A 72,089-nucleotide genomic window follows, 5' to 3' on the forward strand; every position below is an offset into this window, starting at 1 on the left:
AGGTTAATTTGTCAAATGTCAAGAATTAATATGGATATTATTTTTTGTCGGAAAATAAATTGGACCGCAAGAATATTGTGAATGATCAAATTTGAGTTTTACTCTAAAGAGAAATGGTAAATTTTAATTTAAAAAATTAAGAAAGTAAAATTATATTTTTTTAATAAAAATAATTAAATAATAAAATAGAGTAATTTGAAAAAAAATTAAAAAAAGTATTGCTCATTACCTTTAAAAAATAATTGTAGGAGAGCAGGAGATCGAATTTCTTGTTTGAAATTAAAGTGAAGTCTCATTTTTTTTCTCACAAAAATCACACACGTAACACGATTTAGTCCTTTAAAACCATACAATTTTATCTTTCAAAAAGAAAAGAAAAAAAACACACCATTTTATTTCTTTTGAATAAACTGAAGTGGTGAACTTTTGTTGGCTCCAATTTCCATCCATAATTTATTATTATTTTTTTATCAAGAGGTTCCAATTTCCATCGATAATTTTTCTTTACTTCTCATTATTTCTTCTTCATAAATCACCAATGGAGGTATCAATTCTTGACCTTGAAAAAAAAATTGTTTTCCATCTAAGCCCTTTTGAGTCTTGCCATTTCAAAATTATCCATGAACACTGATGTTAAATTATCTAAGTGGAAATAACTCGAATTTTTAAAATAAGGGTTTGAGTTTGAGCTTTGCTAATGGAAAAAATATAGTTGAAAAGAAATATCACAATCTCGAATTTCTAAAGTAAGGTTTCGAGTCGAGCTTTGTTGATAAAAAAATATGGTTGAAAAGAAAGATCACGCTAAAGATGACCAATCAGATTTTTCAACAAAAATTAAACATGTGTGACATTCATGAATATTTTACACCAATAACACGATCATCCAAAAAATTGTACATAAAATAATAAATTTAAAACATCAGTCATTGTCGTATTTTAAACTCCTCAACAACATTTGGGACATAACATATTTAAAATCTTTGTCCATTGAGTACTTATCGATAAAAGAGAGTTAAGAAGATGTTAGAAAAGTTACTGCTAACATTTGCATAGAATAAAAATAAATTCTTACAGTACATCTCAATTTTACAAAGACAGTGTGAAAATAATACAATAAAAAAATTACAATTACGTCAAAAAAAATTACAACTTCACAAGGTAAGCATGATGATAGTGTTTGATCAAGAAGCTAACTTATGTATATATGCTATTGGTCAATTCATTATTTGCTTTAGGAAAGTGCTCACACACCCCTTGTGATTGCCCTCATTCATTGTCAACTAAGAAAAATTAAATAACAACCCAATTAAAAATACCGAGAGGATGAAAAGCTAGAGTTTAACAATTTAAGTGTGTTCCTTCAAAAAAAAAAATTGTGTGTGTAAGATAAGATTCATTTATTTAACAAAATATCACAAAAATTAAACTATGAATTGAAGTTGATAAGATCGACCTATAAGCTTTTTTTTTAGGCATATTTCACTTTTTTTTCCACAGTAAATGACATCAATTTATTATTGTAAAAAAATATCTTGTGCTTATAATATAAAATTTTATTACATATTCTCAAAGAAGGTAACGCCTGTAAGAATATTTTTTATCAAGTTATGAGTTAACTATATGGAATCTCTTGTTATGATGCATGAGTTGTTATCTTATTTCTAAGACGTATTTAACATATGTCGTAGAAGGTTCATTTTTTTCATGTAACTAAAATAAATCTGTCACATATTATTCAGTCGTAGGAGATTGAATTCGGATACGAACCAAACTTCTTTCTTTAGATGAAACACATTAAAACTTCTTTCTTTAGATAAAACACATTAATCGCTTAAGCTCAAAATTAAGATATGTGTATAATATTCAAACTCGATTAACCAAGAAAACATAAGATGCTTCAAATTTCCAGCTATGCACCTCACAAAAATGATTGACCGTAAATTCATTCAAGAGTAACATTGATTGAGAGACTAGTAGTAATATAATATGTGTTGTGGTGGTCGAGCCCGTTTGTTTGTTTGGGCATTGATTAATTTATTGTATTTTCGCTTTATTTGCGACTTGATCACATGTATACTTTTAAAGTCCTTATTGACTCACCTTGTGCTATTAAGAATACTCCGTTGTTCGTAATATATTTTATTTTGGTTTGTTAAAAAAATACTCCATATAATCTGCCTTTGTTCATATTAATGTGCACTATGTCTTCCATACACCTGCGACAAAGTTAAAAGGAACAAAAAATTTACAGTATTTTCTCGAAATGGATAAGGCCAAAAAAATCTCTATCACTAGACAGAAGTATCAGCTGAGATTCGTCAAAGCCTTGGTTGATTAAACCATGTTTTAAATACAATATTACTAGTACAAAGCATGCTTTATGAAAAAATATATGATATTATATATATCCACTAGGAATAATATGAGATTCTTATGGAATCAAATAAAGAGGAAAATTTAAGGGTCTTACTCTTAGTCTACTCACCTGTAATGGGTGTCACATGATTTTATTAAAGCTTAGACAAAAATAATAGTGCTTGCCACGTCTGATGATACAAAGAAAGAAAATACAAATAAAATTTCATGCTTGTTGTGGCAATACACGGTTTCTGATCTCATGTATCAATGCTTAACTGGACTTCAGATTACACCTGTGTTTTGTTGTGCACTACTTAATTTTTATGAAGGATTCTAACTATAATTAGTGCATAGATATTGGTAGTATGTCATAACATTATAACAACTCGTGACTTACATGAAATAATAATTTATATAGTTAGATTTGAAAAGAAATTGAATGATTGTTTTAAAGTCAAAAATAAAATCAGAACATAGTGGGGAGTTGTAGATTTTTGCTAGCTGGAATGGGAAGAGAATTGAAGGATAAGTACCACTTTGTTTTATTGCACGGACTATAATAACATTATTATTATTCATGTATAAGAATGTTAACCAAAGCTAAACAACAGAGGAACTAATTAATTACTTGTTGGCAAAGCAAACTCCAAACTTGATAAGTTAAGGAAAGAGAGTTTACAAGTTGCAATCATCAGTAAGCACGGCAATCCAGTTGTGTTTGTAACTTTCTATTAAATGTGAAATAAGAAAAGCAAGAAAGTGTGTAAAATGATGGGTCACTTTGATTAATTATCTATAATGTATCAATATTTGGAATCACTTGAAATACCAACGACGATCAATGTCGACCGAATATGTGAACGTTTATAAGAGGAATACATAGGAACGGACCACTTCCTTGCAGAAGGTTGTGTGTTCGATTTCTTCTGCCGATGTGAGGGCAGTGTTGGTGGGTGATCTGTAAGTACCTCTATAAGTGCCCTTTGGGCCTGGAGGCGTGCCCTGACCCTGGTGGTGACCGGAGCCGAACCCACCTAAACTTTCTGTAACCAAAAAAAAAGAGGAATACATAGGAAATACAAAAAGAATTCTCGTTTCAACTGAATTTTTTTCATACTTATACGATAAGAATGGAACTCCTAACCACATCCATTAGTACTTCAACCAATCCATTATTGGTAATTTAATTTTTATTATCATATTAAAATATGTCAACTTAGTAATGTTATTATTGTTTCAACAAATATACCACCTTAAAACAATATCATGGATTGTAAACAACTACTACTAAATTATTATCATTTATTGAATTCTTTGTTTAAATTTTTATCATCCATTAACGAGAATCTCGTGCATCAAATATCTAGGGACTTCCTACTAATTGAGGGAAAAGTATATTATGAATACTCCATCCGTTTCAAAATGAATGTCGTTTTAGGTGTTTACACACATATTAAGAAATGCAATGATTAAAAGAAAGAGAATGGTTATTTTACCAAATTATCCTTATTAACTATTGGTTAGTTTTAAAAGTAATACTTTGGAAGTAGTGTACAGAGTATTAATTGGAGGGTACAATTGAAAAGAAAAAGTTATTATTGCATTGGAAACTGAAAGCGACATTCATTTTGAAACAATTTTTTTTTGCTAAAGCGACACTCATTTTGAAACGGAGAGAGTATAATACTAAAAATTTATTAAGTCTTGCTAACAAGTGTTCTAAGGACATTCTTTAATGATTCTATTAAAGAAATTTGTGTCATGGTAATACAAGTTGTATCTTTTGTCAATATATAATTATACTACTTTTTAAAACAAACTTACTACTCTTGGTATTTCAACCAATGTCTTAAGGGTAATCTCTAGCGTTTCCCAAATTTATAAAGGAGACTAATTGGAATTTAATTTTGTAATTATAAAATTTAAAAGAAAAAACTAGGGATGGGTAAATAAACAATTAGAATTTAGAGGATATGATAAAGACATATTTTACTATATTCCTCTGCACATCAGTAAGTATGTCAATTTTATCAAAAATAAGTATCAAATTCACAACGATCGCACAAAAGTTTGATTGTTCAAGTTTGCGGTATTCTAAATCAAGGTTTGAAGGTACGTAGTTTGCTTTAAGAAACAATCTGTAAAATAGATTGTAAATATGAATAAAGAAATTGTGTCGGGATTAGATGTCATTAACTATTCATTCAACATATTGTCTTGATCGATTATATACTTTCTAAATGCAAATATGTCTCCACATGTATGTTTCCATGTTTGGCAAACGACGTGAAATTCACTATATGAATTGACATTCAATGCTAAGCAAAATAACCAATCGATTCAATGACGTATGACCGAAAAGTGTGTGCGAATGCAAACTTAACTTTGTCTAGGCATTAGTATCTACACATGATTTGACTGAGATCCCTTGAATAAAAAATCGATGTCTCACACATTCTAAAAAAATATCATTTTTGGAGTGTACGTAAAAAAAACATAAGAATGGAATTAAATCATAGAACATGATGAATAATAATAAATTATATATAACCAGCCATATCAAGAGTATTACATAAAAATCCTAGCAAAATAATCCTAATCCTAACTCTAAGAAAATTAGTTACCCATGGAATGGGTGGAAGTTCCATTATTAGTTATTCAATGAATAAAAAAATAGTTTTGAAACTGTGGGGATGGCTCAGTTCAGGCTCAGATACACCTATTGATCTGTCCAGCTGGTTGTCTTTGTTGGCTAGCAGTCAAGGGAGCTCCGATTATGCAGTTGTTTGGTCTGTCTCCTAGGCCTCCTGTTGTAGCAGTCAGTAGGGAGCTCTTTATCAGTTGGATTATTCCTGCACAGGGTATCATCAAGATCAATGTTGATGGTTCATCTTTTGGCAACCCGACTTTTGGTGCGATTGGGGGAGTTTTTAGAGACTCAGAGACTAAATTCCCTGGGGGGTTTCACTCAAAATATTGGTCATGCCTCATGTTTAGTGGCTGAATTTTGTGCAACTATGTATGCATTAGGAAAGTTTTTGGAGTTGCAATGGAGCAACATTTGGATTGAGTGTGATTCTGAAATTGTGGTCAAGACATTCTCATCTAGTAATCAAATTTCCTGGAAACTAAAAACTCGTTGTCTTAATTGTATGCATTTGGCTAAGCAGATTAGATTTAATTGCGCCCATATTCACATAGAAGGGAGTCATGTGGCAGACACATTAGCTAAGAATGGTCAAAGCCTCCCTCTTTATTCTTCACAATGGTGATCTTCCCCTCCCCCTTTCATTCTCCCCTTGTTGTTTAGGGATAGTTCTGGCAGTTCTTTTGATAGACAGATGATGTAATAACTTTGGCTTAAATGCTCTTTTGGTCCCTTAAGTATTTATTTGGTATCGCTTTGGTCCCTTAACTAAAAAAAAGATTGTTTTGGTATTTTATCTTTATCTCTGTTACCTGTTTTGGTCCCTTCCGTTAAATAAATTCAAAAAAACGTTAGGGTTTGTACTATTCATCTTCTTCCTTCTCCTTCCATCCTTTTCTTCATGATCTTCATCATCAACAACACACCAACCCAAATTCTGGGACCAAAACGATACCAAATAAATACTTACGAGACCAAAAGAACATTTAAGTTTTTTTTTTATCATCTTCTTCATCTTCATCAAAACTCATATTCATCAATTAAATCCAGAAAAAAAAACACAGAAAATAATCCAAAAAAAACTAAAAAAAATAGCATATCCTTCAATCTTTTCCTCTTATGTGTCCTGTGTTGAATCTCAAACTTAAATCTCCTTCTTCAAATAGATCAACTCCCTCCATCGTCAAATCAACACCATTCACCACCACCATAATCATCATCATCTACAGATCCATCATTCTGAATAACATCACCTTCAAAGTCAAACCCAAAATTCACACTCATTCAACCATTGCAGCAAAGATAACAAACCCAATTTTTTTTTAATAAATTGTTGTTCAATAAAACACAAGAAAAAAAAAATTAAACCCAGATAAATTTATCACCATCTCCATGAGAATATCATCACAAGTTGGTATTCACGTTGGTTTGAATACGGTGGAAACTCAGATTTGATCTGAACATACACACACTCAGTGATGCACGTTTTTGCTTTCTGGGAAAGAATGTTGTTGGCGACATTGATACCAAATAAGTACTTAAGGGACCAAAAGAGCATTTAAGCCAATAACTTTTGTTAAGGGTCCATCCCCCTCTTGGCTTTATTGCTTTTCTTTTACTTATAACAAAAACTAGTTTTTTTTCTTATAATAATGACAAGAGGGTGTACTATTTTACAATTTAGGATTATTAATTTTGGTAGAAACTTTTAGGAATTGTTTTAAATATTATCAATATAGGAGACTAAATCAATAAAATATTTCAAATAAACAAATATAAATTTATTTTCATCCATTATTATTTTTTAGGGTTGTGCTAATTCGTACTTATGGGACACTAGTTAAAGAAAAAAAAATACTTTATATTGAAAAGAGTATAGTTTATAGTTTAAAATTTGAGAAATGATATTTGAACAATCATTTGTTGACAATTTTTGTGACAAATCTCTCTCTCTCATACTTACATTATGTTTTTACTGTTTCTCTATTGCTTCGATTTTTGTGTCAATACCTAAATTTCTTCGTATATTTTGGTTGTCCAACAAATTTCACAACAAATGGTTGTTCAAATACCATTTTCTCTTAAAATTTTGACAATACAAATTCAAAGATGTTTTTACAAGATTTGTTTTCTTAACTACTCCCTCCGTCTCACAATATGTGTCATATTTGAGTTTTACAGAGTTATTAAGGAAATGATTAATAATGTTGTTTTTAATGGCAAAATGTGTATCATTTACTAAAACACTCATATTAATTATAGTTACTGAAATAATTATAGATGATTGAAATGCAATAAATAATGGTATGTTAATGAAAAAAAGTAATAAATGTCGTATTTGTATTATAAAAAGGACAAATAATTTAAGACAATTTTTTTTAGAAAAGAGGACACCTATTGTGAGACGGAGGAATATTGTCTTAGAGACACTTGTTAGCCTTTTTCTTTTTGCTATTCACATTTCCAAACCGTTGAAATGACCCAAAAACACTATGATGAATGATAAGATATCCTTTAGTTTAATCTAACATAAAAAAAATACAGCAATGTTAAATCCTTTGAAAGAAAATTTTGTCATACATCAAAGTTTTATTTAAATCAAAGATTAATGTGTACGGTTACGCATTAAAGATATTAATTGGAAAAAAAAAAATTGAAGTTGATGTAATCTAGTAGAAAAAAGTCCATAATAGAGTAAGGACAAAGGAGACCATACAAGCCGTTGGATTTGATGAAATATGTGATGAACACTTTCATTACACAAAACGTAAAAGTTCATCATAATCAAATGCAAAAAATGTTTTCTTAACAAAGTTAGACATGGCAACGGGGCGGGGCGGGGACGGGTTTTAGCATACCCGCACCCGCCCCCAAACCCGTCGGGGATAGAAAATTCACACCCAAACCCGCCCCCAACCGCGCCCCCACCCCCATCCGCAACTGTAGTAAAAAATAAATAACATGTTTTTTCTTTTTTTTTTCAGAGCAACAAAAAAATCTAATAACAAAAGCTTCTAAAATCATTGCAGCACAATGCATCTTTTAAAGATCATAATGTCATAGTAAAAAAAAATGCTTAGTTGCAAGATTATTAAAACAAAAGAAAGGTATAAGAGGAGTAATATGATTATCAAATATAAGGGTAAAAAATAATTTAAAACAAACGGGGCGGGTGCGGGGGTGGGTGAGGGGCGGGGTTGACCTTCCCCCGACCCCGCCCCCGCCCCCGTACTAAAGCAACGGGTTTTCCCCGCACTCGCACCCAATCAAATCGGCTTTTCCCCCGTTAAATACGGGGAGGGGGCGACCGGGTCTGAGCGGGGGTGGGTTCAAATGCCATGTCTAAACAAAATCGCTTCTCACTCAATCTAACTCCAACACCCTTCACCGTTTCATTCATCATCAACACCAACAATCTCTCCAGATTCTCTTGGTAAGCATTTAATTACTTTGAAATTGGTGATTTTTGTTGCAATATGATGTGAACCATGATTGATTTTTTTGGGATATCCAAATTAAAAGTTTGTGAAAAAATCTATTAAAATTAATATTAACAAAAATATTCATGACTCATTGCTTGAAAATATAATCTAAAATATTATTAATTAAAAATAATGTAACTTTTTTAAATACATTTTTTTACATAGTTCGAATTTTAGAAATGCCTATTTCATAGTTCATTCATTCATCCCTACTCATACTCATACTCTGGTTCAACAAGCTTCGTTCACACGCCAAACACAAACACACACCCAAACCCTAAAACAAGATCAAGATCAGGTACGGTGTGATTTCTTTTCAACTAATGTAGATTGTTAATGAAATTGCATATAAAATGTGGATTTTCTCAATTGTCTGTAGGGTATAAAATTGGATTTAATCAAATTACATATAAAATGGGGTTTTCTGCTCGTAGTTTTAAATGTGTTTAGAAATGGGATTTTATTGCTGGGTTGATTTCTATATTGGGTTTGTACATTAAATGGATTTGATTGCTACAATAAGCACTTTTGCTACATTAATTGACTAATTTAAGCTTATTTATTGACATGGGAGAACTTATGAAAATAGCTTATGACAATTTTCACAACCTTTTTTCAACTTATTTTCATAAGGTTTTCATGATAAGTATAATTTGATTTTTTTCACCTATGCATAAGCGCTTATCATGATAAGCGCTTGTGCTATAAGATACAAATAAGCTTTTTATCCAAACATACCCTAAATAGGCTTACTACACTACACACACTCAAATATACAAATTCTTCTATTATTACATAACACTTATGCATAAGCGCTTCTCATGATAAGCAATTGTGCTATAAGATACAAATAACCTTTTTATCCAAACAGCCCTTAAGTAAGCTCTAATTATACATATGTTACACAACATAAAATGAGCTGATTCTCTCTTGATTTATCCAGACAACAATGGCATCCAAAAAGCTTTTCCAATTTATCCAAACAGCTCTCAAAGATGCAAATGCAAAGATCAAACAGGTATAAATTAAGCGCGCGCACACCCTAGATTAATTTTCATATCTATACCTATTATGCATGTATAAATAGGGAACTTCTACGGTACACCTCATAAATTGAGGTGTACCTGTACTCTTACTTCGTAGATTTATGAATTAACGATCATTTTTATGAAATAAAGAGTTATTTGTTAATATTTATAGTTTAGGAATTTTTTTAAAAAAAAATATCATTTCATTGTTGATAAGAATCATATTAATTTTTTGGCTTAATTGTGGTTTTGGTCCCCCTATTTTCGTTTTTTTTGTAAAATTGGTCCCCCTGTTTTAAAACTCGACAGTTCTGGTTCCTTTATCTAAAATGTTGTCTAAAATATAATGATATAACATATTTTAAATGGTCTTTTCAAGAGAATTTTTTTACGATTTCATCGATGTTGATATTTTCTCGTCTTCAGATCATATACCACGACATTTAAAATCGATCACATCACGTTTTTTTAGTTAAAAAATATGATAGAGGGGCCAAAACTGCCAAATTTTAAAATTGGGGAACCAATTCCACTTAAAGATGAAAATAGGGGACTAAAACTGCAATTAAACCTATTTAATAATAAGGAAAAATCAATTCTCCAACTTCGGGATAAAGTATGATAGATGGGTTTTTGTGTCAATACATCTATTTCTTTGTAAAATTATGGTTATCCTAAAAGTTGTTAATCAAATGGTTGTTCAAATAACACAACTCATAAAGTAAAGTTGCTTTCTTTTCGGTGGTTGAAGGCAAAGTATGTTAATTTTGCTTTAAGTTATCAAAGTTGGTGGCAAAACCCTTTTGTTTGTATGACATCGATTGATTTGTTCTTGTTTATCGTCTTTTAGATTTTCTTTGTTGATAACTTTGGTGTTTTTCTCTGGCACATCTTGTGTCAGGGAGATACTTTTTCCTTGTTAGTATATTTCATTTTAACTTGTTAAAAAAAAACTTGTTACAGCTAATAAAAAATTTAATTTTGACCTTAATCTAAAATTGATAATTTTACTTTTTAGAAATTCAAGTGTTATAATTTTTAATTGTATAATTTTTTTTTTGAATATATGATAAATCATACACAATTTATTTTTTTTTCTCATTCTCATGTATTAAATATGACTCTTGGAGTCATGCACATCAATCACCAAAAATATTTTTTAAAAGAATTCATTCTCCTTGATTTTTCATGTATTAAATATGATTCTTTGGATTCATTTTACTTTTTAGAAATTCAAGTGTTATAATTTTTAATTGTATAATTTTTTTTTTGAATATATGATAAATCATACACAAATTTTTTTTTTCTCATTCTCATGTATTAAATATGACTCTTGGAGTCATGCACATCAATCACCAAAAATATTTTTTAAAAGAATTCATTCTCCTTGATTTTTCATGTATTAAATATGATTCTTTGGATTCATGTCTCATGCATGTTATGTGATAATGAATATTATATATGTGAAATACACAATATTTATAAATTCTAACTCCTATTGCTCTTATGTATTATATGTGTATTATCTATCAAATAACTAGTTTATTTTTTTTTTTTAAATAATTACATAATTTTGTAATGTTCTATTATTTTTCCTGCCAAATTACAAATTCCAACAACTACCACTTTGAACTTCGATGAAGCTACATCAACTCACAATTTTTTTTTTCTCCATATAAACCTTGCTTAAATACACCTAAAAATATTTTTTTTACAAAAATTGATTAAAAAAATTGTGATTGCTAAAATAGAGAGGGAATGAGACAAATGAATGAATAAATGCTGATCAATTGACAAATTCTTGCATAATAAAACAAATTTGGATTGATGGTCCAACACATCAAATACAAAATGATTATGAGATATTAAAGAGCCAACAGAGTATAAGATTGAAATTGGCTTAATCTTAGTTTTGGTACTTTATTTTTATTTTTTTGTAAAATTGGTCCCATTGTTTTAAAATTCGACTTTTTTGGTTCCTTTATCTAAAATTTTGTCTAAAATATGATGATATAACATGTTTTAAATGGTGTTTTCAAGGGAATTTTCTTACGATTTCATCGATGTTGATATTTTCTCGTCTTCATATCATATATCACGACATTTAAAATCTATCACATCACGTTCTTTTAGTTAAAAAACATGATAGAGGGACCAAAACTGTCAAATTTTAAAATAGAGGGACCAATTCCACAAAAAGATGAAAATAGAGGGACCAAAATTGCAATTAAGCCTAAGATTTAATTATTATAATTGTCAGTAATAAAAAATAATTCTTTTTCTTAAAAAAAACTCATTTAATTATTAATTTAACTACCGATACACTCAATTTTTTTGGTGTACCATAAAATTTGGCCTATAAATATTATTATCACTGGCGAAAAGACAGACACTCACATGTCTGTTTTTCCATTCTTTTTATTGTGCTAACGTTTGAAAATTATTAACGGTGTTTTTCTTTTATGAAATTTTAATTTAGATTAAAACTAAAAATATAAATGTTTGTTTCTTTCAGTTATAACAAACCAAACTAATCATGATTATTTATTTCAATGACACAAACAATATAAAAAAATATAATCTAAATTCTTTTTTTTAATGATACCAACAACGATCTTTATTATAGAAAAAATTGTTTAAGGGTATAATTGAGATAATGAAAAAGTAATTATAAATATACTCATCTAGTTTGTTACACTTTTTAAATGATAAAAAAAACCAGACATATATATTCATATCGTATTTGTTATATATTTTTTTAATTTTGGAAAGAAAAAGCTAGCCCAAAAGAGTTGAAAGATGTTTTCTTTATATACAGTATAAATATACATAAACGTGTGTCTGAAACGCAGATCTGTGCAACCAAGAGAAATGTATGGAAAGAATTAACAAACGGAAAGTTTGAAAGAGTTGTGATGCAGAAATCGGAGCACAAGGTGGCAGAACTCAAAGCATTTGCATCTTATAGCTATAGGAACCCTACGATAACTATCAATATTGAAATCAACACTGCAGCAGTGTGAAGTGATTGATATTATCACTTTGAAAATTTAATAATATTGATTTTAATGGCAAAATGTGTATTATTTATTAAAACACTCTTATTAATTATAGTTACTGAAATAATTATAGATGATTGAAATACAATAAATAATGGTATGTTAATGAAAAAAGTAATAAATGTTGTATCCGTATTATAAAAATGACAAATAATTTAAGACAACTTTTTTTTAGAAAAAAGGACACCTATTTTGAGACGGAGGAATATTTGTCTTAGAGACACCAGTTAGCCTTTTTTTTTTTTGCTATTCACATTTCCAAACTGTTGAAATGACCCAAACCAAAAAACACTATGATGAATGATAAGATATCCTTTAGTTTAATCTAACATAAAAAATACAGCAATATTAAATCCTTTGAACAAAAATTTTGTCATACATGAAAGTTTTATTTAAATGAAAGATTAATGTGTACGATTACACATCGAATATATTAAGTAAAAAAAATTGTCCTCGTGAGCTTAGCTCAGCTGGTAAGGACAATGCATAATATATGTAAGGTCCGAGGTTCTAACTCCGGTCACCAACAAAAAAAACTAAAAAAAAAAAAACATTAAATTTGAAGTAATCCAGTAGAAAGAAGTCCATAATAGAGTAAGGACAAAAGAGACTGTATAAGCCGTTGGATTTTATGGAAGATGTGATGAACACTTTCATTACACAAAACGTGAAAATTCATCATAATCAAACCAAAAAAACATTTATTTTTTAACAAAAAATCTCTTCACACTCACTATAACTCCAACACCCTTCACCGTTTCATTCATCGCCAACACCAACAATCTCTCCGGATTCTCTTGGTAAGCATTTAATTACTTTATCATTTGTGAATTTTGAATCTTAAAGTTCTCATTTTTATTTTTGTTTTCGTTTGTGTTTGAATAGTGAAGGAGTGCATATTTGAAGTTGGATTAGAATTTTTTGCAGGGTGGGATGGAGGATGATAAGAAAAGGAGAAAAAACAAGAAGAAAAAGAACAAGCAAAACAAGAATAATGTCGATATTAGGGTTGGAGAAACAGTTATTAGGGATCATAATCTTCTAGTGAATGATGCTAAGGACGAGCATGCTAATATTTCAGAGGATGTGGTGAATTCAAACGGGGATGGAGAAAGTTCAATCAGAGATCAAAATCAGGTGAATAACGGTAAAGAGGATTCTGCTGAGTTTTTGAGGACAACTCATGGGCAAAGTGTGAGTGAGGATTGGGATTGTGATTGGAATTGGGATGCAGAGGTCCCAAACAAAGATCTGAATGTGAATTTCAATGGACATCTGCCAAATGGTAAAAAATGTGTATGTTTTCCTCCAACCAATATAGACTTTCGCAGTTTTTTTAGTGTAATAGTGTTTTATGCTCATGAGTCACGACTTCAAATGTTGATTCATGGAGGGAACTACTTTTCCCTAGCTATGTGTATGTCTCCGGTTTCACTTTTAGAGGGGCCGAATTTGATTCTAGAGGTGTAGAATTGACTCTTACATGTTTGGTTGCTCTCGAGTATAATTGATTTTACCTCAAGTATTGATTATACTTGAAGTTAGAAATTGGAGCTTTTGATTCTAGAATTGACTTTAACGCTCAAGTTTATTATTCAACTCACATTTACGTAAATGTATCCAACCATAAATCACTTTACCTTCAACCCACTTTTAGCCATAATCAATTCACTCAAAATCAATTTTTGTCAACTCAGAACCTAACGTGCACATAATCACTTTTCTTTGAAATTGAGAAATTTTGTTTGAACTTATTATTTCCTAATTCATTTTGTATATAGTTTTTTTCTAGGTTTGTCTGACTTATTGTGCAAGCTATGTATGGCCAAAAAATTGGACCTCCCTTGTTATGCAAACAAGTTCATACAAGCTTGGATCTCCCTTATTCTCTCTGTCTCTTGTTTGAGTTGAGTGTTTGTGGATGAGTGCATTGCCAAACTAATGAAATTACCTTTTGACAGGCTATGTGATAGGATTATAGAATAAAGGGAAACTAGAGTAGTCAAAGTAGTTATCAGTTGTTAGAGTAATTAAATAGTTATCTATTTAGTTAGCAAGGTAGTTAGCTAAAGTTAAGGTTGTTCGTTAGATTTCTATTTCAGTTCTGTTTTTTGTTGTATTTTCTGTTATTGGTTAGTTGCTATGGATCCTTACCCATTATCAATGTCTCTTTGTAACAGAAGGTCTATAAATATAACCTTCTACCCTTAGGAAAGGATCTTTGGCGTATATCTTAGTTGTAATTGGTTTTATAACCAGTGTAGGAGAGCTCGCTCTCTTGTTTTTTCTTATTTCTTAATCAAAAGTATTATTTCTTTTAAATCCAATTATTGGGTTCCAACACCGTGTCAAAAGGTTTTTTTAACAAATTGAGAAATGAAAGTGATATTCACAAACAGAATTTGTTAAAGATGTCTTAAAACTTTATTTTTTTAACAATATTATATGTTGGCATGTCTAATACTTTCAAAATTATCAATGCGTGTATATGCTTTCTTTTGACAGGACATATCAGACGAAACAATTAGAAAATTAAAAGAAGAAAATGCTAGGCTCATTCAGAAAGAGGTAACATTCTACTGAAGAAATTCAAGTCCTTTGTCTTAGAACCTATGCTTAAATTATTTTGCAACTTATACTGCATATTGCTCTGCAGAACATATCAGAAAAGACCATCCAGATATTGACAGAAGAAATTGATACACACATCCGTAAAGAGGTAATATTTTATCTAACAAATATCTGTCATTTGTTTTATCATGTCTTAATGTTTTTATAATATATACTCTGTGTCGTTACAACTTACAAAGGTCACGTCGCTAAAGATAATCAGGAAGCTGAACGAAGAAAATCATGTGCACATTCAGAAAGAGGTAATATTTTATCTTTGAAATACCTATGACTTGCGTTTTGGCAGTAATGTTCCATCATTCGACAGGCTAAATCTGAAGAGACAATCAGAAAATTGAATGAACAGACGAACATGCATGTGCAAAAGGAGGTGATATATTTTAAATTTATCAGTGACATTCTTCTTTTTCTTCCTTATAGTTTATAGCTTGCAACTCTCTTTCAACACATATATCTTTCCTCAGGTTGCATTAGAAGAGAATATCAGAAAATTGAAGAAAGAACTTGATATGCATATTAAGAATGAGGTAGTATTTTATATAAAATATATGTCCTTTGTTTTAGCCCTTATGTCTCATTTTTTTTATAACATGTACAGCCCTTCGTTTCACAGGTCATATTAGAAGATACAATTAGAAAATTGAATAAGGAAAATGATATTCAGTATTCACATGCAAATAAACTATGATATTTCAAAATGTGTAAATATATTCTACTAATAAAATATTATTTTAAGTGACCGTCTATCTCAATAATCAATATGCTTGTTTCTCTCATGAAAAAACAGACCAGAGGCAATATGAAATGCCGCTTGATTATCACATATTAGTGTCATTTGCGTTGTCTTTTTAAAACTTAAACTCTTAAGTAATTGCTCTAAGTAATTGTTTAAATGAGCTCACAGGTCACTAATGCAACGACCCTGTATTCAACTTCAGTACTGAATCTTGCAACCACACTATGTACTCTTCCATGACATTAAGTTACCTCCAACAAGTACACAATACCCAGAAGTTGATCGCCCATCGTTGGGTGAGCCTGCTCAGTCGGCATATGGATAAACAACTATCTGAGCATGTCCTCTATTAGTGACCCCAAGGGTCCCGATAGCGATCGTTTGATAATCGGTGGCCCAAAGAATCTTGGATATGCTTTGATACCGTGTTGAATGAGAGAAATAGAGAGCAGCGTATGGTGAAACGTTGTGTTTAAACTACACGACGAGGTTTTATTACATAGGCTTAAAAGCAATAAAAATGATAACTACAAAGTATTCTATCCCTATTTACAAGATATGATATGATATTTACATGGATTTAATCTTATTTTAAACATCCACCGTGTGTTTTGCATTTCTTTCACAGGTTGCCCTGGAAGAGATTATCAATAATTTACAAACTGAAAATGAATTGCAGAAACAAAAGCAGGTAATTAAATTTAAATTGAACAGTTCTGATGAATGTGTCAATGGCTCTTACATCATGTATTAGGGAAGATCGGTTTTGGTGAAATAAAGCTCGCTTTAAAAGAAGAAGAAAACACTGTATAAGGAAGCTCCAATAAACCCCAATTATTATTTCCTAAAAATAAGCTAATCCTCCAAAACACTATTTGAATTGTATTTCCCAAAGGCATTAATTTATTGGGCTCTCAATTCCTCTCTTTCTTTACTTGTAATTGCCCTCACTGCATGTCTCCTTTTGCAGACGGTGTTGCAATTATCCTCTGAAACTCCCAAGGATATTCCAGAAATCATCTTTCCCACTAGTGATCGAGTTGAGCCTTCTCCAAAACAAACGTCAATTCAACAAGGTACTGTGTCTTTGCCTTCTCAATCCTCTATCTTGATAGAGGGTAATCAATTGAAGGATGATGAAGTTGACATTTCCCAAACTGCCACAGAAATTGAAACTGGAAACATGCAATTGTCTGTGGAAAATGATATTCTTCCCCAAACATCTCGCCCTATGGCTTTGGTTGTCGAAGACAATTTGATAGTAGAGGCAGAAATTGTCTCAACCACGGAGCCTGATGACAAAGAAGTTACTGCTTCTGATGCGAAAGAAACTAAAGAGGCTGACACAGATACTGTCAGTAGGAGCATTTATTCAAATGACCAACTAGAAGAACTTTCGTCAAGACTCGCTGCCTCTGTTCACTTGAGCTCACCAATTTCTGCTCTATCCTCTAGTGCTCTTTCTCAAAACCCGAATGTCCAAAAGATTTCAGAAGTTATGCAAGAATTGAAAGTCTTGGTGGGCAAGGATCTTGACTCAATCATGTCCACCACCGGTGTTGTTGGGGAAATATCTTCATTGTTGAAATATTTAGATGAAATCAAAGACCATCTCAGCCCTGTTGATTTTGGAACCTTTTCTGCAGTTCAGATGGTTGTTGGTCGTTTTGAAAGTGACTTCCCAAACATCAAACTTGCCCTATCCACCTATCATGATGTGCATCAAGAACAACAAGTAGTTCTTGGGTGTATTCAAGAGTTGATACAACGTCGAACAGATGTGAATGACAAGCACGAGGAACTCAACCAGAGAAAACAGCAAATCACTAATCGCATTAATGGTCTTCAACATGATCTTCAAGAAGCAGAAAAGGAACTAGCTACAGTATTGACTGAAATGGATATCAATGCAGCATCTGGCAAAGACATTGAGTCCAAAATCAATGAGGAATTTCCGAAAGGTGCGAGTCTCATGACCAAGATGTCATCCATTGAACCTGTCTATCACTTTGCTCTTGCCAAGAAAGCCTCTTTAGCTGAAGACTGGGCCAACATTCAAGCTTGTTTCCTTTCAAAATCTATATAATTTAACCCTTTAAATTAACTTAGATTTTATCAGAACAATTTGTACTTTCATTACACTGCAGGTTTCATTGCTTTTGTTAAACAACTATTCCCTCTTTCTTTATTTGCAATGAATTAATTTAACTTGGCTGGTGTATTAATGTGCCTGACCATGGTAATCTCTGCTCCATTATGAATATGATCCAGAAATACTATGCTTCACATTTTTATTATGAATATGAATACGATCTTACTCTCTTTGTTTTGTTTTTATCATGTTTCCCTTTGCACTCTTTTCTCTCCCGTGGGAAATTTGGATTTTGTTTTACAAATTCCTTGATAAGGTGTTTGTCTCAACAACTCAACTTGTTTAAGGTCTATTACTCCTTCGAGTAATGATATTTGTACAACTCTTTGGAACAACTTTATTGACGACAACTTTGTTTTTCTTTCATTTGATTGGTCAAAAACAATAGAGAGAAAAAGTAAGAGAGAGAATAAAAACATGATGTGAGTATGAGAGAGAAAGTTGTCAAAAAGTTGTTAGAAAATAGTTTGTACAAATATCATTTCTCTACTCCTTATAATCATTAAACTTTGTTTTAAAAAAAAGGTGGAAAGTAAGTTTCAATTTCTTCCTACCATGCTCTAACACAGGGTGGGAGAATGAGTATTGGCCCTTGAAATGTATTGAAAGCAAAGTCTAGAATCAATTTCTTCTGTTAATGTTTTGCACACAACAAGTTCAGAAAGTTTCAAATATCTACCATTGATAACATTTAATATTACACCATTGTGAAAACCTGCCAGCATGCAAACATTTAATCTGGAAAGAAACAACCTCAGTAATTTTTTTTGAAGAAAAAACAACCTCAGTAATTACAATCATTTCTTCCAAATTCTCCACAAGACTCATCTATGAGTAATATGATACGTAACCCTTCATAATACATGCTTAGCTTAAAATTTTATTTCAAAATATATATATAAAAAGTGTTTAAACTACAATATAATTTTTTTTTGGGTACAATAGAGGGCCAGTGGCCCAAAAGAAAATTAAGAAGTTAAAAGCACAGGTTTCTAAACATGTAAGCCTTGAAAATGTCGTAAAAAATAGTAAGACTCTGAAGATCTTTAGGAGCGGACTCCAAAACAAGAAGATTCCAATAATATATACAAAGACTAAAGTTTGTCATCCAGTCAGCACTTTTGTTGTCTTCACGCCAAATATAAATAACTTGTGTATGTTGTCCCTCCGAAGAAAATTTTGATTACGCTGAATTAACGAGGGGATGTTCTCATTGGATTTGCACTTGTTAGCGACCATATCGGCTAGAACCTTTGAGTCACTCTCTATAATTAGATGAGATACACATTCTCTCAAAGTCATGTCTACCCCAAATACATGCCCCACATCTCCGCATGCAGGGCATTACATGCTCCAATCTTGAGACTAAACCCCTCAAGCCATCTTCCCTTAGAATCATGAAAGGACCTCCGCAATTGAATTTCACCCAACCTTGATTTAGTCTCTTTCAACCAATGAAAACAATTTCCTTTTTATGATGATCCTTCTACAAATGCAGTTGCAACTTTCATCGACATCCTTGTTGAAATGGAGGTTGGAACTGCAATATAATTTAATATAGCTTTCCTTGTCAAAAATAATTAAAAATAGCTTCTTTTTTTTTGCCGATTGACTATTAATTAAATTGAATAACATTTGATTTGATATTTAAAAATTACATCCAATAATAATGATGGATTCAGGTCTAAGTTATATAAAAAAATACCTTTTAAAAAGAAAGTATTTGATTCCTTTAAAATGAATAATTATTTACTTTAGAGTACATAACATACCCTTTTTTTAGAGGAATATACCTATTCTTTTTTTTGGTGGTGGCCGGGATTCGAACCCCGAACCTTGCATATATTATGCATTGTCCATGCCAACTGAGCTAAGCTCACGAGGACGAATATACCTATTCTTAATTAGCACACAAAAATATCAACTATAATCTAGTAAATACTCAATTTAGTTTATAATGTTATAGAATCACATCAATAAATTTTATTTTTTATGCAAGAATCGCATAAATAATTGTTTTGTGAGAATATATCCCAATATAATCATGTCAATATAGTTTAACATATAATCAATATTTCAAAATGATCCATAAAAATGTTAACTTTTTAATCAAATACATCACTAGAAAAAATCAAAATAATATTAATATAGTTCCTACAAATATCAATAAAAAGATTACTTGGACTAACATTTACAATTTAGGAATTGTTTTAAACATTCCTTAAAAAAAATAAAGGAATTATTTTAAACATGTGTATAAATTTATTTCCATTCATCATTTTTGCTATTCATATTTCCCTTCAAGTAACCATTTTGGATGAAATAATAAGTTATCTTTTTAAAGTTAATCCAAAGTTATAAATTCAAATCCACCTTTAAAATACAATAATATTAAATTTGTTGATAGGAATACTTTTACTACTCCCTCCGTTTCAAAATATAAGCAAAATTCGTTTTTTAGGTTCATTCATTTAATGATGTATGTGGTCCATATTATGAACACCATACATCATTAAATGAATGAACCTAAAAAGTGAATTTTGTTTATATTTTGAAACGGAGGGAGTATATTATTGTCATATCTTTGAAAGATTAGTCTATACACTTACGCTCAAGATATTCAATTAAAAAAAAAAAAAGTAATCTAGTAGAGAGAAGTACATAGACAAATGGAGTAGGAACCGTAAAAGCCGGTCGATTTGATGAAAGGTGTCATGAACACATTACATTACATAAACAAAACGTAAAAGTTCCATCAAAATCGCTTTTCTAACAAAATCGCTTCTCACTCACTCTAACTCCCATTTTCACACAAAATAACTTCCATTTTCCACATTACGCTAACTTATCAACACTTTCCAGATTCTCTCTCTCTGTAAGCATTTTCTCATCAAATCGTCATTTGCATTTTCCACTTTCTTCTTTATTATTTTCTTCAAATTTCCACAAATTTGTTAACTTTTTTATCCTAAATTTAAGATTTCGTAATGCCCATTATTTAGTTACTTCGAAATTGGTGTTTTTGTGTTGAAATATAATGAATCATGATTGATTTTGTATCTGGGTCTTTGGTTTTTTTAGTTGCCATTATTGGGTTTTATCATTTGTGAATTTTGAACCTTAAAGTTCTCATTTTTATACTTGTTTTTGTTTGTGTTTGTGTGTTTGAGTAGTGCTTATTAGAAGTTTGAATAGAAATTGTTGCTGGGTAGATGGAGGATGATAAGAAACGGAGAAAAAATAAGAAGAAAAAGAACAAGCAAAATAAGAATAATGTGGATATCGGGGTTGGAGAAACAGCTATTACTAATGGTAAGGATGAGCATGCCAGTCTTTCCGAGACTGCGAAAAATTCGATTCGGGGTGGTGAAACAGGTAACGGGGATCATAATCTGGTGAATGGTGCTAAGGATGAGCAAGTTAGTATTTCTGAGGCTGTGCCAAATTCTACCGAGGATGGAGAATCACGTACCAGGGGTCAAAAACTGGTGAGTAATGGTAAGGATGAGGATGCTAATCCTTCCGAGGTTTCAGAAAATTCGATTGTACATGGAGAGACAGGCGCCCGGGATCAAAATCTAATGAATAATGTTAAGTATGAGCATGCTATTCTTTCCGATACTGCGGAAAATTTGATTGTGGATGGAGAACCTGGTACCGTGGATCATAATTCCCTGACTAATGCTAAGGGTGAACAAGTTAATCTTTTTGAGGCTAATCTTTCTCAGGCTGCAGTAAGTTCGATCATAGATGGAGAAATAGGTAACAGAGGTCATAATCTGGTGAATGATACTAAGGATGAACAAATTAATCTTTCTGAGGTTGCGGTAAATTCAAATGGGTACGGAGAAACTTCAACCAGGGATCTAAATCTTGTGAATAATGCTAACGACGGTTATGCTAGTATTTCCGAGACTGCGACAAATTCGATTGGGAATGGAGAAATAGGTACTAGGGATCAGAATCTGATGAATGATGCTAAGGATGAGCCCACTCAGCTTTTGGGGACAACTGATAAGCAAAGTGTGACTGTGGATTGGAATGGAGACGTGGAAGTTCCAATCAGAGATTTGAATTTGGTGAAAAGTGGAGAGGGCGAGTCTGCTCAACCAATGGAGTCGGCTGACGGGCTAAGTGCTAACATGGATTCCAATGGACATCTGCCAAATGGTAAAGAATGTGTAAGTTTTCTTTTCAACCAGTATAGATTTTCACCAAATTTTAGTGCAATAGCGTTTTATGCTAATAAGTCATGACTCTAGTCATATATTTCAAATGTTGGTTAATGAAGGGGACTGTGTTTTTCCTTGGTATTGTTATCATTTTTCTTTGAAATCGAGAAAATTAGTTTGGACTTATTATTTCCTAAATCATTCTCTATATAGTTTTTCTAGGTTTGTGTGCATGCTATATATGTCCAAAAAAAATGAATCTCCCTTGTTATACAAACAAATTCATAAAAAAGGGATCTCTCTTGTTCTCTCGATGGCTCTTGTTTGAGTTGTGAGTGTTTGTAGACCTGATTTCATTGCCAAGCTAAATGAAATTAAAAAATCGGGTGATGAAAGTGATATTAACAAATAGAATTTGTTGAAGATGTCCTAAAGAATTTGTTGCCATGTTTAATACTTTCAAATTTTCAGTAAGCATATGCTTTCTTTCGACAGGACATATCAGATGAAACAATTAGAAAATTAAAAGAAGAAAATGCTATGCTTATTCAGAGAGAGGTAATATTTTACTGAAGAAATTATGTCATTTGCTTTAGAACCTATAATTCAATGATTTTGTAACTTGTACGGGATATCTCTCCGCAGACCATATCAGAAGAGACCATCCATAAATTGAAAGAAGAAATTGATACACACATTCTTAAAGGGGTAATATTTTTTCTAAGAAACCTATGTCCTTTTCCTTTGTTTTATCATGTCTCAATGTTTTTGTAATATGTACTGTGTATCGATACAAAGGTCATGTCAGAAGAGACAATCAGGAAGCTGAACGAAGATAATAATATGCACATTCTGAAAGAGGTAATGTTTTATCTGAGAAATACATATGAGGCTATGATTTTTTTTTTTTTTTTGAAAGGGTGAGGCTATGACTTATGTTTTGGCCTTAATGTTCCATCATTCTACAGACCATATCTGAAGAGACTGTCAGAAAATTGGAAGAACAAAAGGACATGCATGTGCAAAAGGAGGTGATATATTTTACATTTTTACTGAGTGACATTCATTCTATTTTACTAATTTATATAGCTTGCAACTTTCTCTCAACGCATATAGTCTATCTTTCCACAGGTTGCACTAGAAGAGAGTATCAGAAAATTGAGAAAAGAAATTGATATGCATGTTAAGAAAGAGGTAGGGTTCTATGTAAAAATATGTCCTTTGTTGGAGCCCTTATGTTTCTATTTTTTATATCATGTATAACCTATCATTCCACAGGTCATATTAGAAGATACAATTAGAAAGTTGAATAAGGAAAATGATATTCACATGCAGAAAGAGGTAATATATTTTAAATTTTGTCCAAGAAATATCTTTGTTTTAACGTATGTCATTACTCAAAATAGGCCACTTCAAAAGAGACAATAAGAAATTTGGAAGAAGAAAATGAAGTCTACATTCAGAAAGAGGTAGTTTTATTTTAAACTTAATCTACCAGATTTATTTCATTTGTTATTTACATGCTTATTTCATTTATTATTTACATGCTTATTTCATAAATATTCTTCAGTATGAATATGAATGCACATATCCCGTCGTTATGCAGGCCAAAGCAGAGGAGACAATTGCAAAATTGAAAGAAGAAGTTGATAAACACATTCATAAAGAGGTAGTGTATTGTAAGTTTTATCAGTGAGGTATTTGTTTTACTGCTTATTTTGCAACTTTATATTTATTTTCTTAAGGCTTAATAGCAGTTTTAGCCCCCTAACTTTCCCAAAGTTGCGATTTTGGCCCCCTAAGAAAAAAAACTACAAAACTGCCCCCTAAGATTTGCACCTGTGGCAGTTTTGGCCCCTAAAGCCAATTTTGACTCGGTCTACGCTGATATGGCACCCTAAGTGAGGTGCCACGTGTTATTTATTTATTTATTTTTTTTGGCCTTGGGGGCCAAAACTGCTACAGTTGCAAAACTTAGGGGGCGGTTTTGTAGTTTTTTTTCTTAGGGGGTCAAAATCGCAACTTCGTCAAAGTTAGGGGGCGAAAACTGCTATTAAGCCTTTTCTTAATAGCAGTCTTGAAGGAAATCATGGAAAAAATGACTAAAATTGAGCTTTATAATTATTTCTAACTTTCTCCATTTCTTGCCATTTGTTTTGCCTTTCTTTTACAGATTACCATGGAAGAGATTATCAATAAATTACAAAGTGAAAATAAATTGCAGAAACAAAAGCAGGTAATTAAATTTGAATCAACAGTTTTGGTGAATGTGTGGATGACTCTTACATTATGTTTGGGGAAGATCGATTTTGCTGATATAAATTTGAAACGAAAATGCTCTATAAGGAAGCTACAAGAAACACCAATTATTTGAATTATATTTTTCTTACATATGTTTATTTATTAACTAGCATATTTAACTGGATTCTCTGCAGACTGATCTAGAGGTGAGAATTGCACAATTGCAGAATGAGAATAATTCTTTACTTCAAAAAGAGGTGAGTGTAAATACATACATATATTCTTTTTCATTATTTAGGAGCATTTGTTGTAGATATTGTTTGTCTAGATGTTTAATATTTAATATTATATCTTATGCAGGCTGGGTTGGCGGAAAAAACAACTCTGTTACTGAATGAAAAGGTAGTTTCGAGCCTAGCTTCATCAACTTTGCAAATTCCTTCTTTCACCGTTTATATAACCTTAGATGGTTTCCCCTTCTAGCTGTTTATATAAGAATAATATTTAGTAGCATTTATTTGTGGATATTGTTTATCAAGATGTTTAATATTCAGCAACTATATCATATATGCAGGCTGGATTGGTAGAAAAAGTCAATATGTTATTGAATGAAAAGGTAGTTTTGAGCCTAGTTACATCAACTTTGCAATTTCCTTAATTCACTGCTTATTTAACCATATCTGATTTCACCCACTCTTAGCTGCTTATTATTAAGAATAATTTTGATATTTTTCTGTTAATGGAAAATAGTGATTTAAATTCTAAATCTGCTATACATTGTTCCACAGGAGGGTTTAGAGCAGAAAGTATATATTCTGGAGAGCAATTTGAGTTCCTTTAGTGAGAAAGAGGTACTAACTTGTCAATTCTCCCGTGTGTTATTGCATCAAGTATATTTTGCCTACTTAATTTGTGACCTTAAAATTTCGTATAGTACTTTAGGCATAGTCCGCACCCAATTTGGACCGGATATTTTTATAAAGAAGTAATTGGATTTGAATAGAACAAATTCTGATTAATGTGTGTGAATTAAATTTTTCATCCTTGTATTTATATTAGCCACTGACTGGTAAATTTTGGAGATATTTTTATCAAGATGTTTAATTTTTTATATTATATCATATGCAGGCTGGATCGGTGGAAAAAACCGATCCGTTACTGAAAGAAAAGGTAGTACTGCGCCTAGCTTCATCAACTTTGCAATTTCCTTCATTCAATGCTTCTTTAACCTTGGCTGATTTCATCCCTCGTAGCTGCCAATATAAGAATAATGTTTTTTCTTTTTTTCTTTTCCTTTTCTGTTAACAGAATTGTAATTTAAATTCTAAAAATCTGCCATTGATTGTTGAACAGGAGGGTTTAGAGCAAAAATTAAATATTCTAGAGAGCAGTCTGAGTTCCTTTAGTGAGAAAGAGGTAATAACAGTTTTTGATGAATGAGATGGCTCTTGTGCATTATTTAATTATATTTATCCATATATAAGTTTAGCTACTGACTGGTGGTATATTTAACTTGATTGTCTACAGACTGGTTTGGAAATGAGAATAGCACAATTGCAGAGTGAGAACAATTCCTTACTTCAAAAAGAGGTACATGACTTAACATTTTTCCCTCTTAAACAAATTAGGAGGGTTAAGTTTGAAAAATTATTAATCAATATATTTCATATTCAATACTATATCTTATGCAGACTGGATTTGTTGAAAAAACCAATCAGTTGCTGAATGAAAAGAACATTTTGAGCCTAAAAGTGGTCAGAACTACTTCTTCAACTTATTTCCTACATTTATTGCTTATTTAGCCTTAGCTGAATCCCCTCTTCTGATGGCCTTTCATACTATTCCTGTTTCTTGGGTTAGTGAAAGTTTAGTTTTAATTCTAAATCCAATATACACTATTTTACAGGACGGTTTAGAGCAAAATATAATTCATGTGGAGAGTGATTTGAGTTCATTTGTTGAGAAAGAGGTAATAACTTGTCTACTCTCCAATGTGTTATTGTATTGAATATATTGTTTGCTTAGTCAACATCCTTAACTTTTGTATAACAGATTAGCAATTATAAGCATCCAATCATGACTGTCTAAAGCATAAATAAAAAGTGTAATGAAATATAAGATAAAATAAATTCTTCTGAAAAAAATAAATAAAAACATTACACTAGCCCAATTTTCAAAACACTCCAAGAGGCTCAATACAATTTGTTGTCATGGTCTGAAATTCCCCGATAGCAAGTGTCTAGATTCAAGGCAAGGTGTGAAATGAGATCAAAGGGATATAAGAAAATGATGTTTGCCAACAAGGACCTCTCCGGGGTTGTCAACAGAACAAAAACTTGGGAGAGAAATTAAAGGGAATATGTAGAGAGAAGGATGCAAAGGAGTTGATGCTTCTTGGTATCCCATTCTTTGAACTTCAAGTTTAGTATTTTCCCCCCTCAATCTACTTGGTTGACTCTACTCTACTCATGGTTGTGAACTTCTCGAGTTAACTCATAAACATCTGAGTTTATAGCTCTAGTTATAAAAATTGAGTTACTATAAAATTGTTTGTGTAAACTCGTGTAGACTCACATAGACTTATGTATATGGTATACCCACATAGACTTGCATAGAATAAGCCGAAGAGTGCTAAATATGTGTTCTATTTCTTGTGATTTTGTCCCTTACAAGAGGAATATTTTGTGTTTTATTTGCAGAACTCAACTAAAGAACTTATTTCAAATCTGAATGGAAGCATCGGTATGCTACAAGGGCAGGTATTGTACATAATGTATATACAAGTAATTATACATGAATATTTTATATTGAAAAATCTTAGAAAGTATTATGGATTATTATTTCCAGGTATCGTTATCCTTAAATTTCCTCATCATTATCTTTGAAACATCATCTTGTAGTGTTCAGTTTTGGAGTCAGGTCACTAACAATACATATAGAATGGACTGCTATTGCAAGTGAGCCATAACTTGTTTGAATAGTTTTATGAGCACTAAAGCAGGTTCCCCTGTGTCGGTGAATGACTAACATGAATATTTCCTCTGTAATTTTACTTAATTAGACATTTTGGATAACTTCTGTAACAGTTCAGACTATGACTTTTTGGTTGTTTTGGTACCGAAAACCGATTCATTAATACCTTCATTTTGGCTGTTACGTTTTCTTTTCTTCGACTTCTATTATTTCATAAACATTGGCTTGATGAATTACCCTCACATATTGTTATTTGGTCATGTCCATTTTATTACAAACACGTGTTAATTTCTGATATGGAAATTAAAAACAAAGCTTGGCAGGTGGCAGAGTTGGAAGAGTCCAAGAATAATCTTTTGCTAGAAAACCAGCAATTGAGGGAAAATGTGTCTGGTCTTCATTCAACAATCCAGAATCTTGAAAATAGTAGCTCTTCCGCTTCACAGGATGCTTCTGCAAAGGTTTGTTTGTGTTATCTTTTATGTTTAAAATCTACAGTAAATATTCATATTCATAGAAAAATACACATTTTCTTGGCATCTTTAAAAGAAGGAAAGGATCAAGATATGACTTTGGAAACGAGACATTTTATTAGTAACTTGTGATATACTCAAATTTTCAGTGGTGGACTGTCGTCTAGCTTTCCATGAATGTTATTAGTTGCATCTTAGTTCTGCAGCTTATCATAATTTCCGAAAGTGAGGGACATGAGATACATGTTATGAACTTCTTCCTTGCGTTTTATGTTGCCTATGACAATATTGTGCTTAATGATGGACAGGACTGCGCTTTGGAAAATGAGAAGTTGAAATCTCAAATTGAAGAGGCCTATATGTTGGTGGAAAAATTGATGGCCGAAAATGCTGAACTTGTTGAGAAGGTAAATATGCAGGGTTCTTGATGGTTTGTAATGACTTACTGAATTTTTTTTATTTTTTTTATTTTCTCTGTTGTATTGTAGATTTAAGATTGGTTTAGTTAGATTTTGTAGATAGTGTTATGTGTTCTTAAGTTAAGCCATTTATATCCTCAGGTCCACATGCTATGTGTTGAGCTGGATCGACCAGACACGGAAATCAAACTTTCTGAAGTTACTGGACCTGATGGTTTGACTGAATTTGTTAAACCATCTGAACCCGAATCATCTGAGGTTACGTCTATATCTGCGCCGGAGTTGGATTCATTGGAAAAGACTTTGGTGGTGAATGATAATATTGACTCTATTCATGCCGAGCATGCAAGAGATCTACAGCTGGTACCAGATGATATTGAAGAAATTGTTCAAATTCCACTGGATGATAATGATGCAAGAGATCTACAGCTGCAAGATACCAAGAATGTGGAGAATGATGACGCTGTTCCAATAACAGATGCTCCTCTTATCGGTGCTCCATTTCGTCTGATATCATTTTTTGCTAAGTATGTTAGTGGTGCTGATTTGGTTAGCCAAAACTCCTCAAACACCAGTAATTGATTTTAATAGTGGGTGAAACAGACAATTATCATTTTTGTATGGCAGTACATAACATACAGTAACCTCACTTACACTAGTCAGAAATACAAATATAGGCTGGGGCAAATTGGGTCCCATTTTAGTATCTGTATGCCAACTCTTTGAACATTAGGATATATTGTACTGGCATACTGGGAAGCAGTATAGAGGTTGATGTTCGAATGTTCTTCACTTCAAAATGCCTTCATAGTTGGAAATCATACATTTGAAAATTGGCATAATGAGCAAGACTAGGGTGCATTTGGTAAGAATTCAGGTTGTGTTTGGATATACATTTAATTGAGCTCTTTTTGAATAAATGTTTATCATAGAAGTGTTCATATATAAGTTATTTTTATAATGAGAGAATGTTGTTGAACTGTTTTTAAATAAGTTATAAGTCATTGTAATAAGCTAAGTTTACTGAAATATGCTGAAAAGAATTTTTATAAACTCTCAAGTATTTACGCAAGTACTCCCTCCGTTTCAAAATGAGTGTCGCTTTAGCCAATTGCACACAAATTAAGGAATGAAATAAAGTAGTCAAATGTCATAGCAATTTTACCAAATTATCCTAATCAACTATTGGTTTGTTTTTCATTAAAGAAAAAATAATACTTTGGAAGTAGTGTAACATAACATTAATTGAAGGGTACAATTGAAAAGAAAAAGTTATTATTGCATTGAAAACCGAAAGCGACATTCATTTTGAAACAATTTTTTTTAGCTAAAGCGACACTCATTTTGAAACGGAGGGAGTATTTGTTATAAGTTCGACTAAACTATAAATAAGCTCTGCCAAACACATTTGATAGATGGTGACTACAAACAAAGCTTATGCTATGTAATATCCTATGATTTTTTTTCATTTTATTGTGATATCGTGTCTTATGGTTTAATCATTCATTTTGGTGATTGATGTATTGTCCTGGCCATTAGTCTTGTGACGACAGGCTTTTTGATAAAATGTAAAAATCTTCCACTTCTGTGTTTATATTACTGAGATGAAGCACAAAAAATATAGTCTTTTCTCCATTATTAACATCAAAATAAGATTGTATGTGAAGGTAAAAGAAAATGGCAAGATGCTTAAACATTGACGTTTTTCTTTGATGCTTAAGACCTAAATCAATCTTGACTAAGCACTATTCAAACATGGCAATGGATTTGAGCTTGTCCTCTGTTGACTGGTATTAATAAATGGATGCCCTTATGTCTTCAATCATCCTAACAACTTCCTCCATTGAAGGTCTTGTGTCAGGCATCTCTGCTACACATGCCATTGCCAATTGTAACATCTGCACCAATTCTTCTTCAATGTTTGAATATCTCATTAGATCAAGATCAAACACCTCGGCAGTCCATTCCTCTCTAACAACAGATTGCACCCATTTTGGAAGATCAACCACATCATCATGCCCTGAGTACTGAACTGGTGTTTTCCCTGTCAGTGTCTCAAGAAGAAGAACACCAAAGCTGTATACATCAGACTTTTGAGTATATTTTCTGCTTTCGTTCACTTCTGGTGCTCGGTAGCCTGGAGGACTTTTGGGTGAGACACATAAACTTGTAAGAGGTGTTAAGCCGAAATCTGATATGCAGCCTTGAAGATCTATTGAGAGAAGCACATTGGATGCTTTTATATTGCCATGGACATGTTTCCTTCCATTGGCTGAGTGGATATGGGCAATGCCCTTAGCAGCTCCAGCCATGATCTTCAATCTGGAATCCCAATCTAGTTGAATTCGTCCAGTTTCACTTGTTCCTGTCATCATTTTTCATATGATATAGTAAGAGAATAAAATAACCAGCAAATGGCAATACATATAACCATGTCTAATCATACATTATAAAACTATTCAATCTCACAAAAAAAGTTGAAAATGAGAGAAATTACCATGCAATAACTTGGAAAAGCTGCCAGATGTGAAGTAGTCATAAACTACTAATTTTTCATCCTTGGAATAATAGTAAGCACGAGATGGAACCACATTTGGACGGTGATCAAGCCTTTGAACAATCTCCATTTGCTGTTCAAATTCTTTTTTCCCAACTGTCACTTCTTTTAACCTCTTCACAACCACTATGGTCCCCTCTTCTAGAATGGCTTTGTAAGTTGTTCCACAACTTCCCTTACCAAGCACTTCAGCTGAGGCTCTTAACAAATCATCAAGATCAAAATTATAAGCACAGCCTTCAAAAAATGTTAGCCTGTTTCTCCCATTTTCTTGCACACCACTTCCAAATTCCTCCATAAGCTTCTCTCCCTTCTCTTTAAGTGCTATATTTTGCTCACCTACTCTTTTCTTGAAACAGCAGAACATTGCTACAAGAACTAGAAGAAGCACTACTGCAAAGACTCCCAAAGCAATAACAATTTTCTCCCATGTACTCAATTTCTTGCTTGAGGTATCACTAGGTACTTTTTGTGAGACTATTAGTGGAGACAAAATAGTAGTAGGGGAAGAAGCTAAAGAACATTGTTTCAAAGGTGCACCACATAACCCTAAATTCCCCTTAAATGAGGATGCATCAAACTTATGAAGCCCTAAAGGAATTGCACCATTTAAATAGTTGAAGCTCAAATCCAAATTCTTAAGATTAGGAAGGTCAACAACATAAGGAATAGGTCCTATAAGAGAGTTATTTTGAAGATTTAATCCTATTAGATATGTCAAGTTTTGGATTATACTTGGAATTTTTCCAGTGAAAGAGTTATATGACAAATCAAGAAATAAAAGATGAGGTGGCAAATAGTTAGGAATATGACCTGAAAAGTTGTTATGTTGAAGATATATAAATCTTAGAGAAGGAATGAAAAATATATCACTTGGAAGGTTCCCAAACAAGCTGTTAGACCTAAGACTGAGACTCGTAAGGCCGTGTAGCTTACCAAGGGTGTTTTCCGGGAGAGAACCGCGCAAACCAACGCCCGGAAGCCTCACAGAATGAACATGTGAGCCATTAGGATTGCATTTAACTCCCACCCAAGAAGTGCATATTGAGGTATTAGAACTCCAATTGAGTTTTCCTCCATGATGTAATGCAGTAATAAAATCAAGTAGTGCTTGCTTTTCTGAATTTAAATCAGATTTAGTTTGAGGAAACACAAGTAGTAGTAAGAAAATTTGTATAGTCACAAAGAAGAATTGTGGCATCATCAAGTAGTAGTAAGAAAATTTGTAATACCTTGAAAAAAAATGAGAAAGGGTAAGGAAGTTGTAAATGGAAGGGAGAGTTAAGCAGTGTGCAAGTAATGTAAATGAATATAAGTGATTGTGAGAAAGAAAAAGTTAATTTTTGTTAAAGCAATGTTGGCTTAGTGATTGGTGGTGGCAACGGCCAAGAGGAAGCAAGGACAATCTTTAACGGCATAACTTCAGGAACACACAACCATAGAGAAAGAAAAGCTTAATTAAAAGCACTATAGTATACACATAACTTCATCACGCATATTACTATCCCTAAATATATATAAGTTTCTTTTTTAAAAAAATTGTCTCTTAAATAAATATATTTTCAATTAATATTACTGATTTGTTTTGTAATTTTAGAGTTGACTACGACTATATACACACAAAATTTTCTTATATGTTTTTTTAACCATTTTATTGATGCGAAGTATTCACCGACTTTAATGATGACTAATCTGTATTAGAGAATCTGAATGACTCACGACCATACTTTTTTTTTCATTCACAAGACTCATACTTGATACCTTCAAGATATCCGAGTCAAATTCCATTCTATATAATTTTTTTAATATATGTAAAAATAACAAACATATCATGTGAAATTATGGTTGTTTAAGATTTAGGAGACAGGCATTCAACGTTGAAGTAAGCTTAGTACACTCAGCTTAAACTACACGACTTCTTTCTCATCGAACAGGCCAACCTATGGGATACATATTAAACCATAATTTATGATTAATATTTGTTGTGGACATGGATGAATTAGACATACTATCAGATTAAAAAGAAAGGAAAAATATTTGAAAATTGAATGATAGCTATATGTTGCATTTGTGAATGCAGATCTCGATGAAAGGAATGGTATGGGTTCCTTGCCGTTTCCCATCTTCTTAATGAATTGGTCACTACAAAATTTAATTTACTTCATTCATCCCCATTACTAAATATTAAAAAAAGGGAAATGCTAACCGAGGCCCCAGGGCACTGGTTAAGGTTATGAAAAGGAAATTATATAGTAGTTAATGCATTGAAATTGTGTAATTAATTTATAATAAAGTCAAAAACAATTTTCTTTTATGATAATAATTCTCTTTTATCGTATGCTTAACCAGTGCCCCGGGGGCACCGGTTAGCAGGACCCTTAAAAAAATGGAGTGTAATTAATCTGTATAGGTTGTGTATAAATTATACTAAATTATATACGTGATTAATATTTAATAAATCATCAATTTAGTTAATTTCTCTTTTATGTCCCTTGGATACCAATTTTGAATTAAATGGGGCATTTGGAAGGGATCAAGGCTACTATACTTGGAAATGAAAATGGGACGATTGTCACTAATCAAGGGACAAATATTCATAATTTGCGATTTTGATATATCATAACGTAAAATAGCATTTGCCTTGTTGAAGTGAAAATGATGTGTGTATTAAGGTCTTGTCCCACTCTAGAAAGGACCACGACTAAAGTCTAAGCCTGCAAACCATTAGTTTTCAATCTTTGTGGTCCATATCTGTTTCAAAAGAAGATTTACCCTTATGCTACTAGCCTACTAGAAAATTGCTGTTCACACATTAGAGAAGGCTGGGACACACATGTAAAATACGCTTTTGCCCCCTCGGCAGTTAACTGCCGAGGAATTTGAAATCCGGCTGCAGTTAACTGCCGAGGAATTCCTCGGTAGTTAACTGCCGAGGAAAGCATTTATGCAGACAGCAGGTTCTGCATTAAGAAAATTGCTGTTCACACATTAGAGAAGGCTGGGACACACATGTAAAATACGCTTTTGCCCCCTCGGCAGTTAACTGCCGAGGAATTTGAAATCCGGCTGCAGTTAACTGCCGAGGAATTCCTCGGTAGTTAACTGCCGAGGAAAGCATTTATGCAGACAGCAGGTTCTGCATTAATGCTAAGCATTTCCAAGCCATTTTTCGGCCAGTTTTTACCTGTAATTTTACCAGAGCATTTCCATATGCAATTCAAATTATACAACAATGAAACTCGGTCATAAACAAGAAAAATACAATATCTTTTACATATGTCCATAATTAAATCAAACCGACATTTGGTTCAAACCACACAAAAGTTTGAAATTCATCAAAACGGAACATAGTGTCCATAATCAAACAACACATTACAAGTCATTACACATCATTACACATCATTAAATTAAATCCCTACTTACATTCATTACAATTGCATATGGAACGAACATATATATATAATACATTATTTTCCACCATATTCCTAAACATAAATCCGACGTCGCTATCGTCTTTAATAAGCCAAGGCATATAGCTTGCCGTTTTCCATGCGAATTCATCTCTATCTTCTCCTAGGTCTATCATTGGCATTAGAGCAGACAAGTGACGTGTATATTGATTTTCACCAAGATGCTCAAAATAAGTGTTAAGTTGTGTCTTCAAATCATCAATAGAGTCCGTCGGTGTTATCATAACCTTAACCGTCTTTTTAAACGCGCAATACCTAACACGACCTTCAATTCTTGCAACCTCTGACATGTTTCACTTGACAAAAGCTTTAACAAAATAATCATAGATTAGAACAAAATTAAATGGAATGTAATAACGAATAAATCAAATGCGTAAACATTAATAAGCTATAAATAAGTATTGCACTAGTTTCAAGTCAATAAAAGTCATGTTATCATATATATCAATATAAATTACATAATGTTACTTATATATTGACCACAAAAAATTGGCATTACAATTTTGACCCCAAAATATACGTCGGTGTAATTTCTACCAAAAAAAAGGACTAACACCGACAAAAAAATCCCTTGTTAATTGCCAAGTGATTGGAGAAGATCAAGTGACATAAAATCTTCCTCATCTTCCGCAATAACTTCAAATTGTTGCTTTGGTTTTTCGGGAGTGTCCAACAAAATAGGCGCCGCTTTGTTTGATTCCTTTTGTGGTTTTGGCGGTTTGTTTCCACTTTCAATAGCCATGAGCTTTCGGAACAACTCATGTTGATCCAAATACTCATCTTCCCAAGTCACCGCATCTTGTTTCTTGTGATTGTGCCACTCCGTAGATGATGGAGGTAGTGGACAACCATTCCTCAAGTAAATAAGCACAAAGTGATTAGGAATTACCCCAAGACACATGATGGGAGTTTTTTGCTTGCCCGGCGGTGGTGGCCCTCTTAGTGGGAAAAAAGATTCTGAGTTACCAACTTCAAGATTTGTCAACACAACCACACACCTTTTGTAATAATTGGCAACAATGTGCCCCATGTCCGGAAAAGTCAACCACTTATCAACAAGATGTGCACAACTTTTTGTATTTGCGGGAGGATGTAAGCCATTTAAAATGTAGTTATAACGATCCTCACCCGCAAATACTTCAACATAATCATCTCTATGATCTTTCAATTCTTGAATAAGATGTGTACGAATCATGAGATGATTTTGTTCGGTTAAGCCCATGAACTCGGCTATAGCCCGGAATCCACAATGTCCATCGCCAATAACATCCACCACTTTTTCAATAAATGGAAGCATGAAGCGTGGCATATAATCAATAGGCCTCATAACCGGGATAGCCTTAGGCTTTGGATATCGAGAAGGTGGTGGAAGTGGGGAAATTGGTGCTTTACCAAGACGAGCACCTTTTTTCCTTTTATATGATGATGTTGTTGGTGATGGTGACGGTTGACTATCCGGATTTTGGGAATCAACAACCTCCCAAGAAGAAGGGATCCGGCTAGTGGATGTAATTCTTCCTTTAGACCTCGCAATGTCCACTTTTTTCTTGGCTCCCTTGGTTGTTGCTTTTTGTGGTGGTGGAGACATCATGGTGGTTTCAGGAAATGCCAATTGCCGCAAAGCCTCCTTGACTTCAAGCTTCATTTGGAAAGGGAGTTTCTTGAGACGTTCTACAATACCCTTCAACTCATCATCCACCGAAAAACCAAGTTCATTACTTTCTTCTCCCATGCGTAACCTTTGCCAATGGTGGTGTATCTCATCCAATAAAATTGGCTTTTCTTCAAGGAGTTTAGTTGCAATTTCGCATGCACATGGTAAGCCATAAGATGTCCTTTGAACACAACCACAAATTTCCTTGTTCATGCACAACGTTTCCCTACAACGTGACTCTTCCATAGCAATGTTGTCCAAAGCATATCTAGACACATGACCACCTAAGCCGGAGTACAAAGTGACATCTTTGAATCTATGTTCCAACACGGTAACGCTTTGACCAAAGGCTGTTTGTATCGCAGTGTGTTGAAGCAACAACATGTTATGTATTTTCTCCCAACAAGTACCCAAATCACCCACACTATTGTCTAAATATTTCTTCACCAAAGCATGAGCCGATTCTACCCTATTGGTGGATCTACAACCAAGATGCAACACACGGTCTGTCCATACCCTCACTATTTTCTCCTTCACTTCATTCAAGGTGGTCATGGCATAGGCTAGGAAAGGTGGGAAATCACTACAAGCATCTTGGAACTCCACTAATGCATTTGCATATAACTCTTGAGTGGACGATTCAACCATATCTTTCCATGCCCTCATGATCTTCTTGACAACATCGCGATTACTCACCTCTTTCCCATCCTTTTTTCCCATAGGATATTTACAATCTAAGACGCACCTTTGTTTAACATTTGCTTGCACATGAAAGTAACAATTCATACCATAACTTTCCGGGAAAACAATTCCAACCGCTTTCATCAAAGACCCATCTCTGTCGGTAACAATCACCTTAGGCATATTCATCTTTGAAGTAAGAAGTTTACGCAACATTTTTAAAACCCAAACAAAGTTTTCCTCTTTCTCATGCATCAAGAATCCAAACCCAACCGAATATGTCAAATCGGTCGAAGTTACCCCAACTACCTCAAACATTGGCATCTTATACAAGTTGGTTTTGTAGGTGGAGTCCATAACCAAAACCGTTGGAAAATTGTTAAACAACTTAACGGATGTTGGATGAGCCCAAAAGATATCTTCGATTGTATTACTTTCACCATGTGTTCTTGAGTAATAAGTATAGTTGTGCTCCTCCAACTTCGAGATTAGATATTGCAACGGCTTCTTGTCACCTCTATTTGCCTTCCATATTTTTTGACGTTCATTGTACACTTGCTTCACATTTGTCATGCAATGTGGTCTTTTGTTCTTCAAGTGTATCAAAATATTTCTTGGAAGCACCTTGCTCTTGGTCAAGTCATGTACAATCTTCTTGTCATCCTCCTTTAATCTACCGGCAAGAATGTGTCCTTCTAAAGCCGGCTCCATCGCATGGTTGTGAACTCCATTAAGAATGTTCAATCCCCATTCCTTTGTTTGCGTACTTTGATATCCACTAATCATGAACAAGCACCCGCATTTTCTTGAGCCCGTTGTCGCATGCTTCGGTTTTTTTTTAGGCACTTTGTGAGCTCCACTCCTTTCACACACTAGGCGCAATATTGGATGGATCAAGCTTGATCTTTGTGTAACAATTGTAAATCCCGCCTTGTTTGCTTGACAACGTACCCACCCAAGCAATTCTTCTCTATCTTGAAACTTAATGTCGTCAGAAAAAAACCTAGCCGTGTCAACTTCGTGGGCTTGAAGTGGGACGACACCGGGGCTAACATATTTAGAAGCTTCAACATGGACGGAAGCTCCATCAATGTTTGGTTTGACTTCAACCTTAGGCGGTTTGACATCTCCGGAAATTTGGACAAAATTACGTTTTGTCTCTCCCGAAACATCTTCCGCGTTCTCGGTCATTACTATAATTAAACAACACAAAAATATAAATTAACAACTTACTAATGCATAAACATCAATGTCATAATGAACCAAAACAAAAAAAACAAAAAAAAAAAAAAAAAATTGAAAAAATGGCAGTAGCTGCCATTTTTTCGTCCTGAAAATTTTTCCCAAGAGTTCCTCGGTAGTTAACTACCGAGGTTTTCCTCGGCAGTAAGGTACCGAGGATTTCCTCGGCAGTAAACTGCCGATATTCCCCATGACAGTGTTACGTAGCTGACGTTGTAAAACTACCCTGACATATCCAAAAAATACCAAAAAATAAACCGAATAAAATGCACAATACCTGTTTTTTTACGTCAAAAGTGTGTTGAATCATCCTATGCTTGATGCTTGAATCATTTTGGAGCAAGATTTGATGAAAAAAATTTTAGATTTTGGGGTGGATTGGAGTGGTATGAAGGTGATGAGAAAATAGTGTGTAGGGGGAGCAGGTTTCCTGTTTCATCTGAAGAAACATAATCCTCGGCAGTTAACTACCGAGGAATTCCTCGGCAGTTAACTGCAGCCGGATTTCAAATTCCTCGGCAGTTAACTGCCGAGGGGGCAAAAAGGTCATTTACATGTGTGTCCCAGCCATATGGTATGTGTCAACAGCAAATTTCAGCCTACTATCTGTTTTGAGTTACACTTACAGTTAAGAGGCAGTGAAATTGTTGTTGAATTAAATGCTTAATTTACAAAGAAGAACTACCAGACAAATACGAAAGTCAATGCACAATAGTCTTTGTGATATGATCATATTTATTACAAATAGTATTTATGTTATATTTTATGCTAAATATTTTTTTTTTTTTTTTACGAAAATTTCATGCTAAACTATGAAACACTCAATAGACATATGAATTCGATGCTAATACACCGGTAATAATTTTAGGAAATTAATTGCATATAATTGTTTTTTATTTTTGTAATGCATATAATTGTATGTATTGATGTTATGTTGATGTGGAACACCGACATATATTGGACAACAAACACATCTTCAATCAGAATTTTTGCCTTTAAGGGCAACAACACATGGTAACAATGCTCTATAATTTGCTCTATAGTATTGACATGTCCCCATTTTTGTTATTCCACCTACCTCTTTTTTGTTAAAAAAATTTCCCTTCCCAAATATGGGATTGCATGGATACAAATACAATCATATCAGGAGCGTAACTTCCGATTGATACTAAGTTCTTCGATTTATCAAAACGTAACTTTCAATCGCATATAATCTATCAAGAGATACGATCTGATCGATTTTGTTTGTTCATATATCCGATCAACTTATTTCAGAAGTTGAGCAATCCAAAGAACGCATTGAGCAATTGTCCTTTTTGATAATCATTTTTGGTCCTCTAACTAAGAATTCAAAAACAAATGAATTAATTCATATTTTATGGTCTATATTTATTTATAAAGGAAATTACATTTTACACTCCCTTTTTTGCTAGAAACTTCCTCATTCTTGTTTTGATTCTCTCCCTCATTTTCTCCCTCCCTTTTAACTTATCAGAGTCTAACTAATTTCTCCAACAAAAAACTTGATAGTGAAATGCATAAATTTGATTAGACTCCTGCCTTAAGAAGCATCTAAAGCATTAGACAAATATGATTTAGTAAAATATTGTGTGGACATGCTTTTGTACATTCAAATGTAAGTGTTACTCACAATTGTTTTAGCATGTGGCTAAATCGAATTCAAACTCTAAATCCGAAACAATTATTCATAAGTAATAATTTACCTTCCGACCGAATTACAACAGTCTCCTTTTCCTAGAAATCAGAGGATTAAGACAAAAATTAATATACTTACAAAACAATTGAAGTTGTAAAATCATTTTTTAAAAACATAATTTTTTGAAATAATTTACAAAAACAATTAAAAACTACTAACAACTATAAGTACTACTATTCTTTCATAAGAGAAACTTAAACTACACTCCAAAAAGTGCTCAAAATTACTCGCCAATTATATTGAAAGCAAACAGTAATAGAAGTATTGCTTCAAAGATGCATTATTGTTAAAATGGACTAAAATGTAATTTGATATCATAGGAGGGAAGTGCAGAATTCAAGCATTTTTTGGAAGAGGAGAGTAATTTAGCCAATATGAAATGCAACTAAACTCAACTATAAGGTTCATTGCCAAGGGGAAAATAAACACTCAATCATATTGTTTGCACAAAGCATCACATTCCATCTCTATGTACTTACAGCAGTACATCTGTCTTTTGACAAATGCATACAAAAACTATTTCCTGAAAATTCACATCCAGAAAGTTGGACCTGTTTCATGTAATTTTTTCCCAGCATTATTTGTATATGAGTAAGATCAAAGAAATCCACTGATTTCTCTGCATATTGCAGAAAACATACAATGCATCTTTACTTTCTTTGCCATTTGGAGCTTTATGAGTTGAAATATCTCATCCTTTCACACAAAAAATGAGATAAGAATTACAACATAAATAACATGTTACAAATGCATCAAGTTGAATCTCTTTAGAGGCTACAAGAGTCCAAAAGGCTCAGGCAGGTTCTCAAATCCATTATCAAATAATAAGGAGCCTTGATCACATTTGTCGTCACCACTATGCAGCCAGTTTGTATTCTTCAAATCTTCTTTAAGCAACAGTGCGTCGTAACGGGAACTCTCGTAGATGTCAATTTCACTCAGTTTAGCTGAGTATTGTCTTTCATCTACCTCTCTTCCTCTCATCATATTCCTGTTGATACCATTTACCACGTCAAAATGAGATCCATTGTTTTTGCTTAGCATGTTTCCATTCGTTTCGATGGATGTTGGTGGAGGAGTACTTGAAGCGCGGTAAGATTGGCTCTTGGGAGTAGAATTTCGAATACTTTGTGGAAAGAGTGTAGTGCTTGATAGTGCCCGATGATTTCCTGAGCCGTTCCTTATATCCTGTTAAGTATAAAGGTACACGGTAAATTAGCTTTGTCAGATAGAACAAACATGCTTGACATGCATCTTCTCAAAGTAAGCTTCAGAAACAAAATGAATACTTTTTTTAGAGCATAACAAGAAACATGACAAGCTTAATAGCATAAGTTACTCTGATATTTGTTCCTTTAAAGTTTGGGCGGAGATGTTAAGCAACAATAAATTCAGATAACAATAGACTAGATTATCTAAAAAAACAGAAAACTACAGACTAATTTATCCTTAATTTATTTAGGAAAAATAACATTCATTTAGTACAAGCTTTTGATATTTTTAGAGTACAATACAAAGGGAAAAAAAAGGCTTATCTGTATCCTGGTTTCCTAAAACAACCAAGTCCAAAGATTAGGGACGGAGGGAGTATAACTTTAATGGCAGATATATTAAGTATCATGGTCAAAATATAATGATACCAGTCTAATTCATTAAGTCTCACGAGGTGAATAATGAAACAAACTAACAAAGCATTACTGACAAGGATTGATGTATCATTTGGGGCATGACGTTCATTTAAGTAGGTTGGTGCTATAAAGCTTCAACCTAATGTCTCTACTATGACCATGCATAAAATTTGAAACTACCAAATATTGAGACTTGAGAATCTAATCAATTCATTTTTATTTTTAATCCTGCAGAACTGGAAAAGTAGAGTATACAAACCATGTGCTTGATAGCCATATCCAAGGACTTCTTTGAGATATTCCTCCCAAATCCAGTGTTCTCGGTCGTAGTGGTTGAGGCCTTAACCGATCTCCTTGAAACTACCTCAGGAGCATGTGAAACTTTCCTAGGCTCATGAACATCGGCATGGTGGCCATTGGCAGAGGCAAAGCCACGACTTTTACTGACAGGTTCTGTCGATCTCCCCCTACTGACAATAGGAGAAGAATGTCGCCTTGGCATATTAACTGACGCTTGTGTTTCAGAACTATTTCCCCGCAAAGTGCCAGCACCAGGACGGGACCTACCTGCAGAGAGTGGCCTATCAGGTAATGTTGTTCTGAGGTTTGGTGGTGTATCAAGGGGAAAGTCAGGTGGAACAACAGGCTGTGGTGGTGGCCGGACTCGTGGACTTGGTGAGCTTGGCCGCGATGACGGCGCCGAACTACGTCCGTTCAATGAAACACGTCCAGCTGAAATTGAAGAACTTGTTGTAGAGGAAGGAGATAGAGATGGTATTGAACTCCTACGAGTGGGAGTTGAAGGGCGTGACAACGACCGAGTTGATGGTGCGGATGGGGAATGTAAGTTTGCAGGAACCTGAGGCCTAGAACTAGGAGTCGATGGCCTTGAGCTCTGTGATGTTGGTCTAGGTTTTTCAGCAGCGGAGCTGGTGGAAACTGAACGTATTCTAGAGGGTGTTGAGGACCTTGATGCTGTTGGGCGAGAGGTAGGAGTGGAAGGCCTTGTTGAAGATGTTGAGCGGGTTACCGGGGAAGATGGCCTAATGTAAGATGAAACTGAGGCTGAGCTTGTGTTAAGAATATTTGCGGAGGAGGATCTGTTTGAAGAATAGTTGTTGTTGTTGTTGTACTGTGAGTGTGACGTGGAGATGGAAGAGCGAGTCACTGAACTGCTTCTTGCTGGTCTACTAGAGTGATTGTTGCTCTCAGATTGTGACACCGAAAGCTGAAACAAACATGATTACGAAGTTAAACTTAACAGCACTTACCACATCATTTTCAACATGACAATGAATAAATTATGAATTAGTTCCTCCAAGTATCACTAAGCTCAAAGGGACTAACTGGCAGGGGCGTCCCTGAGGGGGTGCAAACAGCTCAAACGAGCTGGGCCTCCCTCAAGGATGGGCCTCAATTTTTTTATACCCAGTAGTAATAGTATCTCCAATAAAAAATAGTATTGCTTTTTAGGCCCCCTTAATATCTCCATTCCAGCAACTTCCATTCCAATCATAGATAGCTGGAAAAGGACTTCTAGGCAACGGAACCTCTCAGCCCCAATTATGATAACTTGTCCATTAGGAAGTTCATAGTTTTTCTACTCTAGAAGCATTAGTTTTGCCACATTATCTACTCTAGATAATTATCACCAAATTGATCTCTTAATAATCTTACATGTCTAACCTCACCAAATATACAATACGAAGAGTTGATTGATGAATTTGCTTCAGTAAATACACGTACGAAGTCTCGTTTTGGTGCGAATGAAGACTCTTTTTGAAGGTATTCGCCTAAACTCGTTTTATATTATCTATTGCTCTTTTAAAAAAAATACGTTTTGATTTTATCACTGGCCTCTTTTCATTGCCTGAGCCGAGCCTCCGAATTCTCAGGGACGGCCCTGCTAACTGGTGAATTACCATAGGCATATTGATTAGGGAAACCATTACCAACTTAGGAAACAAAATATATATACATTTTTATGGCATTTTCTCTCATCAGAACCAATATGTAAACATGGATGCCGGTAACATGTATTGAATTTTTTTATAGACAAAGGATAAATATATTTATAAAATATGAGAGGACCGCACATACCCTTGAGGCCTTAGCAGTAGAAGTTGATCTACTCAAACTTCTTCTTGGAGGCGCCAAGGTTGATTGTGATTCACTTTCTGATGTTGGAAAAACCGGGGTCCCCGGGGGTGTGAGAAGCCTATTAACATAAACAGTGTTTATAATTACAAACTAGGCAACCAATAGTAATTTCATTTCATTTTTATGCATGCACTCATGCAGTAATTCAGTACTTGAACTATTTAGAGTTGCATTTCCTCACTTCAAATAGTAAGCCAACAACTAAATTATTGTAACCTAAATGTAATTGAATTGGTTATGAGTTCCATCATAAATACTTATCTGCGAATAATTCCAGATCTAGGAATGATCTAAAATGGCATAACTTTTCTAAGGGAAACTGCTAATAATGCACATAAAAACAAACATCTATTTCTTTCCCTCTTCCTTATTTAGGCCAAATTCAATCTACTAATAACAGATCATGATGAATTAAGTATAGATAAAGCATACATACCAATCATAATCATGCTTTCCTCCTTCTACAGATGACAACATATCCTCAATCCCATTTCTAGCTGGTTTTGCCCCTCCAACTGAGAGTCTCCCCAATTTAACAGAAACTAAATCCACAAATAGCAAAATCACTTCATATATCATAAGAAAATAGAAACAAAACAAAAACTGCAAAAACCATAGACTAAAGCCAAACTAGTAAAACCTTAAATTCAATCACATCACCTAAAAAACAAAACTTTCACAATCAAGTAAATTTCTTAACTGAATAGAAACTATCCATAATCTATAATAACCATATAATTAAAATAAAGCTACTTTTTTTTATTCATTTGACAAACAAAAACATATAAAAAACATGTTTTTGGAGAAATTAAGAATGAGAAATGAAAAGGGGTGATGAAGTATATACCATCAGAAGAATCATCTGAAGAAGGTAAAGAAAGAGAACGACGGTTGTTAGAGAAGAGATCAAGAGTGTTATCATCATGGTGGTTGTTGGAATGATGATTGAAGGTATTGCTTCTTCTGTTATGGTTGATGGATCCATAAAGAGAGTCTCTTCCATTCCTTCCATTCATCATGGTTGATTACACTGTCAGTGTAACAGCACCAAGAAGAAGAAGAAGATCTAAGAAGAAGAACAAGTACAAGTACAAGTGGTGTAATACAATGCAATGTGTTTGTTTGTTTTTTATTTAGATCTGTTGTTGCACATGGTTGTTATGTTTTGCTTAGCTTGGTTGGTTGTGTAACTTGTGTTATGAAATGTGTTTCTTCTAAGTTCTTTCTAATCAAAGAATCATGTTTGATTATTTTGGTTTTGTTTTATGCTTGTTGAGGTGGGAGTGTCAGAAACAATTAAAAATCAATGAAAATTGAGATTGAGATAGATTTATGGATACTCACATGGCTATTTTTTATGTCATGGCCCACTTTTTTTTGCTTACTTCCTTTCTTATATACATCATCATAGATCATTCAAGGATCTTTCTTTGTTTTCCACACTTGCTGCTAATGTGTGTCCCATTTGCACATGGCTTGTGATGGGATGGGATGGGATTCAATTAAACCTTTCCTTTCTTTTTCTTCTCTGTTTATTTCTAAGGAAATACTAACGAGTGTCCTAAAGACACTCGATAAAGTAGTTTAAAATGAAAAATTTATCTTGAAATTTGTATATTCATTACATTGAAACATCAAAAAACAACTTTTTCTACATGAAAGTTATCAATTATTTTCATTTTTTGAATCCTTAACAAGTGCTCTTTTGGGGCACTAACCCTTAGTGCACTTGTTAGCAAGATCCTTATTTTTATTGTCTTATCGAGAGTTTAATGATAAATAAGTTTAATACTCCATCCGTTTCAAAATATAAGCAAAATTCACTTTAGGTTCATTCATTTAATGATGTATGTGGTTATGAACCACATACATCATTAAATGAATGAACCTAAAGTGAATTTTGCTTATATTTTGAAACGGATGGAGTATAATAATTCAAAGTGTTTACTTTATTTTTATGAAGAGTTTAATGGTAAATAAATTTGAGTTAAGATTTTGTAAAAACAAGAAAAGTTTGAGTTTAAGATAGTCGTGTTGAATTCAACCTCATAAAATTTCGGTTTGTCAATTCAGAAATTTTGCTTTTGTAAAAAAAAAAAAATTGAGAAATTTTGCTAAATTCTTTTTTAAATCATATTAATAACTACATTTGATTTGATACTCTTAATCTTAACATACAATTCACAACTGAGCATATGGAGTTTCATTTGAAAGACTTGATAATGGGTGACTCCACAAGTCTAGGACAAACTTGGGTATCATCATAGCATTAGAATATGGATTTAGTACAATGTAGTCTCATAATAATATTGGCTTCTAAGAATGGATGTCTTAGTACATACTGCATTCAAAGGCGGGTAAAAAAGTTGATTAATAATGACAAGATCTTATTCTATGAAATGTTTGAATAAAAAGTATACAAATGCATTAATGACAAATAGTTTTATAATTATCATTGAGTAAAAGATTATTACAGACTACAATTATTTTGGTAAAAAATAAAATAGTAATACTACTGTTTTATACTAAAAAAGATTGAAGACACCAAATCATCTAAGAATCATATTTTTGTAAGTGTGTTCATATTTTAAAATTGATGTATGATTTTTTTTTTTCATTAGTATAAACTAGTTTTATGAGGTGTATATCATTAGTATAAAATAAACTAGTTTTATGTTGATATTTTCAAAAAGGATCTCTACCCTTCACCACTCCATTTCATTAGTGTCAAGATTTTTTTTTAATATCATTAATTTCGAGATGCAGCTACAAAAATGGACTAACATAGCAAAATAAAGAGTTCTAATGAGATACTAGATGACAATGCAAAACAAGCTCGTTTGGTTTAATGTTTTTAAAGAAGTGGAGTGGTATTTTTATATTTTAGAATAACAAATAAAGTAGATGATATATAACAAAAACATGAATGAAAAGGACTCTAATCTTTTTGCTACTTGTCTCTTATGCTCATGTTAGTGTCTTTTATTTCTCTATTTTCAATTTACACTTTATATGGTATTTATTTGTGCTTGGGCTTAGCTTGCAGTTGCACCAGTCATTGCTAGAGAGGAGAATCTTGTTATATACTAATACAAATGAAAATTGACAATTCCATGTTACCGCAAAAGCAACATTACACATGTTTGCCACAACTGCATTCTCATATGATGGGATCAGATCGCAGTACATCACTCACTACTCATCCATTTTTTGTGTTGGAAATTTAGCAAATTATATCTAAATACAAGGATAAATTGTTAGATGATAAAATAGATTAGACAAGCTATTTTAAAAAAAATAATATTATTTTTGAAGTAAAAGGCACTTGTTGGTTTGAGAAGATTGCAGATAAACTAATGGTCCATCCTCAAAAGTTCAAGTGTCCTTAACACCCAACCAACGTTAATATATATTTTCAATTATTGCAAGACAATGATAATTTTGGTTTTAGTTGGTAGTATAGTGATAATAATTGAGAAACGATGGAGTAAGCAAGTATGATAAAGTGAAAACCTGCTCCTTTTCTTTCTCCGAAATATTATTAAGGTGCATTTTAAGAGACGTTGCAACTAACTTTGGCTCCAAGACCATCAACCTAATCTTCTCGATATTTCTTCCTTGTATGACATAAATTAAAGCCAATGAATAGTTTCAATTCAATTATTTTTATAATATAAAACATTATATTGAAATAGACACACCCCTAATGTATAATTAACTAGTTTTAATTTGTCTTTATAACGTGTATTTAGGTCGGTGTAGTTTCTAGATTTTTTTTGTTTGTTTTTGTTGAGAAATAAAAAATTATTATTGATAGTGATGGAGCCAATGATAGTTTTACAATGGTCTCATGTAAGATTTAAACTTGTTCTTTTAGGTTATTATGTTAAACTCTTAACATGAGGTGCCACATCCTGTGGAAATAAAGTGAATTGAGGTGCAACACATCCACTTTCTAAATTTAAAAATTAATTAGCTTTTACATTTTGAAAATATTTTTTGTTTTTATTTTCTAAAATTTATGTTCATTTTGAATTGATTTGATGATAATGAAGGATGCGAAGAACAAATGTCAAATATATTGCAGTGGGAACAACAAACTAAATGAAAAACATAAACACCATAAGCCATATTGGGTCCAGTAATTGTAAGATACATCAAGATTTCAACCAAAGTATGATACAGAGTGGGATCCCTTAGATGAACATCATCAAAGGAACATATTTCACATTCAACTCAATAGGACTATCTACCATTCTAGTATAAAAAAGACGGGCTTGTTAAAGAATATTGGCAATGTACTTAAATTGGGAGATGATATCATGAGAGTAAGCCACTTCAATCTCCAAGAAATGGTGAAGAAAGTATAAGTATTATATCTCAAACGTCTTAGCTAAGTGCAATTTCAACTTATTGATCCCAGTAACATCATCCCCAATAATAATCATGTCATCAACATATAAAGAAAATATAATGCGACATGGAAAATGGACTTGATAAACATGGAAGAATCTTGAACACTAGAGTGGAAACCAAGTGATGCAAGCACAATGGCGAGTTTCTCAAATCAAGATTGATGAGCTTGTTTAAGACCATATTTTTCAACTTGCACACTTCCCCGAATTATGAGAAACATCTTAGGAGGGTCCATCTAGAATTCATCCTAAGCTCACTGATACAAGTACAAATGCTAAGAGTATTGGATTTTCTAAGGGTACAAATGCTAAGAGTATTGTACAAATGCTAAGGGTCCATCTAGAATTTATCCAAGCTCGAATTGGATTTTCTTTTCATACTGCATCACTCACCATTTAGAAAAACATGGTTGACAACCATTTGGAATATATGGCACTGACGAATAGTGCATAACATGTTGAGAAAATCACTTAGCAACAAAGGTGTGCCATCAAACTAATTTGGTTTCGATAATATACACCTAACGATATCAATAATAGAGCTGTCAATTTGATGGGGCTTCAACATTTAGGCCCCAACCCACATGTTAAGGGGGCTTAAAAAGCAGCAAACAAAACAGGCCCCATTTCACATAGGCCCCAAATATGCTAAGCCCATTAAATAAACAATAGGTCCCAAAGGGCTAAAAGCCCCAATTTTTAAATAAAAACTCTCTTTTTTTGTCAGATTTTTAGTTGATGGCTGTGGTCAACACCTGGTCAACGCCGGAGCAGCCTGTGATCTGGCGGCGGTGCTCCGGCAATTCACGGCGGCGCTCCGGTCACCGGCGGTGCTTCGGCGAGTTTTTTTTAAAAAAAAAAATCTTTTTTTTTTAACTTTTTTCCAGAAAAAAACTTTCCTATTTTTTTTCAATACCAACCCTTTAGAATATTTAAATACTTTAGCTACTTTCTTGAAACATAACATCAATAATAACATTCAAATTCAATGTCCTATTACATCACCAACTTAAGAAAATACCTCATTCAAATTCAGTGTCATATTACATCACCAATTTCTTGAAACATAACATCAATAACAATAATAACAGTGCTACTTTCCAACAAAATCCAACACCTAACAAAATTCAACATCAATAAGATCAATAACAATAATAACAGTGCTACTATCCAACAAAATCCAACACCTAACAAAATTCAACATCAATAAGAATCCATTCGATTTTTCTGCTTCATTCCAACACGAGTCAATAAACCCCTTGACCAGCTGCATCAGTCAATCCCTCATCCTCGGTATTACTTTCATCTTCATCTGTGAATAAGATTACAACATTATATAACACAGTAGAACCACATCATATTCCATTCCAATGATCCAAAAAGACACTGTTAAATTACAGAATTTGACTACTTAATAAAGCTGGCAGTATTACATTTTGGCAGTCCCATCCACAAAGCCAGAGGGAAAATTCCAATATGAGTTCATGAACAATACATATTAGTCTAAGTATCCAATTGAAATTTCAGAAGAACTATCCACTAACCATAACTTCTTACTTTCTAGAGTATAATCTGTATATTGGTCACAAAGAACACAAAAGCATATATGTTAAGCAAAGCACGAACAAATTCGTTTCACTTTCACTATTCTAAAACGTAGCTGTAAAAATGTACAACACCAAATATGTACATTCCTAACTGTCAAAATGTTACTCATGTTTGAAGTTTTTGAGCTTTTTAAAGAATTTCATGAAGAGGTTTCATGTAAGTCTCAGTTAAAGTACTACAAAATTAAAAAAAGCAAGTCTCCACAAACTGATGTATCAACTTTATAGCACTTAAATACAAACAAGAGTTTTTTGGTTGATTTCGGTCATGCTAAAGGGTTGTTCAAGACTATGTAAGGATTCTGGCTTTTTAATTTAATGCAAAGTATCTTCCCATCTATTATATAAACTGTCAACTAGATAACTGCATTGAAATTTCAGATATGATTCAAGTTCATATGCATAAGATAAATAGTCCACCACTCTCATTAGTGTTAAAATTAGAGAGTATGCATTATATAACACAGTAGGATAATGCAATGTGTAAATCACTAAACTGTAAGCATCAGAATAGTTCAGAAAATGTAATTTGTCACTGGATAATTTTCACCAAAAATTATGACATCCTGAAGCATTTATTCACAAATTGATCTATAGCATACTTCATGTCAGTTTCATTAACTATTGCAGCTACAAATCAGAATCCATTTCAGATAAAATCAAAGTGCAAAGCAGAGAGTATTATTACCAGAAATATTTTCTGAAAAGCCATGCAGCCAACTCCGAGTGCAGATCAACATCTGAATGTGTTCTGGAAGCGTGGAACTCCTATACTTGGTTAAAACACGTCCACCAATGCTGAAAGACGACTCTGATGCAACCGTGGTGATGGGAATTGATACAGATTAATTGCATCATCCCTTACCTCATATTCCACCACTCTACTATTAACAATAAGTCCTACCTTGCATCATCCCTTACCTCATATTCCACCACTCTACTATTAACAATAAGGCCAACAAGCCATGTTTGCCATTTACTAATTTGTGTCCATTACTATTTCAACTACCATGGCCTCTAGGATTACTATAAATAAGGCCATTTCCTTCATGTATTCACACAATTTGAAATATATAAAAACTTGAGTTTTCTCATTTGAGAGTTAGAGAGTGGATTCTCTCTTGGTTTCTGAGCCATTTTGGCATCAGAGCAAGGTTCCAAATCCGAAGTTGAGTTTGAGTGCAAGAATCAACGGAAAGTTTGAGTTTTCTAAGGCTGTTCTTAGAGTTTAAGAGCTGCCACCCTCGAAACTCTACTTTGCGGCCATTTTTTCACAAAACTAAAGCCGCCATTGCGTTCGGAAGGCCGAAAAACCTTGGACTGGAGGTTTTTGTCACCAACGGAGCCTCCACGAGCCGTCAAACGCCTCGCCGGAGTTCTCACCGGACCACCACCCGCCGCCGGCGGAAAAATCAGAGGTTGAAGACGACCCAGTCAGCACCACCTCAGCTGCCACGTGTCACTTCCAGCCAATCGATTTCCACCACGTGTCAATCTGACACATCACCCCTGACCTGTCCAGTCATCGACAAGTCAGCCGCCACCTGGCTGCCACATGTCACTTTGTGCCACGTCATCACCCAGTCACCCAAAATTTCCTGAAATTACAAATTTGCCCCAAAACTTTTCCGTAATTGCAGTTTTTCCCCAAAATTTTCTGAAATTGCAAAATTGCCCCTCAACTTTCAAAAATTGCAGAATTACCCATGTATTTTTTGAAATTGCAAAAGTGCCCCTGTTCTTTCAGAAATTACAATTTTACCCCTGTTAAAATTTGTGATTTTTCAAGAAATCCTTCCTTTTTAGTGCTATTATAAGAGACAATTCCTATTATGCTCTGTGGTTGCAGTTTAATCTGATCTTCCACATCAGAAAAGAATTATTCTATTTTTAGTACTTATACTCATTTTGTCTCAAAAAAAAAAAAAAATGCCTCCAAGAAAAAACGACCAAACACTTAGAGATATTCAAATGGAAGAAATGAGAAGACAAATCCAACAGTTAGAAGAAACTGTAAATGCACAACAAGCACAATTGGAAGCTCGACACATGCAATCAGACGTTGATGAATCAAGTAGCGAATCATCATCATTAAGAAGTCGTCGTCCACAAAGACAATCATTCAGAGACAACGACATCAAGGTAGATATTCCTGATTTTGAAGGAAAGCTACATCCAGATGAGTTCATTGATTGGCTCCAAACTGTTGAACAGGTCTTTGAGTATAAAGAGATACTTGAAGAAAAGAAAGTGAAGATCATTGCTGTCAAATTGAAGAAACATGCTTCAATTTGGTGGGATAATCTAAAAATGAAGCGAGCCCGTGATGGAAAAAGCAAGATCAAGACTTGGGAAAAGATGCGTCGAGAACTAAGCAAAAAGTTCTTACCTTCTCACTATTATCAAGATAATTTTATTCAACTACAGAACCTTCGTCAAAAAAACTTGTCTGTAGAAGAATACACTAGAGAATTTGAGAAGTTAATGATGAAGTGCGACATTCATGAAAGGGAGGAGCAAACAATAGCTCGTTACCTTGGTGGATTAAACACTGACGTTGCTCATCCAGTTCAACTCCAACAATACTGGTCATTAGACGATGTTATTCGTTTAGCCATACGAGTGGAGAAACATTTACCCAAGAAGCATTCTTATAGGAACTTTTCCTCCACTGAGAATTCTTCTTATCCCCGTAAAACAGACAACGATCAGCCTAGTACTTCTGCAAAACCTTCTCCTAAACCCACTGCAGAAAATAAACCCAAAGCTACCAAATGTTTCAAATGTCATGGTTTTGGACATATAGCTTCAAATTGTCCAACGCGAAGAACCATCACCATCATCAAAGGCGAAGCTTATGAAGAAGCTGATGAGGAAACAAACCGAGATGAACCTGAAAAAGATGCAGAGTTAGAGCCAATTTATGATGAAGAGCTCATTGTTGCTGATCATGGCGAGTCTCTGGTGATCAGACGAAGCCTACACGCGATGTCAGCTCAAGAAGAGCATTGGTTGAGGAAAAACATTTTCCATACTCGTTGCACCACTGCTGGAAAAGTTTGTGATGTTATAATAGACAGTGGTAGTTGTGAAAATGTGGTGTCGAACTACATGGTAGAGAAGTTAAAGATGCCAACACAAAGTCATCCTCATCCTTACAAACTACAATGGCTCAACAAAGGTAGTGAAGTGAAGGTTACAAAGCGTTGCCTTGTGAATTTTTCCATTGGTCAGAAGTATCAAGATCAAGTTTGGTGTGATGTCGTTCCAATGGATGCATGTCATCTTCTCCTTGGAAGACCCTGGCAATACGATCGTCGTGCCCATCATGATTGTTATGCCAATACCTACTCCTTTGTCAAAGATGGATTAAAAATCAAGTTAACTCCATTACCACCGAGTGGACTTGATAAAAACAAAAATGAGTCCAAGCCATTAGTGTCTTTAATCACTAAGACTCAGTTCAAAGAAGCTTTGGATGAAGTCCAAACCATGAGCTTTATCCTATTGTTCGAAGAAAATGCAGAAACTGTCCTTCCAGTAGAAATTGAACAAATGCTCAGTGAATTCCCAGATGTTGTACCAGAAGCTGTTCCACAAGGATTGCAGCCAATGCGAGACATTCAACATGCTATTGACTTTATTCCTGGAGCTGTCATTCCTAATAGACCAGCTTATAGAATGAGTCCACAAGAACATGCTGAAATTACACGTCAAGTCGAAGAATTGCTGAGGAAAGGACTAATACAGGAAAGTGTTAGCCCTTGTGCTGTTCCTGCAATTTTAGTCCCCAAAAAGGATGGAAGCTGGAGAATGTGTGTTGATAGTCGAGCTGTCAACAAGATTACCATCAAGTATCGATTTCCGATACCTAGACTTGATGATTTATTAGATCAGTTGCATGGTGCCACCATCTTTTCAAAGATTGATCTTCGAAGTGGATACCATCAAATCAGGCTTAGGCCAGGAGATGAATGGAAGACTGCATTTAAAACCAGAGATGGTTTATATGAATGGACAGTGATGCCCTTTGGGTTATCTGATGCTCCAAGTACCTTCATGCGTCTCATGAATCAAGTACTTCGACCATTCATTGGCAAGTTTGTAGTGGTCTACTTTGACGATATCTTGATCTACAGCAAACACAAGGAGGAACACTTAGAGCAGCTTCGACAAGTGTTACAAACTCTTCGCGAACAAAAACTCTATGCAAATTTGAAGAAATGTTCCTTCCTAACCAACGAGATTACTTTCCTAGGTTACATAATCACTGCTGAAGGTATTCGAGTTGACCCCAGCAAGGTTGAAGCCATCAATAGTTGGCCTATTCCAAAATCAATTCATGATGTGAGAAGTTTCCATGGATTAGCTTCATTTTATAGAAGGTTCATCAAGAATTTTAGCTCTGTTGCTGCCCCGCTTACAGATTGCATAAAGGGAGATCAATTCTAATGGACCGAGCAAGCACAAAAAAGTTTTGACAACCTAAAACAACTTTTGACTGAAACACCAGTGCTAGCCCTTCCCAACTTTGACCAGGTGTTCGAAGTAAGTTGTGACGCTTCCAATTCAGGAATTGGCGCGGTTCTATGTCAAGAAGGTCATCCTATAGCCTTCTTTAGTGAAAAGCTCAACAATGGTAAACTTAGATACTCAACCTATGATAAAGAATTTTATGCCATTGTCCGAGCCTTGCAACATTGGAGTCATTACTTGTTGAATAAAGAATTTATTCTTTATTCTGATCATGAAGCCCTCAAGCATTTGAATTCTCAACAAAAGATCAATCGCAGACATGCCGCTTGGAGTGAGTTTTTACAAGCTTATCCTTTTTTACTTAAACATAAGGCGGGTGTTCAAAATGTTGTTGCAGATGCTCTTAGCAGGCGTCATACCCTACTTGCCACTATGCAAATGAAAGTTATTGGATTTGAGACAGTCAAAGAGTTATACAAAGATGATCCAGATTTACAAAAGTCTTGGAATGCCACTGATTCACAATCCTCTCAGGACTACTACAGACATGAGGGATTTTTGTTCAAAGGAAAAACCTTATGTATTCCTCAGTGCTCTCTACGTGAAGCAATTATTTGGGAAGCCCATGATGGAGGATTAGCAGGTCATTTTGGACGAGATAAAACTGTTGCTTTAGTGAAAGAAAATTTCTATTGGCCAAGACTTGAAAGAGATGTCTACAAACATATTCAAAGATGTCGAGTCTGTCATTTGGCAAAGGCCAAAAGCCAAAACACTGGTTTTTATATGCCACTCCCTGTTCCAGAAGCACCTTGGGAAGATGTTAGCATGGACTTTGTCCTTGGATTACCTCGGACTCAACGCCAGAAGGATTCTGTGATGGTAGTTGTGGATAGATTTTCAAAGATGGCTCATTTCATCCCATGTCAAAAGACTAATGATGCCGTTCAAGTTGCTGACTTATACTTCAAGGAAATTGTTCGTCTTCATGGAATTCCAAAAACCATCACTTCTGATAGGGATGTTAAATTCTTAAGTCATTTTTGGAGAACCTTATGGAGGAAGATGGGTACTAAACTCCAGTTCAGTAGTGCTAGTCATCCCCAGACAGATGGACAAACTGAAGCTGTTAACAGGATTTTGGGAAACCTACTTCGGAGCTTTGTCGGTAAAAATCTAAAACAATGGGATCTCATCTTGGCACAAGTTGAATTTGCATACAATAATTCAACTAATCAAGCTACTGGAAAATGTCCTTTTGAGGTAGCATACGGAACTCGACCACACAGTCCGTTAGACTTGACTCCATCATCAGATAAACATCAGTATAGTGCAGATGCAGAAAGCAGAGCAAAAGAGATCAAGAAACTGCATGAACAAGTTCGCCAACGGATAATTCAGCAAAATTCACGATACAAGACTAATCGTGACAAGCACAGAAGACAACAAATCTTAAAAATTGGAGATTTGGTATGGATACATTTGCGTAAAGAACGATTTCCAAAACAACCAAATGCCAAGTTGTCACCAAGAGCTGATGGTCCTTTCAAAATAGTACAAAAAATCAATGACAATGCTTACAAGGTAGAATTGCCAGGAACCTATGGTGTCTCAGCAACCTTCAATGTTGCCGACCTTTCACCATATCTGGATGATGAACTTGATATAAACTCGAGGACGAGTTCTGTTCAACCCGGGGAGAATGATACAGATTAATTGCATCATCCCTTACCTCATATTCCACCACTCTACTATTAACAATAAGTCCTACCTTGCATCATCCCTTACCTTGTGACACCCTAAATCCCAAGAATAATTATTGCTATTATTTTATTAAAAATAGAGTTTGATTCGTAGCGGAAAGTGTCAAATAAAAACTTCTCTAATGATATAGGAATTCTTCCACAAAATTTAGGATATCACATTGACTCATAACAAACATAATTCATATTTCACTTCATTAAAAATTATAGTAATAATAACATCGAATCTTTTTCTTTTGAAAATATTTCATTTTACATCATAGACAATGGTTTTCTTGCACAAAATTAAATAAGTAAGCATATCCCTTTTCCCGTGTCACTATCAGAGCGGTGCTTTTCCCCAAAATAACCGACGACACAAGACAAGTCCTCACGAAAGGCATGCACTTGACTCCAAGACTCATAACCTATGTAACTACGGTTTCGCAACCGCAGGGCCAAGCCAGCAATCACAAACAACGAAGGGGTGAGTTCCGAGAACATGTAATAGTATAAAAAAATGAGAAGAACACGTAAGCAATTAAGTCAAAGTCGTTTCACATCACAAACATAATATTCAGAACCTTGAAGAATATACTATATCATCTCAATCTATATTAGTAGGAAATATCATTACAACTTAAGAACCAAAAAAAAACTTCACAAACACAATGTCACAATTCAATTCCAACTAGTCACAACACATGTAGTCACAACACACGACTCAACTTGACAATGCACTCTTAACAACTTAACAACTTAAATCATCGTGAAACTTCTTGATATGCAAATGCATGTGGTACCATTCAACAACGTAAATGAGCGTAATTAGGCTCTTCAACATGTGAGCACAAAGTCTGCCGGGCTTAAAGCCCCCAACTTTAATGAGCACAATGGCTGCCGGGCCTAAAGCCCCCAACTTTAATGAGCACAATGGCTGCCGGGCCTAAAGCCCCCAACTTTAATGAGCACAATGGCTGCCGGGCCTAAAGCCCCCAACTTTAATGGGTATGCAATGGACTCAATCTTCCTACAACTTAGACAACAACGTGAACATCTTATACAACTTCATAATCATGGACAACTTCTTAAATTCTTGCAACTTAGACCGACACTTACAACTTTATGACATTAATGGTCAACATCATCAAACGATAAACATCAACATCTTAAACATCGCATCAACATAAGCATCATAAATAACACATATTTAAATCACACATCTTCCAAATAGCACTTCATTATATAACACATCTTTAAATAGCATCATTATCAAATACACATCATTAAATAGCACTTCAGTTATACATCATCAATTAACACATCAATTTCACATCATCAAGTAATTCACAAATTACACTTAGTCAAATTCACAAATTACACTTAGTCAAATAATACATCAACTATACTTCTTAAATATCACATCTTTACATACCACATCTTTAAATCATATACATCTTCAAATATCACATAGTCAAATAATATATTTCATTTACACATCTTAAAATAATACATTTAGCACTATGGTATCCAAGACACATCTATAAGGAGAATAAATCTTATTTCAAACACATTCAAAGATAGTAAGAATAATTTCAATTATTATCTCTATAAAATCACTTAAAAAAAATAAACTATTATTTATACTAGGCATACGACACCACTACAATTTCAACTTCTAATACATAACATCACATATATATCAATCATTAAATAAGTAATCAATCTAAATAGTTGCAGCAAATCAAGCATAAACAACCACAAATTTATCCATGACTTCAAATACCACATATTCACATAGTTTAAATCAAGCAACACCTTAATAATGTTTCTAATTCTTCTTTTAACCTCCCACATCTAAATTTGCACATTAATTAATTATTCTCTCAAAGGGCTACAACCGTCGCGGTGAGCCCCGAATGAACTTTGGGAAATACGGCTTTCCCGTTCATCCCAATTAATTTACACTCATGATCTCGAACTCTTCTCTCTCACCCCATACCTGATTGAAGATTTAGCAAACAAACTTGAACAACTCATTTAATAAATCCTGTCCTCATCAAGTGTCGCATGATCATCGTTGTTTTCTACTCAAATAGTCCACCATTTTTTTGTTTCTTCTCCATGCGGCGGCTGAACTTTCTATTTGTTCTCCTCTGGATAATTAGGTCACCTGGGGAGCTTATATACATCGGCTAAGTAGATGGGCTTTTTGGCTAATGATTTACATCACCTAATACCTACTAATTGTTTCAATTTGCGTGTCCTCCAATCTTTTATATTTATATGTTTATTTTTGAAGAAACTAATTTTAGTTCTAATTATATTCTTAGCAACTAATAGTAAATGTGTATCAATATGATATATGAATTTATTCATCGAACTTATAATTAATAAGGTAGTGCTACTAAAATAATAACAATCTAAAACTAATATAATTATTTATAAAACAAATATTTAAATAAGTTGAAAGTAAGAATTGGTTAGAATAAAATATACAGACACTTATTATTAATCCATAGAATGTCACAATAAAAAGCAACCTACATTTACACATAAAATCACTTAAAAATAATAATTAGAGATTTATACCATGAATATATATTTAGATATATGGAAACTTTATTTGAAAAATTTGGGGTGTTACAACTCTACCCCCCTTAAAAGAATTTCGTCCTCGAAATTCAAAGCTCATGGGAATGGGTTTAAATTCTCACTTAAATATCTTAAATGTATAATATTTGAAACACTAACTCACCTTAACTTTATAACAACACAACTAAAAAATTTCACTAAATATCCACACAAGAAACACAAAATTTCGTAAGACACGCATCCATAGAACATAAAGATTAGAATTTAACAGTATCCTCAATTATCACCACTTAAATTCAATCATATCTTTATAATGATTACTTCTGAGGTACTCCCGTTAACCAATCTATCGACTCACATCTTCAAGATTAAAGAGAGGACTTCGAAAATTATCGATAGATTAGGTCTATAAAACATAGGATAAACAATTCAATCCTAACAGCTAATGCACATAACCTAAGCACAATATTCACCAAGGGACAAACAAAAGAAACTCATATGTATCCCCTTCTAAATTAAAGCACCTACTCGAACATACAACACCAGTTCACAATGGAAAAGGAACTACACCAATGCAACTTATGGTTTAAAATGGACTGTACAAGTAAAGTTCACACAACCTTAAAAATCACAAAACACATTGGTCACACATAAGGTCTTCACGGTATGTACTCATTCAATACTTAATCAATGTATACATTTATAGAAGAAGAGAAAAGCATCATTGCATAATCAAATAATGACTCAAATTAAATTTTACGCTAACTTAATCATAGTACACAAAACTAAATAACTTAAATACGTTGGCTAATGAAATTTGAGAGAAGCAACAAACATGTTGATAAGTCTCATATTCAGATTTATTTATTTATTTTTAATGAAGGCAACTACTAGCATATTAGTTTCTTGAAATCAAACATCACTAAGTTATTATTATTACTTTTGGCATTTTAGGCCAACTTTTTTTTTTTATACAAAAATTCAAGAAAGTTAAAAATAAAGACATGGTATTAAGATAAAGGCATCTTAATATTATGCTGTTATGCAGGAAGGGAGGATGCACAATCAACAAAATATTAAGTCATTCCACGCCATGGAGGAAGGAAGGATACACATACAAAAATTGCAAAAACAAGTCATTCCATGAGCATGTCATACAAACAAAATTTAGGGCATACATTTTTTTTTTTTTGTACATTAAGCCAAGCCATAGAATAAAATGGTAATAGAATCAGTTCATAAAAACTTTCCCAAAAGAAAAAAAAATAAAAATTAAACAAATAAAAAAAAATTGAGACAAGGAACAAAATCTAGGCTTTCATTTTTTTTATTTTAACGAACAATGATCCTTTAGAGCATCATGCAGTATCTCATAATAAGTACTAAACTATCAAATTCTACAGAAATTCATCAGTTTTTACTCAAACTCTACAAAAAAAGTTCAAAGAATAAGATTTTATTTTTTAACCAACTGTCAACTACGAAAATATCTTAACGTTTAAAATTAATACTCTAGCTACTCACAAACAATAGAATATACAAATCAAGAGTGCACACAGAGAGATTACCAACACAAGGATCTACCAAAATATAGACAAACAATTCACATAAATCAGACAGTTAATAAAGACACACACATGTACAATACGCACATGACTGACATCACATGACCCACAAGGTCTGATTGGACAGACCAGCTCTGATACCAATTGTGACACCCTAAATCCCAAGAATAATTATTGCTATTATTTTATTAAAAATAGAGTTTGATTCGTAGCGGAAAGTGTCAAATAAAAACTTCTCTAATGATATAGGAATTCTTCCACAAAATTTAGGATATCACATTGACTCATAACAAACATAATTCATATTTCACTTCATTAAAAATTATAGTAATAATAACATCGAATCTTTTTCTTTTGAAAATATTTCATTTTACATCATAGACAATGGTTTTCTTGCACAAAATTAAATAAGTAAGCATATCCCTTTTCCCGTGTCACTATCAGAGCGGTGCTTTTCCCCAAAATAACCGACGACACAAGACAAGTCCTCACGAAAGGCATGCACTTGACTCCAAGACTCATAACCTATATAACTACGGTTTCGCAACCGCAGGGCCAAGCCAGCAATCACAAACAACGAAGGGGTGTGTTGGTTTTCGATTAAAAATATACCGAACGAAATTACTGGGTGAGTCACGACCAGGTCGCTTTCTTTAAGACGTTTCGCGGCACTACCCTAGTTTGTGCAAGGTAGACTATCAACCACGCCGTCTCCAGGATAAAACAGCCCAGATCACTGTTACGAGTATATACTGCACAGTATATAGTCGCTCGAGAATTACACCTCAAAGTATGGTTCAATCGTTTGATCGAAGCCACTCGATACGGTACGTAACCGCTCTATTCGAAACCGACGGGACAGAAAGGAGTAGAAGAAGAAGAACGATTTTTAAAATCGAAAGGGAGAAGAGAGAAAACCGCACAGGAAGCATCAACTGTGAGATTTTGGTGTGAAGAATGAGTGGGGGGAGCTCTCCTTTTATAGGCAGAGTTCGCGAGAATTACTTGGGGATTAAGTTTGCTTAATCCTTAAGCAAACACGTTTTACGCGTGACTTGGGGATTAAGTTTGCTTAATCCTTAAGCAAAGCAACGCGTTTTCTTAATTGGAAATATCCGGAAGTTTCTGGATACTGGTTTGGATCGGGTCGAAATGTAACACATCAATTTGTTACGCGAACGCTTTTGTATAATGAAAAATTAATTAATTAATTTAACATTTTCAAGTGACAAAAAAATATATATCAATTTTCCAACCCACGACCCACGACCCAAGCCCAAGCCCGGCCCGGCCGGCGGCGTCGCGCGTGTGATATATGTATTTTGTAAGCGTTCACCCGTTCACAAAAATGGGTACCCCAAGGGCACACCCTTGGAGGTCACCCCACCCTTATATAAACACTTACTAGTTGGGGTGACTCTCCAATGTGGGACATTTTTAAGTCACATACCCACACACTAGTTTCTCATAGTGTTTTCTTTCTTTCCAATTTTTTCACTAGACTTTAACTAGTGTTCCAACAATCCCCCACTTGACTTCAAAATGGTTTCGAGAAATAACGTAAAACGTTTCCATAAGATTTGCTAATATACAAAGGTGTTGTTAACAACTTGAACCTTTGCATAGTGGAAGGTATTCTGATTTAACAAGAGTTGCTTACAGCATTGAACTCTATCTCAGACATAGAATCCACACACAAACCTTTTCATAGGTGTATTCTAAAAGCCCGTGCGTTTTAAGGCCCTGCACGTGTATCCCGGTTTTAACGAATGCTCTAGAAATTCTGCCTCAAAATTGCATAGGACCGGCCTAAGTTCCACATTCGTATAGGTGAGTCTATCAAGGGTACTCCTGTAGCTGTGTACCCCACTCAATTAGAGTATAGATCTCATTAAGAGTTACTATTAACTCATCCTTCTTTCGCTGCAGGATCATGCTTTCTATATTCTTTCTCTCATAGCATGTTCTACCACTTCATGACTTGTTTTTACCCATTGAACCTAAATCTTGGGATCTCCAGTCATATAGGTCGGGTTACCATCATTTAGTGGGCTATAGACATTAGTCCCATCCTACTGGATGTTTCTCGGACTTTCTCTCTATTAAGTCCTTTCGTCAAAGGATCAGCTAAGTTTTCATTCGTACGTACAAAATCAACTCTAACCGCTCCATTAGAGATACACTCTCTAATCGTGCTGTGTTTTCGCCTTATCTGTCGTCTCTTACCATTGTAATAACGATTCTTAATCTTTGCAATAGCCGCGGTACTATCACAATGAATTAACACAGCTGGTAACGGTTTCTCCCATAAAGGGATTTCAGCTAGCAAGGATCTTAGCCAACTTGCTTCTTCACTAGCAGTAGCTAGTGCTATCATCTCAGATTCCATTGTGGACTGAGCCAGGATAGTTTGTTTCTTAGACTTCCAAGAAACAGCTCCTCCAGCTATGCTAAATATATAGTCGCTGGTCGCTTTGGAATCATCCGACAAGGTGTTCCAATCTGCATCACTGTACCCTTCAAGTACAGCAGGATATTTTTGATAATGCAGTCCTAATGTCATAGTCCCTTTCAAGTATCTCATGACTCTCTCAATAGCATGCCAATGCTCCTTGCTTGGCCTACTTGTAAATCTGCATAAGAGTCCCACGACATAAGCAATGTCGGGTCTAGTACAATCAGTGGCATATCTGAGACTGCCAATGATGCTCGCATATTCAGTTTGTCTAACACTATCTCCAGTGTTCTTAAAAAGTTTTACACTTGGATCATAGGGTGTGCTTGCAGGTTTACAATCAAAGTAGTTGTATTTCCTTAATATCTTCTCAACGTAGTGAGACTGATCCAAGGAAATTCCTTTATTTGATCTAGTAATCTTGATGCCAAGAATTACGTCAGCTTCTCCTAGGTCTTTCATATCAAAGTTGTTACTCAACAGTGATTTCACAGAATTTATGGCAGGAATGTTTGACCCAAATATGAGTAGGTCGTCTACATATAGACATATGATAGTACAAATGTTTTTGTCATACTTGTAGTAGATACATTTGTCACTTTCATTCACTTTGAACTCATTCGTAATCATTAAGTTGTCAAACTTTTCGTGCCATTGCTTAGGGGCTTGTTTTAGACCATACAGAGATTTGTCTAACTTACAGACTTTGCTTTCCTGTCCATGAACTACAAAACCTTCAGGTTGTTCCATATAGATTTCTTCTTCCAACTCACCATTCAAAAAAGCAGTTTTCACATCCATTTGGTGTACTATCAAGTTATTAACAGCAGCCAAGGAAATTAGTACCCTTATGGATGTGATTCGAGTAACTGGTGAGTAGGTATCGAAAAAATCTATATTCTCTCTTTGTCTGAAACCTTTGGCTACAAGGCGTGCCTTGTATTTATCAACAGTTCCATCAGGTTTCAGTTTCTTTTTCAAAATCCATTTACAACCTATTGGTTTGCAGCCTGGAGGCAGTTCAGTCAAGTGCCAAGTTTCGTTAGACAATAGAGAATCCATTTCATCATTTATGGCTTCTTGCCATAAGTCTGCATCCAAGGAAGACAAAGCTTCTTTGAGATTTGATGGATCCTCTTCTAATGTATTGACCACATATTCAGGTCCATATTCTTTAGCAGTTCTTGCTCTCTTACTTCTTCGAAGTTCTGTAACATCAGTTATGATGTTTTCATCACTATTTCTGATTACTGAATTGTGATCAGGTGTAGTGTTCATGTTTGCGCCCCCACTATTACCCCCACTATCTCTCGATAGAAAGGGAAATTTCGTTTCATAGAAATCGGCGTCATTTGATTCTATGATCACTTTAGCCTTTAGGTCATAAAACCTATATGCTTTACTGTTCAAGGCATACCCAATGAATACACATTCATAGGCTCTACTGGCTAGTTTGACTCTCTTGGGATTAGGAATCCTTACATAGGCTAGACAGCCCCATGTTCGAATGTAAGACAAATTTGGTTGTCTTTTCTTCAAAATTTCATAAGGAGAAATTTTGTTCTTAGTTTTAGGTACTCTATTTAGCACGTAGCTAACAGTTAATAAGATTTCCCCCCACCAATGAGGCGCTGCACCGGAATTAAGCATGATTGCAACTACTAACTCAGTAAAGGTTCTATTTTTTCTTTCCGCTTTACCGTTCATTTCAGGTGAGTAAGGTGCAGTAGTTTCATGAATGATTCCGAGCTCTTTATAATACTCATTGGATGTGTGTGATAAGTATTCGGTGCCTCTGTCACTACGATAGCGCTTGATTCTTTTATTGAATTGAGTTTCAATTTCTTTGACAAAAATTTTAAACATATCAAGCGCATCACTTTTGTTTTTCATTAAATACACATAAGTGTAATCAGAGCAATCATCGATAAAAGTTATAAAGTATCTTTGCCCGTTTCTAGTCAAGTTACCATTAAGTTCGCATATATCAGAATGTACTAATTCAAATGGTTCGGTTTCTCTTATTACAGATTTATGAGATCCTTTTGTTATTTTTGCTTGACTACAAAACTGACATTTTTCAAATTCATTCAAAGATAACTTAGGAATTAAACCGAGATTGCTCATATTAGAAATGATTCGTTTATTAACGTGACAGAGTCGTGCATGCCAAATATTAAAATCACACAACATATAAGCAGAAGGAGAAATTTTATTCATAAGATTCAACTTAAACATACCATCAGTAGCATACCCTTTCCCAACAAAAACCATATCCTTAGTAATAGAGTACATATCACATGCTATGATTTGTTCAAAACCAGCCTTATTCAGTAAAAAGCCAGAAACTAAATTCTTCCTAATTCTAGGAGTGTGCAGCACATCCTTCAATATGAGAGTCTTCCCGGAGGTGAATTTCAGCTCCACATCTCCGGTTCCAGCAACTTCAGTGGTGTGAGAATCTCCCAACAGCACCTTCTGATCTTCAGCAGCAGTGTATGTCTTGAACATAGCACGTTCATAACAGACATGGCGAGATGCACCAGTGTCTATCCACCAACCATTAGATCCACCCACCATGTTGATTTCAGTTATCATTGCAGTATACGGCTGCTCCTCATTTGTTGTCAAGTGAGCCTGAGCTTGAGCCGGTCGAGTGGATGGGTTTCTACACTTTCGTGCCATATGACCTGGTTGTCCGCAATTGTAGCAATTAAACGGTTGAGCAGGGTCATTCTTTGATGGTTGAGCTCTTGGGACCTTTTGAGGGTTCCCATTCTTATTCCGATTGGAATTCTTATTTGCAGGGCGGTTCTGATTCTTGAATTGTTTGCCAGCAGGCTTCAGAACAGCACCCACAGATTTCTTTTTAGTGTTGTTGTTCGAGACAGCAAACACCTCTTCATTCAGTTCTTGTTTTCTTGCCTCTTCTTCAATACGAAGTCGAGTAATCAGACTTTCAAGAGAAAACTCCTTAGTCTTATGCCTAAGAGCATTCTTGAAGTCCTTCCAAGCAGGGGGCAATTTATCAATTATCACAGCAATCTGAAACTGCTCAGGTAATTGAATCCCTTCTACACAAATCTCATGAGCAATTTTCTGAAGCTCATGAGATTGTTCTTCGACAGATTTCTCGTCGTTCATCTTATAGTTTAGGTACCGGCTCACAGCAAATTTCTTTGAGCCAGCCTCTTCAGTGTTATATTTATTCTGAAGAGCATCCCAAACTTCCTTAGCTGTCTTATGAATCAGATGCAGATCATATAGATGATCCGCAAGACAGTTCAAAATGTAATTCTTGCACAGATAATCATCATCTTGCCAGAGGAGTATATCCTTTTCGGCCTGTTTCACCTTTTCAGCATGTTCGGCATTAAGCCTTTCCAACTCAGCATTTGTAGCAGATACAGAAGCATCTGTAGCCGCTGCTGACTTACCGTTATTAGTCGTTTCCATAGGAACCGACATCGATGGTATCACAGGTACGTTGTTTTTCAAGACGTGGGCAACCTTTTTAGTAGTTAGAAAAAACATCATCTTTGTTTGCCAACGCTTGAAGTTACTACCGTGAAACTTAAACGGTTTGTTGAAATCGACAGCTGTTCCGGATCCAGTAATTTCGTTGTTGGTACTCATGGTTTTAGAATCGTCTTAAAAATGTTGGTTTTCGATTAAAAATATACCGAACGAAATTACTGGGTGAGTCACGACCAGGTCGCTTTCTTTAAGACGTTTCGCGGCACTACCCTAGTTTGTGCAAGGTAGACTATCAACCACGCCGTCTCCAGGATAAAACAGCCCAGATCACTGTTACGAGTATATACTGCACAGTATATAGTCGCTCGAGAATTACACCTCAAAGTATGGTTCAATCGTTTGATCGAAGCCACTCGATACGGTACGTAACCGCTCTATTCGAAACCGACGGGACAGAAAGGAGTAGAAGAAGAAGAACGATTTTTAAAATCGAAAGGGAGAAGAGAGAAAACCGCACAGGAAGCATCAACTGTGAGATTTTGGTGTGAAGAATGAGTGGGGGGAGCTCTCCTTTTATAGGCAGAGTTCGCGAGAATTACTTGGGGATTAAGTTTGCTTAATCCTTAAGCAAACACGTTTTACGCGTGACTTGGGGATTAAGTTTGCTTAATCCTTAAGCAAAGCAACGCGTTTTCTTAATTGGAAATATCCGGAAGTTTCTGGATACTGGTTTGGATCGGGTCGAAATGTAACACATCAATTTGTTACGCGAACGCTTTTGTATAATGAAAAATTAATTAATTAATTTAACATTTTCAAGTGACAAAAAAATATATATCAATTTTCCAACCCACGACCCACGACCCAAGCCCAAGCCCGGCCCGGCCGGCGGCGTCGCGCGTGTGATATATGTATTTTGTAAGCGTTCACCCGTTCACAAAAATGGGTACCCCAAGGGCACACCCTTGGAGGTCACCCCACCCTTATATAAACACTTACTAGTTGGGGTGACTCTCCAATGTGGGACATTTTTAAGTCACATACCCACACACTAGTTTCTCATAGTGTTTTCTTTCTTTCCAATTTTTTCACTAGACTTTAACTAGTGTTCCAACAGGGTGAGTTCCGAGAACATGTAACAGCCCAGGTGGGTCCCACACTCAGCCGTCCCACTACCCCGGCACTGTTACTCACAAGCTTAATCACTACCCCCCTTCTCTAGTAGTGTTTTTGCCTCCCGTGGGAATCGAACCTAGTACCTGGGGATAAGTACTACTTCAATGCATTCCCACTACCAATTGAGCTACTAGCTCAATTGGTAGTGGGAATGCATTGAAGTAGTACTTATCCCCAGGTACTAGGTTCGATTCCCACGGGAGGCAAAAACACTACTAGAGAAGGGGGGTAGTGATTAAGCTTGTGAGTAACAGTGCCGGGGTAGTGGGACGGCTGAGTGTGGGACCCACCTGGGCTGTTACATACCTCATATTCCACCACTCTACTATTAACAATAAGGCCAACAAGCCATGTTTGCCATTTACTAATTTGTGTCCATTACTATTTCAACTACCATGGCCTCTAGGATTACTATAAATAAGGCTATTTCCTTCATGTATTCACACAATTTGAAATATATAAAAACTTGAGTTTTCTCATTTGAGAGTTAGAGAGTGGATTCTCTCTTGGTTTCTGAGCCAGGAATGCTCAGCACGTCCCGTGCCATAATAGAGAGCATTGGATACTTTTTTTCATTAACCTTCCAATAAAGAAGTACATCAAACTCTTCACTGTTTTCTTCATCGACTTGCATGTATTCCTCCTCAAAATATATATCATACTCACTCTTTTCAGGGACAGATGTACTCTCATTTGAGCTCCATGCTTTAAAGTCTTGCAAGTCCTAATATATTAAATCAATATTAGTAATTTAAAAACAAGAATATATGATGAAATAAATTTAATAACTATGTTAGCATAAAAAACTTACATTTGTAAACTTTGATTTCTTAGTCTTGTTCCCCTGACTGGATCTAGATGGGTTAGACAATGAGATGGACTCATATGATGATTGAGAAAGGGAAATGTTTTGATTAGCAAAGTATTTAACATATTCTTCATACAACCTTTTAAATTTTCGCATCAAATTCCCAAGCTTAGCTTCAGCAGTTAAAGCATCCAGTTTAGTATAGCAATACTTCAAAAATTTATCCTTCAAGCGTGGATCAAGAATAGCTCCGAAGGCTAGTACAACACTGTAATTTGTCCAATACTTCTCAAACTTCACCATCATATCCAAGGACATGTCTCGAATCACTTTATCATCACTGACTTTGTGTTTTTCTAAAAGGCACTGAACCTTCCATACTTGCATAAAATACAAATTTGCAGTTGGATAGTTCGAACCTGAGATCAAGTTTGTGATATCATAAAATGGTTCTAAGAACTCACAAATTCTTTCTGCCCTTTCCCATTCCTCATCAGAAGGACAATGTTTAAAGTTCCTGTCTGCCACCTGAAAAATCTCAAATGCTTTTCTGTACTGCAAGGCACTTTCAAGCATAAAATATCCGGTGTTCCACCTCGTAGAAACATCTAATCTTAAACCAATGCTAACACTTAACCCCGCATCACTGACACAATCATTAAACTTGACCAATGCTAACACTTAACCCCGCATCACTGACACAATCATTAAACTTAACCCCGCATCTAATCTCATTTGCTGAAGCATTATCCAAGGTAATAGAAAATATCTTCTTATCTATTCCCCATTGCTTTAGGCAATCAAACAGAGCTGCTTCCAATGCAATACCAGTGTGTGGAGGTTTCATTCTACAAAAGTTCAGAACACAACTTACTAACTTCTAGTTTTCATCTACAAAATGGGCGGTTAAACAGATATATCCTTCACTTGTAGTTGCTGTCCAAAGATCCGAAGTTAAGCAAATTCTATTCGGAATCCTAGCCATGATATCCTTAAGCTTCATTCTTTCCCTATCATATATCTTTTCAATATCTGAAACTTCGGTATTCCTACAGACCATTTCAGCAGAAGGATTCAAATATTTCACCCACTCTCGGATTTTACCATACTCAACAAAACTAAAAGGAAGATCATGAGCAACAATAGCTTCCGAAAGCAAACTACGATGAGTTTTTTGGTTGATTTCGGTCATGCTAAAGGGTTGTTCAAGACTATTAAGTTTTGACAAGATAATTTTGCAACTAATAACATGACGCATGAGATGTGAAGTACCATAATTTTTCTTAGACTTGGGGTTTTGTTTTATAGCAAAATCTTTCTTGCAAAAATTGCATGCAGCCCTTTCTATGCCATTTATATCTTTACCGATTTTCTCAAAAAAATTCCAAACTCCTGACATTGATTTCTTATTGGTGTTGTTATTCTCAGATGCCACAGACTGTGTTTCATCTTGACCTTCTCCAATCATATCCATATGCTCCATACTACAATAATATAGACATTTCAACAAGTTATATACTTGAACCTATGGATAGCTAACATAAAATACATAACAGAAGCATTTAAACATAAGAAAAAAGGAACCAATGAAATGAATCAACATGACACCGCCAAATCAAATGAAATGAAAAAAGAAGTATCTAGGTCAATGTCATTGTTTCAGGTACAGAAGTGAAATGAAATTAGCATAACATATATCATATTTCATACACTATCTTCATTCAATATCATATTGTTTTTCTTTACCTTATAGCATATGAAAGGTAGCAATGTCAAGTTTATCACAGGACTGAATTCATTCAATGGATTGAAAGCACAGAACAACACTGAGACATCACTAGGAGTTTCTATGAGCACTGAACAACTTATTTATAAGCCAACATATGAACATGTAGTGTATGCTCGAGGTTTATCTTATGTGATGCTTCATCATAATCACTTATTTATAAACAACTTATTTGCAAGCGCTTATCATCATAATCACTTATTTAAACACAAGCTTCATCTCAAAAATCAAACAAAAGCAAGCAAAAACTACTGTATCTGAAAACAAAAGCTTCAGCAAAAAAATCACAAATCAGTGTGAAAATCACAAGCTTCATCTCAAAAATCAAGCAAAAGCTACTAGATCTACTCAATAAAATTCGCTGTAATCGAGTCTTGCTCAATACGATTATGAAACACAAATAAAAAAACCTAAAAATCGTAAATCAAGGAATGATTTTGGTTATACCTGAAGAAGAAAAGGAGAGACGGCGGCGAGAAGTAGAGGAGAGCCAAAAACAGCGGCGATCGGAGGAGAGGAGAGAGACGGCGGCGATAGTCGGCGGCGATCGGAGGAGGTAGGCGGAGAAGTGAGACTGCAATTTGTGTTTCTCGTGTTTTTTTGTCGAACGAGAGTGTTCTCTCTAATTCTCTCCAATTGCTGAAAGTGTGATGTTTTAGTGGGCCTAAAGCCCCCTAAAGCCCCCTCATCGTAGCCCACTAAAAAACAAAAAAATTGTGGGCTTGATCAAAATAATTTAATTTAATAAGGGGGCTTAATATTTAGTGGGTTTAGTGGGGGCTTTTTAGGTGGGGCTTTGTGAATTGGGGCTCAATTGACAGCTCTAATCAATAACACGTTTCCCATGAGGAAGATGCACTGATTCCCAAGTGTTTGTTTTGTGCAAAGCAAAAAGTTCTTCTATCATATCATGTTATCAAGAATAACCATGAGGACTTGTACCCAAAAAAAAAAAAAGAATAACCATGAGGGCTTAGACAAACCATGAATAAGGGTTAGGAAATAAGCAGAGTGAGTGGAATAAATCAGCCAATTGAGTAGATTTGCCAACACAATTGAGAGTCCCGTTTAAGACCTCCAAATTGAGAGTCTCCATTATGGATGATCTGATGGTTGTTTATATCTAGAGTAGCAGTAGTATCAGCCCTACAATTCTAAAATTACAATAACTAGAAACACTGTCATCCAGGCAAAAAAGCTCAGCATGGTTAAGTTTAGATCCATCCGGAATATGAGAATTTTAGGAAAAAGGGAATGAGCTCAAGAAACACAATATTAAGGTTGAAAATGAGTCGAGTCGAACTCTCCTCAGCTTGATTCGATTCGTTAAAAATCATTTCAGCTTGAAACTCGACTCGAGTTTGATACAAAGTTTTTTCAGCACAAACTTGACTCATTATAAGTTCACGAACATCTCGGTTCGGCTCGTTAGGTTCAATTAATTTGCTCGAATCAATATTCAAAAGTAAAAAAAAATCAAAATAAGTAAAAAATTTAGGGGTAATAGTCACTTTGGTCCCTGAAATTGTAATGAGTAGTCAAAATAGTCCTTCAATGTATCAAAACTTCAAAGTAGTCCCTGATTGTGCATTTTGTTAGTCAAAATAGTCCTTAATATTAAAATATTTAATTAATATTGTCAGATTAGTCATCCAATATAGTTACTTATTGTCATATTAGTCCTTATAAGTACATGTTTATTGTCATTTTAGTCCCTATATGAAAAGAGTTATTGTAAACATTGAGAGATTATTTTAGTGTCAAGGACTATTTTGACTAACAGAATGCACAATCAGGGACTATTTTGAAATTTTGATACAATGAAGGACTAAAATGACTAATCATTACATATTCAGGGACTAAAGTGACTATTACCCCAATAATGGTCATTGACCTTTTTTTAAAAGGAAAATATTGGATTCAAATTAAAGTTATTCCAAGCATAAGATGTAGATAGGAAATACCCAAATACAAAGTTTAAAAGTTGCATAAATATACATAAAATATAAAAAACGGTTAACATAACTAACCACAAATGCTATAAAACAAAAATGGGGAATTAGTCACTTTAGTCCCTGAATGGGGAACGATTCGTCAATTTAGTCCCTGAATGCAGATAAATTGCAAAATAGTCCCTGAATGTAGACTTTGTTAGTCAATTTAGTCCCTGAATGCAGACTCTGTTAGTCAATTTAGTCCCTGAATGTAGACTTCGTTAGTCACTTTAGTCCCTGAAATTGACCATGCAGGGACTGTTTTGCATATTATCTGCATTCAGGGACTAAATTGACGAATCGTTCCCCATTCAGGGACTAAAGTGACTAATTCCCCAAACAAAAATACAAAACCACATCAACGTTGATAAAATGCAAAAACCAACAAAATCTCTCAACTAAAATCGACAATATCATAAAAATATTTTTTCACTTCCAAATTCTTATTGCTCACCAGGGGCGGAGCTACCCCTTGGTGAGGGTGTGCACCTGCACACCCTGAAATTGTCT

At 34.3% G+C, this 72,089-nt stretch overlaps 6 protein-coding genes across 20 annotated transcripts; 3 read left to right on the top strand and 3 right to left on the bottom strand.

The window, feature by feature from the left end:
* The first annotated feature begins 13,342 nt into the window (after positions 1-13,342).
* LOC146908401 (uncharacterized) lies at positions 13,343-18,187 on the top strand. 8 transcript variants are annotated; one of them, XM_085723225.1, is made up of 10 exons: positions 13,343-13,377; positions 13,468-13,873; positions 15,083-15,145; positions 15,234-15,296; positions 15,388-15,450; positions 15,516-15,578; positions 15,673-15,735; positions 16,573-16,635; positions 16,915-17,020; positions 17,111-18,187. In XM_085723225.1, exons 2-10 carry the CDS (start codon positions 13,511-13,513, stop codon positions 18,028-18,030), a joined length of 1,767 nt encoding a protein of 588 aa, XP_085579351.1. In that variant the 5' UTR covers positions 13,343-13,377; positions 13,468-13,510; the 3' UTR covers positions 18,031-18,187. The 8 variants fall into 8 exon arrangements, with proteins under 8 accessions (XP_085579351.1, XP_085579347.1, XP_085579354.1 ...); XM_085723221.1 differs by having other exon boundaries at positions 13,463-13,873; positions 16,915-18,187; XM_085723228.1 differs by having other exon boundaries at positions 13,463-13,862; positions 16,915-18,187.
* A 2,605-nt stretch (positions 18,188-20,792) lies between these two features.
* LOC146908402 (uncharacterized) lies at positions 20,793-29,317 on the top strand. Of its 8 annotated transcripts, none has more exons than XM_085723211.1 (24): positions 20,793-20,971; positions 21,267-22,277; positions 22,764-22,826; positions 22,914-22,976; positions 23,067-23,129; positions 23,237-23,299; positions 23,400-23,462; positions 23,547-23,609; positions 23,675-23,737; positions 23,875-23,937; positions 24,442-24,504; positions 24,704-24,766; positions 24,870-24,911; positions 25,084-25,125; positions 25,298-25,360; positions 25,638-25,679; positions 25,863-25,925; positions 26,037-26,099; positions 26,201-26,263; positions 26,416-26,478; positions 27,209-27,268; positions 27,806-27,943; positions 28,264-28,362; positions 28,516-29,317. In XM_085723211.1, the coding sequence occupies exons 2-24, from the start codon at positions 21,309-21,311 to the stop codon at positions 28,954-28,956; spliced, it is 2,778 nt and encodes a 925-aa protein (XP_085579337.1). In that variant the 5' UTR covers positions 20,793-20,971; positions 21,267-21,308; the 3' UTR covers positions 28,957-29,317. The 8 variants fall into 8 exon arrangements, with proteins under 8 accessions (XP_085579337.1, XP_085579338.1, XP_085579342.1 ...); XM_085723212.1 differs by having other exon boundaries at positions 21,270-22,277; XM_085723216.1 differs by lacking the exon at positions 25,638-25,679.
* A 662-nt stretch (positions 29,318-29,979) lies between these two features.
* On the bottom strand, positions 29,980-32,720 carry LOC146908403 (putative inactive receptor kinase At5g58300). The gene is made up of 2 exons (XM_085723229.1): positions 30,872-32,720; positions 29,980-30,739 (listed from the first exon to the last, which is right to left on the bottom strand). Exons 1-2 carry the CDS (start codon positions 32,133-32,135, stop codon positions 30,168-30,170), a joined length of 1,836 nt encoding a protein of 611 aa, XP_085579355.1. The 5' UTR covers positions 32,136-32,720; the 3' UTR covers positions 29,980-30,167.
* A 7,355-nt stretch (positions 32,721-40,075) lies between these two features.
* On the bottom strand, positions 40,076-44,722 carry LOC146908404 (serine/arginine repetitive matrix-like protein). Its single transcript, XM_085723230.1, has 5 exons — positions 44,331-44,722; positions 43,920-44,025; positions 43,424-43,541; positions 41,583-42,551; positions 40,076-40,883 (listed from the first exon to the last, which is right to left on the bottom strand). The coding sequence occupies exons 1-5, from the start codon at positions 44,500-44,502 to the stop codon at positions 40,470-40,472; spliced, it is 1,779 nt and encodes a 592-aa protein (XP_085579356.1). The 5' UTR covers positions 44,503-44,722; the 3' UTR covers positions 40,076-40,469.
* A 4,125-nt stretch (positions 44,723-48,847) lies between these two features.
* Positions 48,848-68,463, bottom strand: LOC146908405 (zinc finger BED domain-containing protein RICESLEEPER 2-like). The gene is made up of 4 exons (XM_085723232.1): positions 67,803-68,463; positions 67,621-67,715; positions 50,194-50,232; positions 48,848-49,210 (listed from the first exon to the last, which is right to left on the bottom strand). Coding segments are annotated over exons 1-4 (708 nt in total). The 5' UTR covers positions 68,376-68,463; the 3' UTR covers positions 48,848-49,209.
* LOC146908406 (uncharacterized) lies at positions 50,347-55,337 on the top strand. Its single transcript, XM_085723231.1, has one exon. The coding sequence runs from the start codon at positions 51,435-51,437 to the stop codon at positions 53,955-53,957; it is 2,523 nt and encodes an 840-aa protein (XP_085579357.1). The 5' UTR covers positions 50,347-51,434; the 3' UTR covers positions 53,958-55,337.
* Positions 68,464-72,089: the final 3,626 nt, after the last annotated feature.

Source organism: Medicago sativa, chromosome 7 (genome assembly GCF_051527215.1).
Source record: "Medicago sativa cultivar Bolivia chromosome 7, Bolivia_mono, whole genome shotgun sequence".
Taxonomy (NCBI): Eukaryota; Viridiplantae; Streptophyta; class Magnoliopsida; order Fabales; family Fabaceae; genus Medicago; species Medicago sativa.

Bases quoted from the DNA above. Each gene is read 5' to 3' on its own strand.
- LOC146908401 (XM_085723221.1), top strand. From the start codon at position 13,511: ATGGAGGATGATAAGAAAAGGAGAAAAAACAAGAAGAAAAAGAACAAG. The intron at 15,146-15,233 runs GTAACATTCTAC...ATTGCTCTGCAG, and splicing joins CTAGGCTCATTCAGAAAGAG to AACATATCAGAAAAGACCAT. The intron at 15,736-16,572 runs GTAGTATTTTAT...TTTCTTTCACAG, and splicing joins ATATGCATATTAAGAATGAG to GTTGCCCTGGAAGAGATTAT.
- LOC146908402 (XM_085723211.1), top strand. From the start codon at position 21,309: ATGGAGGATGATAAGAAACGGAGAAAAAATAAGAAGAAAAAGAACAAG. The intron at 22,977-23,066 runs GTAATATTTTTT...ATCGATACAAAG, and splicing joins ATACACACATTCTTAAAGGG to GTCATGTCAGAAGAGACAAT. The intron at 25,126-25,297 runs GTAGTTTTGAGC...ATTGTTCCACAG, and splicing joins ATATGTTATTGAATGAAAAG to GAGGGTTTAGAGCAGAAAGT.
- LOC146908403 (XM_085723229.1), bottom strand. From the start codon at position 32,135: ATGATGCCACAATTCTTCTTTGTGACTATACAAATTTTCTTACTACTA. The intron at 30,740-30,871 runs GTAATTTCTCTC...AAATGATGACAG, and splicing joins CTTTTCCAAGTTATTGCATG to GAACAAGTGAAACTGGACGA.
- LOC146908404 (XM_085723230.1), bottom strand. From the start codon at position 44,502: ATGATGAATGGAAGGAATGGAAGAGACTCTCTTTATGGATCCATCAAC. The intron at 44,026-44,330 runs GTATATACTTCA...TTGTGGATTTAG, and splicing joins TTCAGATGATTCTTCTGATG to TTTCTGTTAAATTGGGGAGA. The intron at 42,552-43,423 runs GTATGTGCGGTC...TGTTTGTTTCAG, and splicing joins CTACTGCTAAGGCCTCAAGG to CTTTCGGTGTCACAATCTGA.
- LOC146908406 (XM_085723231.1), top strand. From the start codon at position 51,435: ATGCCTCCAAGAAAAAACGACCAAACACTTAGAGATATTCAAATGGAA.
- LOC146908405 (XM_085723232.1), bottom strand. From the start codon at position 68,375: ATGCTTGAAAGTGCCTTGCAGTACAGAAAAGCATTTGAGATTTTTCAG. The intron at 67,716-67,802 runs GTAAGTTTTTTA...TTAATATATTAG, and splicing joins AGAAATCAAAGTTTACAAAT to GACTTGCAAGACTTTAAAGC. The intron at 50,233-67,620 runs AGTCGATGAAGA...TGTTGATCTGCA, and splicing joins TTTGAGGAGGAATACATGCA to CTCGGAGTTGGCTGCATGGC.